This window comes from Octodon degus, unplaced genomic scaffold, assembly GCF_000260255.1.
Source record: "Octodon degus isolate 3935 unplaced genomic scaffold, OctDeg1.0 scaffold00045, whole genome shotgun sequence".
In the NCBI taxonomy this organism is placed as follows: Eukaryota; Metazoa; Chordata; class Mammalia; order Rodentia; family Octodontidae; genus Octodon; species Octodon degus.
Genome location: NW_004524621.1, coordinates 3,717,292 through 3,782,486, shown reverse-complemented (window position 1 = coordinate 3,782,486; position 65,195 = coordinate 3,717,292). Strand labels below are relative to the sequence as shown.

Genomic DNA, 65,195 nt, shown 5'->3' with positions numbered 1-65,195 from the left:
ATATTAACCACAATTTGTGAAGACACTCAGGAAAGAGGACCTCCTTGGCTGCTTCAGGAAGTGGCGAGCCATAGACATTTGGGGAGTTGGAGACTGTACCTTCCTTCCTTCCTTCCCTTTCTCACTATCTCAAGAATCTGTGACAAAGGTCACTTGTCCTGTCCCTCCCAGGCCTGGCTTCCTGTCTCCATTGCAGTGACATAATCTGGAAGTCTCCAGCTCCAGGAAACCAGCCCCACCCTGTTTGGGTGGGCTGCACCTCAGACCACAAGGCTGACAGGACCGCCACCCTACTTCAGATCCTGTTGTCACTGGCTGACCCCAGGGGTGGGCTGTTTTAGAAGCTTGTGATGCCCACACAGCACGCAAGATTCTGCACCAGGATTGAAGGGCCTGGGGTCCAGGATCAGGGAGCTGGTGTTGAGGTGGAATAGAAGAAATAAAGACAGGAAGAGAAGAGACAAGGAAACTCTACTAGGGGTGATCGCATGATAAATAGATAGATGTAAAAGTTTATTACAGTACCAACATATTGACAAGGGTCTCCCTCAAAATCCTCTTGCTTGCTTAAACACACTCATCCCATCACTGTCACCACTCATGAAAAATGGTGAAAACATTTTTTTGTGACAGAGCTGCTATTGCCCAAGACCCCCAGATCCCTGCTGTGTCCTCACCAAAGCAGGTGACCACAGGGGGTGGGGTCAGAGCCAGCCTGCAGTACCCAACCCTGGCCTGGTTCCTGGAATTGTAGCCACAGAACCTTAGGAAACAGTGCATGGGGAAGACCAGACCAGGGCAGATGCAATGCGGCAGGTGAGAGTGATGCGATCGGGGAGACAGCCTCCCGTCATCGCCTCCATGGAAGAGCATGTGCTAAGAGGCCAACTTCAGAGAATGGTCCAGAAAGGGAGTTTAACCACACGATGAGGATAATAATAATAATAATAATAATAATAATAATAATAATAATTTATAACTATGATTAATGTGCTAAGAGCAAAATAAAAGTTAAGTAAAGTGGGTGCAAGAAGACAGCCTTTCAGTGGAGACTAGGAAGAGGCAGAAAAATCACTGAATGACCTCCTGAGGAGGAGGGCGGGTCGGACACTCCAGCAACAGATGGGAGCAGAGGGACACAGGGTCATAGCTTCAAGAGGTCAGCAGAAATGTCCCAAAGGGACCAGAGAGAAAACGGGAAGAACAGAACAAAGTGTAAAGTGTGCGGGGCATTTGACCTCAGAATGGATGTGGCAGTTCAAGAAAAGGGAGGAGGGGACAGGGAGAAGAGAAGGGGAATAGAAAAAAAAGAGAGGAAGGGGAGAGGGGCAGTATTTGAAAAGATAATACCCAGAAGTTTTCTAACTCTCATGAGAATCAGTAACTGTGAGAATCACAGACTTAAGGAACTAAATCCAAATAGAATCAATCATTAAAAAAAAATACTAAGGCATCTGATGTCAACTATCTACAAATGAGTGTCTAAAATGAACACTTGTCATTAACACATGATTGTAGGCATTTTGGCTATGTAGGAATTCACTCTGTTAAGTAACCAAGAGGTCAGAGAAGAAACCATACAGCATGGCAGGCTCTCCTTTCCTGTGACTGCGGGCCTGGGCTGTCTTCATCAGGTGCTATATAGTCGCTCCAGACATTCCACCAGGAATCTTGCTCTACGCTTTGCAGTCTCCTCACAAACTCGGGTGAACTTGGGTTTGCTGTAATTGCTTTCAACCTGTGTCATAAAAACTTGAATTCTACCATGTTCACAAATGCAAAATCTATAAACTGAGTAAAAGTGGGCAACAGGTGGATTCTTATACTGGGGTCACTGCAGGTGGCTGGGTTGTAGGTGCTATGCTTATGCTCAGGAAACTGGAAGAGAAAACCACCAAACTCCGGTAATCTCTCTGGCTTCTGGCTTCCGCAGCTCCCAGCCTGGTTGGCAAGGTAATCACAGTTGTGGTCATTATGTGCTTATTTTAACACAATTATCCTTGTAGCATACAAATGAAGTTGGATGAACTGTCCTTCATGATGTAGGATGTTTTGCTTGTCTGTAGGGGTGAAACTTGAAGTTCTACCATTTCTAGTCTGGATTCCTCATGCTGGGCCACAGATGCCCACACTGTACTCTTCTAATGAAGATACATACGTGAGCACAGTGGCAGCCAGCCATGCATCTTAGTAGCTGTGCTGGGGGAATGCAGGAAACAATCTTTGTGTTCACCCACTTGACACAACAAATGGCAAGATGTGTACATGTGTGTCAAAGTATGAAAGAATGAGTTTTCCCACAGTATGCACCGTTATATTTTTGTGCACTTATAGTTTTTTATTAAATATTTTCTCTTGATTTTTCTTATAGAATTAGCCCAATTCAGTACAATGTTGCATGAGGATCTGCTTTTACAAGCTTGGAAGGAGGTTGGAAGTGGATAAGTGGGTGGCTACCAGTAATGATTTGGATCATGTGAGGCAAAAAAGTTAGCAAGAATGACAGAAAAACCCTACATCTTTGTTTTAGTCCATTCATCAGCTGATGGACATTAGGTAATTACAAGATTTAGCTATTACAAACTCTGCTGCTATAAAGGTGGATGTGTGCATATCGCTGTGGTAGGATGCCTTTAATTCTTTCAGGAAGATCCCAGAAGAGGAATAGCTGAATCAAACAGAACTTCTAGTCCTAGTGTTTTGAGGAATCTCCACACTGGTATCAACAGTGGTTGCAACAGTCTAGACTCCCACCAACATTGGAGAAGTCAAGGGTTCTTTTTTCCCCACAGCCTCTCCAGCATTTGTTACTGGTTGATTTCTTGATAATAACCATTTTTCTGGAGTGAGATGGAATCTCAGTGTTGGTTTAATTTGCATCTCTAAAATGATCAGTGATGTTAGACAATTTTTTCATATATTTATTTGTCATTTCTTTCTGTTTCTTTTGTTCTTTCTTTCTACTTCCATTTCTACTTCTTCATCTGAGAAGTATGTATTCATCTCAGATGCCCACTGGAGCACTACTCCTCATAAATAATGATAAACTTGAGACATTTCTAGCTAAATGGATGTGCCTCAAGACTATACTCTTAAGTGAAATAAAGCAGAATTATCTCTCTGGTGTGAGAAACTGAAAATATAAATAAGAAGCCAATGTATAACAGATGCTATACGATAGGAACAAATTAAGGGAGGGGAGGAGGGAAAAGAAAAAATGAGAAAAGAAGGACAAAATGGAAATGAAGGTTTGTGAGTAAGAAGTGGAAGAGGGGTCGGTGGGAGGGAAGTGGGGAAAAAGAGGAATCAAGATATATCATGTGCAAGTTCCCTATGAGGAATGTGGTCATTACGTATGTCTAGATGGTACCAACAAACCTCAAAAAGAAAATGCTGTGAAAGGATTCTGGAGCAGGCTGGTGAACACACCGGTGAAAGTTACTCTTCCTCTAATGATTCACTCTGATAGCTCTATCAAAAAGTCAACCAGATCTATTTGTATGGGTGCAGTTCTGGATTTTCTACTTTATTTCACTGACTTCTGTGTCTACTTTTTTTGGCCAATGCCAGTCTTAGTTATTATCATAAATCTTGGAATCAGGTAGAATCATTTTTCCTCTTTTATTTTTCTTTTTTCAAAATTAACTATTCCAACTCTTATACCTTTTCTTAAAATTTAGACTAATTTTGTTTGTATCTACAGAAAGTATTGCTATGATTTTAATGGGAATTATATTAAAATTGTATGTCATTGTAGGGTAACAGATCTTTACCAATCCATGAATATGTTATATCTTCTTTCTTGCTTGGTAATTCTTTTTTATTTTTATCAGCATTTTAAAAATTTTAAACCTGCTTTTTAGGATTTATACTAAGTGTTCGATTCTATTTGAGCAACTGTAAGTAGCACAGTATCTTTAATTTCAGTGTTCATGCCTTCACAGTAATGAACTGCAGTGGTGCCTTGGTTCACAGCATCCATTCTTTCCGTGATTCTGGTCACAAACTGAGTTAGGTGAGAAATGAATCAAATTCAATGGTTAGGGTCAGTGCTGATCCCTGGGGAAATCGGACTGTCCTCATGCCATTTGGTTTTCCATCAGGATCATGGAAAGCATCAACCTCATGGGGCTGGGGGTGTCACTCAGCAGCACAACACCAGCCTGGCAGGTGTGAGGCCATGAGTTGGCTCCTTGGTACCAAAAAAGAAGAAGAAAAAGGAGTAGGAGGAGGAAGAAGAAGAGGAGGAGGAGGAGGAGAGGAGGAGGAGGAGGAGGAGGAGGAAGAGGAAGAGCAAGAGGAAGAAGAGAAGAATCACTTCATGAACTGAGATACCACTGTATGCGTGTTTATGTTGTATCCTACAACTTGGCTGAACTCATTGTTTGGCAAACTTATTGTCCTGGAAGTGTTTTTGTAGAGTTTTTAGGAAGAAACTCATGTATGAAAATAGGGGCTTCTCTATTCTTTCTTTTCTGACGTATGTGTCTCACTTATTTCTTTTGCTTCATTACACTGGTGAGAATGCCCAGCACCATGTTGCACAAGAATAGCGAAAACAGACATTTTTCATTATTCTTGATCACAAGGAGAATGCAAGTGATTGTTCTCCATTTCATGTAATGCTACCTATTGCTTTCTTATAGACACTATTTATGAAGTTGATGAGCAATTTTCAGTTGAAATGGAGACATTTTGGGAGGTGTGTTATAAGACTACAGAAATCATTTAAATTTAAATTTAATTTAAAATTCATGTTACTGCCTTCATCTGACATTGTCTTCATAGGGAAGGGGCAGGTTGGAGTCTGAGGAGGTAAAATCTAGGTTTCCTGTTTGCTCCTTGCTGGTGTAAGCAAGGCTTGTTTGGGCTACATTTTACTGTGTGGTATTCTGTCCTGCTGGGCTGCTCTTCTCTTGTGCCTTGGCTAGAGAGAACAGGCTTTTACTAGAATTTTCTTGATACATCCATGTTTTGTGCCTCTTCAACTCCAAGTCTGAGGTCCATGCTGCACAAGGAGACCCAGGGACCTCACCATCATGTGGCGCCCTGGGTCCCTCAATTCCCTTCTTCCCATGTGGCAGAATAAGGCACTGAGATACTTATGACATTGATTTTCCCAGTCCTGGCCAATCTTTTGCTCTTGCTGTTGCTCTTTTCTTGCCTCAGAGATTTCTGAGTTGTGGGCCTCTGAGCAGGAGTTCCCAGGCACCATCTCCCTGACCAGACTTGTGCTTTCCAAAGGTAATGCTTAGCAACGTCTTAGGGAGAAGAAGTAGTGCTGGGATTCTGGAGGAGGAGGGCAGGAGTGATTCACCCAATGCCTGGGGAAAGGAGGAATGGAGTCTGCAGATCCAGGGGAGCTCAATTCTCTGGGACGCAAGGGGTCCACTTAGGTGATGAAGGTATTGGGTACAGTCGAGACCAGAGCTCTGGCTTAGGGGCATAGAGACTTGGTCTACTATGGCACAGTGTAAGTTAAGGGAAGTGCCTTCAAGAGACCAAGGACAGAGGAGCTGTCTGGGAGGAATAACCCTGCTTCTTGCATAAGGAAGTACACATAGTGTGCGCTCAGAGCGTGTGTGGTGGTCCAAGACAACCACGCACAAGATGGCACTTTCCAAAGCACTAGAGAGTGTTTGGATGTAACTCACTGTGTATCAAGTGTTTCCTGTGGCTATGTGCAATTCCAGCAATGTTGGTAGCAGAGAAATGTCAGAGACAGGCTGGGATAAGAGAAGCTGGGAGCCGCAGAAAGTAAGGCAATAACGTTGTGATCTAGAAATAGATTCCTCAAGATTTTCACATAATCTGGATTGAGCTCCCGAGTTTTGACTCCCTTGTCCGGACGTCCGCCTGTCCTGTGCAGTAGCTTTCAGGCTGCAGGTGACTGAGACCTGCTTTGTGCTAGTTCAAGTTTGGAAGTGAGAGTCTCTGATCCCCTAACAAGGCCCAGAGCTTAGCCCCAGTCCCACAGAAATAAATAAAGAAAAATGAAAGAAAAAATAACTATAATCATTATTATTTGTTAGGGGATCAGGGGGATTTTGAGGAGAATTCATAGTAGTGTATGCTTTATTACAATAAATTTACAAAATTTGAAGTCATTATATATCCTGGTCAAATGTCACCTCTAGCTTGCCTTAAGGGAGCTGAGAATGAAGCAACAGCAATCGAAGACCGTGTACAGCATTAAGCTCTCGTAGTCCATGTTCTTCCTGTACTTACATGCCTATGATAATGTTTAACTTCCAAATCAGGCACACTGGGAAATAGCAGCTAATAACACAACAGAACGATTACAACAACATGCTGTAGGAAAAATTGGGCACATATAACTTCTTTCTTTGAAAAAATAATCACAAATATCATTATGTTCAGACAACAGTTGACCACTGGTAACAGAAGATCCAGAGAGCGAAGCCACAGATGCAGGGGGCCCTCTGGACCCCCAGGGTCAGCGAGAGCTTAGAGGCAGAGGAAGGGATGATGCCCCTCAGTCCTCCTTCCTATTGGTCATCCTTCCCATGGTCAAATTTGTTGTTGGCTCCTGTTCAGATCCCTCAGTAATATGTCTTTTACTGTAATATTTTAAAAAATTTTAACATTCAGCATAATTTTTCAATCACAGTTCATATCCAGCTGCTCCACCCCAAAAGAGAAAGAAGCCTCACTCTGGGGTTCAGGCGGGACCTCTGAAGCTCAGTCCCCTGAGTCTGTTATCTCCCACAGGACAGCGGCAATGCTTAGCCCTGGCCTGGCTCCTGGTGGTAGAAGGTCTCTTAGGGTTGACTCCCTTGAGTCAATGAGAAATTTTTGTCTGAGGAAAGTGCAGGACACTATGGCCTGTGGGTATCAACTATTTCCTAATGGGAGCCTCATCTGGGGTGAGGAGAGGCCCTTGCCAGGCATGGGAAGCAGGCCCTAGATAATGTTCCTGTGTCTACGACACACTCGTCCCAGCCCTCGACTTTGAAGGTGGTCTCACTGCCAGATGGCTTCCTCTGCCATCCTTGGAGAAACCACAGCCTGGATGTCTCTCACTCATTCTTGGTTCTATGTTGGTGAAGGGGAACAGAAACAATCTGTTTGCAATACTTAGCTCGCCTCTTTCTAATTTAGTTTGTGAAATATTTACTTGCAGTTTTCTTTTCCTGGAAACATCCCTCATCCATCTTCCAGCTTGGCCTTCTAAGCACTTCTTTGTCTCCCCACTCTCCACATCTCGTTTTGGTCTCCCCCATCCTTCAGCCTCCTGGCAGCCTGAATCCCAGCTGGGGCCCTGGAGTTCCTCTTTGAGTGTGACACAGCCACATCAGATTCTGCTCCTCACTGACTGCCAGAGCCAGTGCCTGGGGTGTAGACAGCAAGGGGAAAGCAAGCACCTGTCTGCACCCCCATATCAAGTGTTGAGGATCTGGGGAAGGAAAGCCTTTAAACTGTCTCGTCTTCTGTTGCCATGGCAGCAGTCCACATGTGGTGGGGGAGGGGCCAGTGTCCTTCAGATTTTGTTTCCCTCCATGAAGTGAAGATGCATCTAAGGAGGAAGCTGTCCCCAGCCATTCCATGATGCATAGAGAATCTGAGGACATATAGTAGGCAGGACAGGCACACAGCCACACTGGCAAGTGGTGACCATACTGGCAGGTGCATGTCTACGCTGGTAGGCAAGGTCCCTGCAGGTGCATACACTCCAGCATCTACCAAGGAGAACAAACCGGAGTGAATCCTTGGCTCAGTCACTCGGTAGCTGGGATACCAAGCCAGTCCTTCCGCAGGTGCTGTCCAGGGCTAGGGTTCAGCTGCAGATGACCACATCTGCCCCAGGTGCCAACATCCATCAGCAGGACATGACCCACTCACCAGCCACAAGAGACCAGGTATCAGATGAGTTGACTTGGAAGCCCACTGTGGATTACGACCCCAGGGTGGACTCCATGGTAGGAGTCTGAGAACAAGATTTCTCATTCCCCTTGTCTTTGGCTGGCTCTCTGTCCACACAGAGCCTCAGGCTGAGGTTCCTGGAGGACAGCCCAGCCCAGCCTCCTGAGGGCTGCACTCTGGATTCCCTCACTGCGGTCAGTATTTATTGATTTGCATATATTGGACCATCGCATTTCTGGGATGAACCTTACTTGGTCATGGTGTATAATCTTTACGATTTTTTGCATTCTATTTAGCAGTATCTTTTTGAAGGTTTTTTTCATCTATATTTATTAAGGAGTTTGGCCTGTAGTTTTGTTTTCTGGTTGGATCATTATCTGATTTTGGTATCAAGGTATTACTTGTTTCTAGGAATGACTTATAAGGGAGGATACTGCTTGCCTTTCAATTTTACTAAAACTTTAAGCATTAGTGGCATAGAACTTCCCTAAATTTCTTGTAGAATTCAGCAGTAAATCCAACAGGACCTGGGATTTTCTTTGTTAGTAGTTTTTAATTACATTTTGATTTTCAGTGACTGACACTGGGTTATTTAGAACTGTTATATCTTCTTGATTCCATTTCGGCAACTCATATGTATCTAGAAATCTGTCCATTTATTTTGCGTTTTCCATCTTATTAGAGTATAGGTTCTCAAAGTAGGTAGTGATCTGGGTTTCCTCAGGAACAATTGTGATTTCTCCCTTTTCATTCCTAATGACATCAATTTGAGTCTTTTCCTTCCTCTTTTTGATAAGGTTGGCTAAGATTCTGTCAATTTTATTTAATCTTTCAAAGAACCAACTTTTCCAATTCATTGATTATATTGCTTTTATAGTCTCAAATTGCATTAATTTTTACACTTACCTTTACAGTTTTCTCCATCCTACAAGCTTTTGGTTTGATTTAATAATCAAATTCAGGAGTGCAGCCCTGAGAAGCTTCCTGTCTATAAACACCAAACTCACTCTGAGAGAAATAAGAGAAACTACACCTTTTAAAACAGCATCCAAAAAATGAAATGCTTAGGAATCAAAGAGCAATACATTGAAAATTGCATTACTCTAAAAATTACAGTACTCTAAAAAATTGAAGAGGATATTGGAAACTAGAAAGATATCCCTTGCTCACAGATAGGAAAAACCAATATAGTGAAAATAGCTATATCCCCAAAATTATTATACAGATTTAACACTATCCAAATCAAAATACCATTATCATACCTCATAGAACTAGAGAAAACATTTCTAAAATTCATTTGGAAACAGGAGAGATCAAGAATAGCAAAAGCAATTCTGGGCAACAAAGGCAAGTCAGGGAGCATCACAATCCCTGACTTTAAATTCTGTGTGTGTGTGTGTGTGTGTGTGTGTGTGTGTGTGTGGTACTTGGGATGGAACTCAGGACCTTGTGCTTGCCAGGCAAGCACTTATTCCACTGGGCTATCTCCCTGGCTGCTGACTTGAAATTATACTACAGAGTTACTCTGATAAAATCAGCATGGTACTAGCAAAAAAACCACCAGATCAGAGGATCAGGGGAACACATTATAAGATGGGAAACAACTCCAGACACACTCAGGCACATTATCTTTGACAAAGGTGCCAAACACAGGCACTGAAAGAAAGATAGCCTCTTTAATAAGTGGTCCTTGAAAAACAGATTTTCCACATGCCAAAGCCTAAAACTAGACCCATATTTATTACCATGCACTAAACTAAGATAAAAATGGATCAAAGATCTAAATATTAAACCAGATACACTAAATCTTCTGGAAGAGAGAATGGGCAGAAATCTTGAAAACTCAGGTGTGTATAAAGATTTCATGAACAAAACTCTGATTGCACGGGAAATACTACAAAGAATCAACAACTGGACCTCATCCTACTAAAAAGCTTTTTCAGGATGAGGATATAGTTCAGTTGTGCAATGCCTGCCTAGAAAGTGTGAGGTCCTGAGTTTGATTCCTGTTTTCGGTTTTTTTGTTTTTGTTTTTTAAAGTGGCTTAGCTCAGTGGTGTAGTGTCTGCCTTCCAGTTTATCATATTTATTCCTAACAAAGGAATAAATATCTAGAACATACAAAGAATTGAAAAAAATATCAGACCTCCCCAAATTTAAAGACTCAATTTGAAAATCTGAAATGAATAGACATGTCTCAGATACAGAAATACAAATGGAAAATATATGAAAAAATGTTCAGCATCACTGCTCATTTGAGAGTTGTAAATTAAAACAACACTGAGATTCCACCCCCCTCTCCATGGCTAGCATCAAGATATCAACCAATAACAATGCTGGCATGGCCATGGGGACAAAGGAACCCTTTTGCACTGTTGGTGGGAGTGTAGATGGGTGCAACCACTGCAAAATCAATGTGGAGAATAGGATTTAGAGGTCCCATTTGAGGCAGCTCTTCCCCTACTGGGTATCTTTGAGGAAGAATTCAAAGAATCATACCACAGAGACACGTGCACAGCCACGTTTACAGTAATACAGTTTGTAATAGCCAAATCTTGGAAGCAGCCCAAATGCCCATGATCTGAGGAATGAATAAAGATGTGTTTTTCTATGCAATGGAGCACTACTCAACCATAAAGAAGAATAAGCTTAAGACATTTATAGGTAAATGGATGCACCTTGAGACCATACTCCTTCATGAAATTAATCCAGACACACATGTATAAATATTACTTTGTCTCCCTGGTATGAGAAACTGTAAGTGTACATAAGGACCAAAATGCACAATAGATACTGTGAAATAGAGATCTTTTTCAAAAGGAAAGCAGAACTAGGGAAGGGAAAAGGGGAAAGAAAGGAAAGGAAAAGAAAAAAATGTGAAAAGGATAAAATAGAAACAAAGCTTTATAAATAAAGAGGGGAAGAGGGATTGAAGGGAGCAGAAAGGATGAGGGGGAAGGGAATCAAGATATATCATGTACAGGTACAAATTTAATTTAAAAAATGTCACTTGGGGCCTTGAGAAGCACAACCATCTAGTGAAGGGGAGTGAGATGAAAGGACATGTCCTAGAAGCCTTGTTGCAGGACTGTGGATGTTTGGGCAGGGGAGGGAAGCTGAGGGAGACCATTTTGTCTCTATCATCTAGCTAGGCCTTCGCCTGCCTTAAAGGAGCTGACCCACTCCATGTCTCAGAGCAGCTAGGATGACAGGGAGGCTGAGCCAACCCAGAGAGTTCTTGCTAACTGTGACAGCAATCATCAACCCTCTGGATCTGTGCATCCAAGCAAGGCTGGATCAGTAATGTTTAAAATGCACCCATGTTGGAGATGAAGAGAGTCGTCCCTTGTCATTTCTCCCTGAGCAATAGAGTGAAGTCATATTTCCGTAGCATTTGCCTTGAATTAGGTATAGTATGTGTAGGTGGGAACTGAGTAAGTTCTATGAAAATCTCCTTTACTTTCTGCAGGGGACTTGCACAGAGCAAAGTGGCCCCTGCAGGGAGCCAGCACTCCAGGAACAGCTGAACCATCAACTGATGGGCAGTTCTCCTGTTGAGGTCGGAGGTAGCTTCCTACCAGAAGTCCCTGAGCCTAGCCTGGCCACTGCCATTCATGAAACTCCTGTTGGGGCTGGGGCCTGACTGGCCAGTCCTGTGGTGAAATGACACTGGGGGAGCCCAGGTGCCCTGGCCCTCCAAGGGGGTCCTGTTAGGGTTAACTTCATGCTTTCTCCATGGGGCCTGGGACAGGACTGTGTAGCTCAGGGACCCCTGGGCACGTTGTCAGCACTGGGAGCTGCTGGAGGGGCCACAAGAGGGACAGTCTGGGAGGGGAAGCCAGCACAGGCACAGAGGAGCCCTGGAAAAGGTGAGAGAGCAGGTGCTGAACCCTCAGCATGGATCCCTGGTCCTGGCAGTCCCCAAACCACAGTCTTTCTGTTACTGAGGGCAAGTTTTTCCCCTTAACTCAGCCAACAGGAGCTTGCCTTCTGTCACTTCTACCAAGAGTCCTGGTAGATATGTCACAGGCCTGCCTGACTCTGCCACTCCTTCCCTGATTGGGCACTAAAGGGATGGCATCAGCAAGGCCCTGAGTTAGGCGATGACACATGCCACGTGTGGTGGAAATGCGCATCCTGTGAGGTCCCCGCATGATGGAGGTGACCACTAGCCCAATGGGCAATGGACAAGAGAGATTCTTTTAGTGACTAGAAACAGAAAATCCAGCAACCCCAAGCCTACCAGCAAGGACCCTGGGTATGCTGGCTGTCCTTTCTGGTGTCCTCAGGCTTCTCACTGTCCTCTAGACATCCTCAGACATCCAGAGGGCACCCAGTCGCACCTCTGGCTCCTGATGGACCATTGTAGCCAGGGTGGCCAGAGGTCACTTGGTAGCTGAAGCCAGTGGTCCCACTCTTGTGTGGAGAGTGACCAATCCCACAGGAGTGGGAGGGCTGGGAGGAGTGATAAGGAGGACAGCAGCAGAAAATGGTTTACAAGTTCCTGGGAGGTGGAGAATGGATGTGGGACAGAAATTAGAAGCCCATGGGAAAAGGCACTCGACATCACCTTCCTTGCCCTGGCCACATTCAGCTTCTGTCCTCTGTGTCTGTGTCACAGATAACATGGCAAAGGAGATGTGTGGACTTCTCCAGCAGCAAGGCTGTTGAGACCAGAGCCAGCCTTTCCCTTCCTAAAACTCACAATTGCCAGCTTTTGCTTTTCCTGCTTTCCCTCCCTGAATCAGGGGCAGGGCTCAGTGTGGTCACCTGTGGGCATGAGTGCCAGGTCCTCCCACTGCCTCCTTCCAAGGGGAGGAGAACAGCTGTGGGGTGGGATGAGACAGGTGGCCCAGGTGTGCTGGAGGCCACAGAAAACATTCCTGGGTTTGGTCCCAACACGTAAACAATCAAACAAAAGCATTAGTGCTGAAGAATAGCCTGTCACCATGGTTATCAGGAAATGGCACACTTGTACATAATGAGGGCTTTAGCAGATGCCAGGCCATCTGATATTGCAGTCTGGGGCCAAATGGGAAGTGCCCGGTGTTACTCTTTATGCAGCTTTGGGGCAGCACAAAAACACCTCCATCTGCAAAAATCATCTTTTCCTTTATTGGGGAGCTGGGGCAGTGACAGCTTGGGTCTCAGTCCTCCTTAGTTAGCACTTGGGTGCACAGCAGCTTGGAATGCACAAGGAGTGACTGAAAATCATGCAAGCATTTGAGTTTTAAAATATTTCTTACAGCAAAAAACACATTGGCATGAATACCCATAGAATCCTCCTCCCTTTGAACACACTCTTCCCATCATCCTTGCCACTCTCTACAGCAGCTCTGAAGTTCTCTTTCCTCACTGTCTTTATGAGGTGTGATTTTAAAAAAATGCAGTGAATTCTGCCGGTGAGTGCCTCCAACGTGACCTGTGTCCTCATCCACTTTGTTCCCTGGGAACGGGCACCTTGTGACTTCGGGCTCCTCCCCAAAGACAAAATGACCATGGAAAGCTCAATGTTTTGAATCCATTCAGAATGTCTAAGCATCTAGGACAGCACAACTGAAGACACTGAGCGAGGAGTACAGAATCTGCTGCAGGAAGAGGCAAGGACGATGGGGTGAGTATCCACACACTGAACAGGAGTATGTGGATGGGGTTCGTGGAGATCTATCTTTCACTGTAAATCTTTTTTTCTTTATTCAAACACACAGTATTATCCAGTCACACCTGGCTTGCAGGCCCGCCCAGCTTGGCGTGGGAATCACTGCAACGGAGGGGTAGGGGTGGCGTTAAGGGGGATCATCTCTTCTTTGGTTCTCAAATTTATTACCAGTACAAAGGTACCTAATAAGGACCAAAAAGAAAAATGCCCATTAGTCCCCCCCCCCCCCAGGGCTCCTCATGCCCCTGCCAAGAGTGTCCCAGGCTGGGAAGCCGCGCCCGGCCCCACGGACTCACATGGGGCAAGCGACAGAGGCTTCCAGCTCCGGTGCCTGTGGGCCGCTGGTACAGCAGGCGGCGGAGCCACGGACCAAACTGGCGCCCCCAGCAGGAGCCACCCAACACACGCGCACCTGCGCCGCCCGCGCCTGCCTCCAACCAATCCGGGCGCCGGGCGGGGCGCCGGGCGGGAGGCGGGGGGCGGGGCGCGGGTCCAGAGCTCAGCCCGCGGGCGCCAGCAGAGCAGAAGCAAGCGTAGCCTCATCCCACAACCTTGTCCCGCAGCCTCGTCCCTCCTCGTCCCGCCGCCGCCGTGGCATGGCCTGTCTGATGGCCGCCTTCTCGGTCGGCACCGCCATGGTGAGTGTGCCGCTTCAGCGGCGGACTGGGTTTCTTTCCAAGTAGAGCAGAGGACGCACAAAGACCCTCACGCAGCTCTCCGCACAGCCGCGTCCAGCGTCTGGGGTGCTGGCCCGGCAGGTGTCAGACTCCAGGAGCCCCTCGCCCCCTTGGGTACTCCATGCTCCGGCTGGGGACGCCGAGGGGCCCGGAGAGGCACGCGGGGCGGCGAGTGGCCCCACAAGTGGACAGATGCTCGGCCTCCCAGAGGGGCGTGGGCCTCGGGGACCCGGAGCGCGCGGGGAGGGGCAGCAGCCTGGGCCCCAGGGGAGGGGTCGGATTCTCCACACCATTGATGCGGAGCGCTTGAGGAGTGGGGGCCTCTGAACCCGGGGAAGCGCCGCGCACGTTGGGAACAAAAGGGAGAGCTGCTCCCCGAGCCGAGCCTGCACTGGCCCTACGCTCCTCGGGGACAGCGCCTTGCGGAGGGGGCGGCGGAGTCCCGGGGAGACGAGAGAGGATGAGCCCGGAGCCCTGCGTGGAGTTCTGCGCCAGGGTGGGCACAGGCACGCGCACTTCGCTCTGGAGGGTGGTGAGGGTCCCAACTCAGAGAAGAGGACGGGTGCTGGCGACTTCAAGGCAGTACACAGTCAGCGGCGCAAATGCTGCTCTAGGCTGGCTGGTCATCACCGCTGGTACGTTTACTCTCACCGGAAAATTGAAAAACAAAGTAACCGTCAGCCACCCATGCACCCACCTCGTCTTTCCTAGGGCGCTGAAGGTCTGCGCCTACCACGTCCACACTATGGCTAGCTGGGCGCCTGCGCTCCACAGTCAGGCACCCTAAGTGTTTTCAACCAGCAGGTCCTCTGTGTCCCACCCTGGAGCATCCCTTCTCTCCCATCTCTCTGTGTATTACTATCTTGCCGGTTCCTTCCCATACACTGTCAGCCCACAGTGCAGAGCATGCACCTCCCCTTTATTTCATTTTTAGCATCCTGTATTTGAAGTCAGCAGGGCTCAGCAGGATTTGACCGACAGTTACCTCTTGCCTTGAGCTCAGGGGAAAAAAAAAGTAACCTGCTTTGTGCGCATGCCTTCTCTGACGACTGCATCCTATGATTCCAAACAGGTTACTGTAGAACATACCAGCCGCTCCAGCTCATTATATAATGATTCAGTGTAAACGTAGAGAATGGGGCGAAGACAGTCGGTAGAGGGTGGGGCAATCAGGCCAGGGACCCCACCACCTCCCATTTCTGGGCTTGCTCCTGGCTTCCTACACAGAAGAAACAAGGAAAAAAAAAATCAGAAAACCCAGCTACTGCCTGAGGACATTTATTTGCTTTTATCTAGTTAGTGTTTGGGTAACACTTGAAAAAAGTCTTCCTTTTGCACCCTTTCATTTACTTTGGATTTCTGTATTGTGCTGACAATGAGAATTAAGATTGTCAGGTGTCTTGCAGGTAAAGGAGGTTTCAGAGCCCAAGGTAACCCTCAGGCTCTTTTTGGGGCTGCAGGGATGGCTGGTAGGTGTGGAAGGAAGAGTCAGGTTGCTTTTAAGATACAGATTCTTTGTACTTTTTTTTTTTTTTCTAACATTGTGTTGTGGTTTCACACAGCCCCAGAGGGGTATGTCTTCTTCTCACTTGGAGATGCTAATTGACTAGCTTGTCCCCCCACTCCCACAACTTGTTTTGCTTGAGAATCACTTTCCTTCCTGAAAACGCAGTGGTTTTTATTTTTATTTTTAATTTGGGAATTTCTGTCTTTCTATGGACATGCTACCCAAAGGAACTGCTCCTCAAAATAGGCATGGTCAGACCTGCCTGGAGCTACACTAGGAGACCAGCTGGAAGTAGTGGGTGCTATAGGAATACAGAAAAACAAGTTTTTAAAAAATTCTATGCAAAAGCCCTTGACAAGTGCCCAGGACCCCTGGTCTTGCTTCTCCATCTTTCCCTGCCCAGAGTCTCACTGTGCTGATCTGAGAGTGATTTGGGCATTGGGGATAGCGGGTTGGGGCCTCTGGGCCCAGATGGGCATCTGGATAGGTATGCATTCTCAGTGGCCACTCAAGCACAGTCTGCCCTTGGGACTCAACTCAGGGCGTGACATTTTGGTCACTTTCCTGTGAGTGGTTGGCAAAAAGATTATGAGTCTAGTATGCTTTCTTCAAATGTGGCCAGGATGCCAGGGGACAAGGCATGGATGGGCACCACTGTGGGCAGTATGAAGCAGGGAGGAGAGTCTCTTCCCTGTGATGTGTAAAGAAAGTTTCCCGACTCTGTTCCAGCAAAAGGTCTCACAGTGGCCTGGTTTTGCTGCTCACTAGTATCACAGACCCTCCCAGCTCCTTATGCCCAGTGTTCTAGCTGAATTCCCCACCACTCTGCCCCACACCCAGGAGAACATGTTCGGAGCAGGACCCCTCAGCACACAGCTTCAGGGGTGACCTGTTCTTATTTACCATCCACAGCATAGAACACAATAGCTGTGCTTAGGGAGAGATCAGAGGCATCGCTTGGGAAGGATCAACAAACAGAAGAGTGAGAGAGAACAGGAGGGACTAGGTGTTTGCTGTATTTTTAATGAGCTCAGAAGGCAAAGGAAAAGCTAGCTGTAACCTACATTGCCGGCAGCTCACGTCTGAGGATGTTTCCAGAGAGCTGATCTATTTCAGAATGACAGGTCACTGCCTCCCATCACACGTATTTTGTGTGATTTTGTTAATTGGGTGAGGCCACTGGACACCCTGGAGGAGGGCAGGATTGTATATGTTGCTGGGGTAGGACTGTGGGAGACTGAGACTTTGGGGCCGGTGTAGTATGCTGTGAACTTTTCTGGGGCGGATGGACTCAGGGGGACCCACATGTTGCTGCAGAGAGCTAAGCAGTGCTCCAGCAACATTGGCTCATTGCTTGCAGGGCTGGGGGCGAGGCAGGTTCTGACATGGAAATGGTCTCCTCCCTCCCCATCCACGTCCACCAGTTACAGCAGGAGATGGCAGAGGCTAATCTACACAGGCTGGATTTAACAGGCATGTTGTGACCGCTGAATCAGTAGGCACTATTGTTTACAGTCACCCAGCACATACCTGGCACCCTTCATGAGCACTTTTCATCGTGAGATTCTGACTCTGGCTTCTCCGTCTCAGCCCCAGAGTGGGTTTAGTCACCAGCTGTGTGCCTGTGGCACATCCACTTGTCTCCATCCCATTAGAGCTGGCTGGTCCAGGCCCCCCGGGCACCTGCACCACCTTGGCACCTGGCTGAGCTCAATCACCACTGTCTTTCTGAAGCCTGGGCTCTGCTCCTTTTTTCCACCAGATCTTGCTTCACTGGTTGCACTGGCCCCTTTCTCACCTGTGGCCTAATGTTGAACTTGAGTTTGCAGAGGCCAGAGCATGCCTGTCTGGCCTCTCGGCTTTGTTTGGCACTCTTTGTCCTGTGAATGAATGAGTCTGTGCCAGAGTGACCAGATGGGCTGGGGGCCCAGGGGAGAGGAAGCCCCCATGATGCATGTCTGATGCCCTACATCTGCCACCATGGCTGGCTGGCTAGCTGCAGTTGTGGCTGTTCATCCCTGACTTTCTGTGGGTTTCCCAGGGCCTGGGTACCTGAAGGAAGTGCTTTTGAGGAGGGGTAGATGACCCTCTGCACCTGGAACCTGAAAAGTGTAAGAATTGGCAGGCCACTCCCTATGCCTCACTCCACCTGCACCCCCAACCTGTTCCGGGTTGGGACAGGCATGGCTTTTGGGGACCAGTGCTTTGTCTTTCTGTTTATAAGGCGAGGGGGCTGGAATGGCCATAGGGCTGGCTTGAGCAGACCATCCTACCAAACTGCTCCTTGATACCCCTGTTCCCAAGGGTAGGAGCTGGTACTTTGTAGGCTATTTTGGGGTCCATACAAGCTATAGACATGTGGCCTCAAAGGGCAGGCAGCGTGGTTCAGAGAGAGTGTCCTGGGGCCTGCTCAGGCACTCTGTTCTTGTCTTATCACCAAGGCTCAGGGCAATCTAGGAAAGAGTGTCGTGGGACCCTGTCAGTAGCCCCCACATGGAAGACCTGGGAGCAGATGTAGAGGCTGTCTTCAGAGCTCCCTGATAGGCTCCCTCAGTCTCCTGATCTCTGCAGAACAGACTCAGGCCTTCCCCGGCTTGGTCCAGGAACATGTGGACCTGCTCATGTTGGTGCTGGGCTCAGCGTGCACTCGTGGCAATCGTGGCTCACCAGGCTGAGCTGGAGTTTCCTTCTGCACTAGCATGCTGCATCCATATAGACTTTGGGCAGTGACCACGTTTTGCTTTGGTGAAGTCTTTCAGAGGGGGGTGGTACCCTTGAGATGCACACGCGCGCGCACGCGTGTATTCCATATCTCTTTCTCTTGAATCCAAGAAGACATTTTCTGTCTCCAAAAGATCCAGAATTCCCATGCCAACCTCTCCCACGAGCCTGCTTGTGTTTTAAGCATCGCCAGCCCCCAAGGTTAGATCCAGATTTCTAACAGTGAACTACTGCCAGCTCTTCCGCAAGTCATGTCCTTGCCCTCAAGGGTGCATGCTAATGTGTGGGGAAGACCACATCAGCTGCTGGGGTCTGTGGGGACTATATGGATACTCCATACTCTGGTTTTGTTGTGGGTTTTTGATAAATAGTAATGAGATGAGCTGGGTATGGTGGCACACACCTGTCATCCCAGTACTCAGGAGGCAGAAGCAAGATCACCACAAGTTGAAGGTCAGCCTGGGCTACATAGTGAGTTCAAGACCAGCTTGGATACCTTTGGAATACACCTTTGTCTCTAAATAAATAAAGTAATAATAAATAGCAAGCAACTCAAAAGAAATAATTGAATGTACAGACAAAGAACAGATGGCAGCAGCAGCAGTTGCCCCCAACCCTGAGCAGCCAGCAAGGCTAGGGCAGGTCAGACAGAGTGAGGGCCTGGTTGTCCAGGAAGCTGATGTCCTCAGCCCAGGGATTGTTGCAGAAGGCCCACTCCAGGGCCCTGAGATGTGCTCACTCAGTTCAGGAGACCAAGAGTTCAGCATAATATTTGCTCCTGGACTGCTGTGCCTGGAGGTCCTGCAGCATATCGATTGGGTCGGGGTTGCCAAGCCATTAGAAAAGCGGAGCACTGTCTCTGCATGAGCACTTAGGGTTCTTGCACGTTGCCTCCAACTGGCATGCTGCGTTTCTCTGGCCCCCAGTGGAAGCTGTGAGAGCCAGTACCGGGGCCAGGGTGTGGCTCCCTGGCAGAGCGCTTGCCAGGAGTGCACAAGCCCCTGGGTTCCCTCCTCAACACTTTAAAAAAGAAAAACAAAAACCTCTGACTATGCTTTGGATGCTAAGCACCCTTCTGATGCCACCAAATAAACCCTGCAAGTGTTGTGGTGACTTAGTTTTGGAGATTGCTTGTGTTACTCACTTGCCTTGGAGCAGGTTCCTTAAATTCTCTGGCCCTCACTTTCCTTTTTCTGTATAACAGTAGAAGAAAACATGAGCCTTTTCACCTTGTCGGTGCTATCATGAAGGCATGGGGTTGTGAGTGATTTGTAAACTTTCAGAGTCAAGTATGAAGACCAACTCCGTGGTGTTCCTGCTCGTGAGAGGTTGTTAGATTACACAAGGACGACACTGAAACAATGCAGCTTAAAACTCTTATAACCTTCCATTGCTTCAGTGCTTCATGTGTCTTTATTGAGGGTTTTTATGAGTGAACTATAAATAACTCTTTACAGTGGTCACTAATTTTTCATTGTGGAGGGGGTGATTCAATTGTTACGGTTTTGTGATTAGAATTTATAGTTCCAGGGGAAGCCCTGTGGGTCAGTGTAACATTTTATCTAAACATCTTTTTGGTAGAAAGAAGACTGATGATTAGAAATGACAATTCCTGCAGGCAGCCACCTCTTTTCTGCTGCAGAGCCACACTGGCAGTGTAAGAAGCACGGCTGTTTGTAACCAGTAACCCTGTGCCTAGTGACCGGGGTCTTTATGTCCCTTTTCCATGCACCCTGTAACATGTCCTGTTGCTTCTTCCTCATCTCTCTAGAATGCCAGCAGTTACTCGGCTGCAATGACAGAGCCCAAGTCTGTGTGTGTCTCAGTGGACGAGGTTGTTTCCAGCAGTGTGGATGATGCAGAGACAGACTTGCTTAACGGGCATCTGAAGAAGGTGGACAACAATCTCACTGAGGCCCAGCGCTTTTCCTCCTTGCCCCGGAGGGCAGCTGTGAACATCGAGTTCAAGGACCTTTCCTACTCTGTTCCTGAAGGACCCTGGTGGAGGAAGAAAGGTAGGAGGGCAGGGCATTGTGGACTGTGCACAAAACCCAGGTCTGGAAGTTGGAGGCCTGAGGTTCTCTTCCACTGCTGTTGCCAATTTATTAAATTGTTGTATGCCATGAAATGAATAGGTTGGATTAGGTAATCTGAACATTCACAGTATGTCTAAAATTCTGTGATACGGTTACAGGTCAAGTATCTCTTTTTGTAAACACTTGGACCCAGAGTGTGTCAAGATTTTGGATTTGTGCAGCTTTGGGGATATGTGCATGTACATGATGTCTTGGGAAGGGACCCCCGTGTAAGCATGATGATCATTTGTGTGGCACATACACCTCACAGGTGGGCTCACGGTAACTTTATACAATGCACCTGTGTTTAGATTGGGACCTGGTACATGGGGCCAGGTGTGGAAGTTTCTACATGTGCAGTGAGATTGTATCAGAAAGTTGAGATTTTGGAGCACTTTGGGTTTAGATGCCCTGCCCATGCAGGGAACCCATCGGGGCTGGGCAGTGTCAGCATGTAGCTGCTTCCCGTGGGTGCTTGAGGGTCTGTGTCAGCAGGCACTGTGGGCTTTGGCTCATGTCAATCTTTCACGATGGTGCATTTCTGGTTCTGCAGAGCGAAACGGAAGGCAGGGGGTACTTCTCAAGTCTGAAGGGTTAAAAGCAGCCAGGGCTCTGGCATGACCTCTCTGAGAACTATTTTTCTGCTTAGGGTCTTGGAAGGAGTCTTGGGTGGGGTTGCTGCTGCACTGGAGAGAAAACCAAACTGTCATAAAGTGATCGGTATAAATCAAAAGACAAGGAATTGGGAAGGCGCAGCTGAGGAAGCCTCTGAAAAGCCCGTACCCAGTGTAGGACTCTGCCACCAGCTAGCTGGGACAGAAGACTGACACTTGAATCTTTGCATGTGAGGAGAGTGCTTGCCTCTCTGGGTGGCTGGATCTTTCCCTGGCTGATCTCCTCTCTCCTCGGACCTTTTCTCCACTTTCACCCCTGCTGTGTGCATGTACAGGTCACTGCTTGTAAGGGAACCCTCCAGGGGGTGGGGAGGGGAGCCAGACATCCCCAAGGTGGCCCAGGTTTCCACAGAGTCACCAAAAGCAGCTTGGAGATCTGAGAGGTGGAATGTTTTTTTTTGTGTTTTGTTTCTTTTAAGGACTCAACTTTTCAACCTAAATTCAGTCCTTCTTTCTTTTTGAAAACCAACCAAGACTCTCTGCTCTCTGCTCTTCTGCTTTTCTTTCTACCTCCCCTCTGTTTCATTTCTCCATCCTCTGGATGCTAAGCTTTTGGCATCAGCACTCCTTGGCTGATGGCACAGTTTTGAAGCCTTGGCAGGTGGACTGACTCCTGGAGCCTGTGCATTGGGGGTGGTTGGGTTGGGTCCGAGTTTCACAACCAGGGGCAGATTCTGTACCCTCTCCAGCTTGATCATGTGGCACTGTCACCCAATACAGGCATTTCAGAGCATGCAGCTTGTTTTGTTAGAAGTTCTGTGCCAGCGAGTTTGGGCCCATCCTGTCAAGCCTGTTGGAATTCCACATAGGCACCGAGCCTTTGCCCTCTCAATTCGAAGATTTTAAAGAAAACTGTAACAGGAAACCACAGCCCTTGTCATGGTTGGGCCTTGCTTGTTTGTATAAATTGTGGCAGACCTGTGCAAGGCTAGATGTAGAACCCTCTGTCCATCTGCCATGTGTGGCCTTAGAGATGTCACCACAGGAATCAGAATGCAGATGGATGTCCCATGGTCTACCATGCAGGAGACCTGGGCAGCACACGAAGCCCAGCATATGAAGTGCTGCCCAGCTTTTTGCAAGTGTCAAATGGCCAGCTGGGTGTCTTGTCCACCCCATGTTCGGGGCCACCTGCCATCAGTCAGCTGGATGATGGTTCTACTGTAGGAAGGACCACAGCTGCTCTGCTCCAGGGCCTCAGCCAGGTGGCCCTGGGGAGATACTCGCCCTGTAGTAACCTCAGTGGAAGAGCAGGAAATGGCCCTGCAGGACGTGCCCATGAGTCAGTAGTGGTGGAGCCAGAGGGGATGACGGACAGGATCACTGGCCAAGGCCCAGTGTGGTTGCTTAGCCAGCACATGAGCTATGACTGCGCTCCCTGACTTCCTGCCGGTTCTCCTCTTTGGCAGTGTATTCTTTGTCTCTGCCTGCTCTCCTGTGTGCCCTGTTCCTCTCTTTGTCCCCAGGATCTACCCTTGAGAATCTAGCTGGATATGACTCCTGCCTTCTTTTTCTCACTGAGTAGAGGACACCTAGGCTGGTGTGGCAAAGGCCTGGGACCAGGGCAGTGACTTCTCATCCTGTTCAGCCAGCATGAAGGTTGTGCCCACTCTGTCCCAAAAGGCTCTTCCTGGACACTCAGGTGTCCCAGGCAGTGACTTGGTGGCTTGGGCTGGAAGCTGCAGTCTGGGAAGCCTTGTGATTTCTGCAACCAGTTTCATCCTCGCTGTGCTTCCCATTGGCACCATCATCAGTGCCGTATCTGGCGGGTTCTGGCATTGTGCACCACTGTTCCCCCATTCAGACCCCCCCCAACAACAAAGTGTGTGTTAAGCCTGCACCCATGGCAGGCCTTCTAGTGCCCGCTTGTCTTCCCAGCACTTTGAGAGGATCTCAAGTTTGAGCCCAACACCAGCTATTTAGCAAGATCATTTCAAAATAAGCAATAAACAGGGCTGAGGATGTAGCTCAGTATGAAGGTACAGGAAAACAAATGGACCCAGATGTCAGGCTGCCCTGGAGGCCTTCTTTGGGCCTGGGACACACTGCTGTCCTCCTGCGCGCACCTGCTTGTCCTCAGTCTATCTTCTTCCCTTCCCCCCATGTGATTTCTTCCTTTCCTGGTTCTGTTCCTCTGCTCTCTGCTGACTGTCCTGGATCCTAGCAGAGTCTGTGTATTAGGCTGAGAGACCACATCCCTCCACCCTGTGTACCTCTCTGTCCCCATGCCGGCGATTTTAGATTTGGCAGCATCTATGGTGCTGGTGACCTTCAGCACAGGTGAGTTCTCTCAGGATGACACCTGAATAGCTTTGCTTTCTTACCTGGCTGATTGTTTTCAGCTTTTAAATCTGAGCAGGACACTCTGAGCTAACTGTAAAGAACAGTAGATACCTTGGTCGTTCAAGGGGAACCTCACCAAGTATAAGAGGGGTGGAGCTTGGGGTACCTGCTCTGAGCACCCCGCACAGCCTGGTAAAAGCAATAGGAGCCCAGGAGAGAAAGTGTTTTGCCCAAGGTCAGAGCCAAAACTGGGGCCCAGCAGTCCCTTCCCATCACGGGGATACCAGACCACGCAGGGGCGTCCGGGGCTGATTCTTGACATAATTCCTCCTGAAATATGGAGCACTGTACCAAGGGGAGACTTGTGATTGGAACATTCTAAACTCTTCCATGAACATTTTAAAGATAGCAGACAGAGAAAAAAGACTTCACTATCCTCAGAAGAAATGATGAGAAATCAATAGCAATATTTTTAAGAAGGTAGTACCAGGCCCTTTTTGTTTTCATTACTGGGATTGAACCCAAGGCCTTTGCACCGAGCTATGTCTCCAGTTCTTTCATATTTTTTATTCGGAGATAGAATTGTGCCAAGCCAGCCAGATCAGGCCCAAATCAGCGTGCTGGAATGACAGGTGTGCACCACCAGGGCCTGGGTCAAGGCCTGAAATTTTAACATCTTCCAGCTTGATTGCCCAGCATTGACCATGGTATTTAAGAAAACATCTTGTGTTTTCAATTGTAGTTACATTTTCATTGTATGATTAATGATGTCTTTGGAGGAAGAACTAGATCACATAATAGATTCCTAGTAGAGAACATAATTGTGAGAGGAGCCGCTCTCAGGAGGAGACAGCACTCCCTGAGGACAGCTTCAGCGGCTGCTGGTATAGTAATTACCCTCCCTTAAGGAATCCACTCACGTAGCGCACGAGGTGATGGGACAGATGATTGGGAACAATATTGACTTTGGTGCCATCACACGCATGGATACAGCCATTTCTGTCCTCCTCACTCACCCTCAGCATGGCTCTTGGAAGCAACCCAGATTCCTACACTGTACGTGCTGTGTCAGTGCCCTGTCAGACCCTTGTTAGAAAGAGAATCCATAGGGCCGCAATCTTGGTGAAGATGACAGCGATGAGACTTTTTCTTCATAGCTCTGAATGCTGAACCCACTCACTTGGGGGCTGGTTTATATTATGATGTGGTGGCTGTGATGAACAGACAGAGGACTCTTAGCCCCCACCCACCCACTCCCCAGGGGTATCTGATCAGTTTCCATGCATAGTTGACTGAGTAAGGCAATTCCTCCAACTCCTAGGTCCAAGGGGTCTGTTCAGGGGGGATTCTGCCCATTTCACTCCTGGAAGCTGCAACTCGAGGTTTGCTACTTCCTGAGCTCCCCGAGGACATGGGAAGGGGGAAGATAACACTGAAAGCAGCTCTGTAGAACTTCCAGTCACCATTAGGTAACTTCCTGGAAATTCCTAAGTTTCTTGCTTCTGAGTGGGTTGCCCTGGGTACCACATGCAGTCCCTCTAGCCCGGGAGCTCGTTCTGGAAAATGAACACAACCCCTTGGGTCACCTAATGACAGAGTTCAGGGGCACAGCACGAGCACAGGCACCTGGACTTTCCAGCTTGTTCCTTGCTCTTCTCCAAGTGGGCTGTTATCTCCAGGTGGCCACGCTGGGGTAGGAGGTGGAATAGTATCTCTTCCTCGTAAACTCAGAAGCCAGGAAGGAGTTAAGTATTCCAGGAAGCTCTGAATCTGATTATCAGGCTTGATGTGCTTTTAAACTATAAAAATGTTTTCACAGGGCTGGTGATATAGTTCAGTGGCATATGCACCTGCCTGGCAAGCGTGAGGTCCTGAGTTCAATCCCCAGTAAAAAACAAAAAAATGCTTTCGCACACTTTTCCCAAATTAAAGTTAGCTTTCTCTTAATTTCCATTGCTACTTCAGGAAGCCTGTGCTTACAGGCTGGCCCACATGAATGAGTGCAGGGAGCCATTAAGAAACCCCTTTCAGGAATCCTAGTGGGAAGCTTAGATTCCAACCAAGTACGGGGTGTCCCAATCCAGTCCAGTAGATCCAGGGACGGTGGCTGTGGGAAGAAGAGTGGCCACCACTCTGGAGAGCCAAGAGTGGGCCGTCTGGCATAGAAGGGGATTTAGGGTCTCCTCACATTGAAGAACTGCTTTGTGTTTCCTGCCACTGTCATGCCAGGCGACATGCTTTGGGGTCCAGAAGAAAATTGCTCTTAATGTCTGTCTCTGTCTTCACTTAAGGCTACAGCTGACTTTCAGTGCAGTTTGTAAATCCAGGGATTTACAAAGAGAAACCCTACATGCCTTGATGAACTCGGGGTGGGGGTGGGGGGGTGGGCACAGACCAGAAAGCTCCTTTCTTCCCCACCAGTGGCTGCTCTGGGGACACATGGGCAGGCTTCCCTCTCAGCTGGTAAGGTCTTCAGGCTTTTCAGCAGGGCTGAGGATGGGAATCTGCTGGGTCCCAGGAGAGTCTTAGACCCCAGAGGTCTGGGGGCCTTCCTCAGGCAGACTATTCTCTCCCTAGAAAATCCTAAACTGTAAAACAAAGCTCCATCAGCTACAACCTAGAGTCTGAGGGTCACAGTCCCCAAGCATTGTGTCATGGGACAGCGAGCTCTGAGGGCTGCTGGCACTGGCCTCTTTGTCTCCTCTGGCTGGCACCTTCTTTATTCAGGCGTGCTAACACTTCGCTGTTTCCCCAGAGAGTTCTGTTCTCAAACCATCTGGCCTCTGCAGGGCGACCTTTTAGGTCTCGGCTCTGCTCAGTGGGCATTGGTGGCATGTTGGTGGCACTGGTCCCCTCCCCAAGGAAATTCTTGCCCGTCTTATTTTCCTTTGCATGGCTGGTACCTGCCTGCCCATTTTTGGCACCTCAGATAGTCTTGTAACTTGAAAACCTCACATTTTCCAACTGAAGTCCTCCCTTCAAACCAGAACTTAATCTGCTGGTGCAAGAAATAACCCCAGGCGACATTTTTGTTGAACTGGAGACCACTTCTTTTGTTTATAAATTGGCAGGAAAAAATGTTTAGTAACCACACACCTGCTTCTTTGGAGTTCAGTTCTAGAATAAACAGATTGGCTTATTTAAAGAATAAAGTGACTACATGGGTTGGATTAAACATTTAGAAAGACCACAGTGTGTACCCTGAGGGTTTGTCACGAGGCACAGCTGACATGGGCTTGTGCTGATGCAGGCCATGCACTTGGAGGAAAGCTCGCTTTCTAACTGAACATAACTGTTGTGAGCATTTTTGCCCGTAAGAAAGGACTCGGGCACTCTCTGGGGTCCAGGAAGTGGGCAGATGCACCTGCACTGATCATTGCACTGGCAACTCATAGTTCCCCTCCCACGGGGACAGCTGTGTTTTGTTAGTCACTTCTGTGCTCAGTAGGGCAAATGGCATTTGGCATACGAGTAAGACCTGCCACAGTGACCTCAGGCTGTGATTCTGCCCACCTGAGACTTATATTTAGAGTCTGAATCTTGGATCCAGTGGGGACCTTGGAGTTTCCCTGCTCTGATCTCCACACTACAGAGTGAGCTCCTTGTACCATGCTGGCCACAGACAGCCTGCCTATCTGAGCTCCTCTGGCCACAGGAACTGAGACTCCCTCCTGCAGTAGGGGCCATTTGCATAATGCTTAGAAACTGCTTCTGTCCCTAAGTTGGTTTAACTTCTACTTTTTCTATAGAATAAGTAGGGTTGGTCTTGAAATGAGTTCACAATTTGGAGATGACAGGGAACCCAACCAAATGCAAAATAATAGCCAAGTGCAACACAACCCGAGGCCACCCCAAAAGGAGGAAGTAGGGCCTGTGGCCCTGACAGGATGCCCCACAGAAGCTTCCTGCTTTGTGTCAGTGAGCTGGTGCGGGTGGAGCTCTACGGAGGATGGACTATGAGTCACATTTTTTGTTTCATATATTATGAGAGGGCAGGTGGGGGCCCTCCAACCAGAAGTTCCTCACCCTGATACCCTAGCAATCCTGAAAGTGAACCTTTTAGCAGCAGTTTTATGAGATTTCTCAGTTGTTATTTCTACCCTCCCACTTTTGGGGGGTGGAATGTTTATTTTTTAATTAAATATAGCTGATGTTTACTGAGCAAAAGCTGTTTGCTTTAGCACATTGTCTCATTAACCCATGTCAGGGAGCCATGGGAAGGGCCAGGGCCAAACAGATGGGACCCCTGAAGGTTGGGGGCCAGTGGGGATCAGGCTTACACCTCTGTTCACATCCTTGTAGCTCAGTAAGCCTCATGGAGAGTGCATCCCCAACCCATCTCAGGCCCACATAAAAGGAGCTAAGTTTACCTTGTCCAGGAGCTGAACAAACACAGGTGCTGGTGGCAGGAAAGTGACACTATGCTATCTTCTGGGGAGGGAACTTCTGTAAATCTCGGTGGGTTTGAGGAGGGGGCAACTTGGGCCTCTGACCTGTGTCATCAGAGAGAGCCCCTTTCCCGCCACCTGGCTTGGGCTGCTTGGGAGCTCTGCTCGCCCACCAGGAAGGGATCACAGATGCCCATTCTAGGTGACAACACTTCAGTTGTCACCTGCATGCTCCCGGGAGGGGAGAGGAGGCACTGGTCATTTAGACTTGGCTTTAAGAAATCTTCTGTTCTCTGGCCGGCCAGGTCAGTTACTGACGGTGACTTCGAGGCCAGAGCACCTGAGGCACATGCAGCTCCATCTTGCTCAGATATAGATCTGGCTGCAGGCTTGGTGGAGGCCTCTCTATCTCCTCAGAAATTGAATTCTGAATGGCTGGAAGGAGACTCTACAACCCGTGGGCGGAGTAGGTGTGGGCGGGGCAGGGGAACATTTCGGCGCATGCGCAGTGCCTGCCCATCAGCAGCTGCCGCAGCCTCAGCCGGCGCGCCGGGGTTACTCCCGGTCAACGCTCGCTAGTAACCTCAGCAGCAGCACGGTGGAGGTTAGGAGCCCTGTGATTGGCTGTGCGCGTGCCCAGCTCTGTTGCTAAGGGGAGGATGCTGTGCCAAGACCCTGGTCAGGGTGTTCAGCCTCTCTAGACCCACAGCAGGGTTTTGGGCCTCCCCCGTGGGGCTGCCCCAGCCATCGTCGGGGTTCACGGAGGTGGGGGGCAGGGTCCAAGTCCCTGCTGTGTGTGCAACCACACTGCACCCCAGATCCAAAAGCCACCCAGAAAGTGCAAGCGCTCGAGCAGCAGGAAGATGATGTTCAAACGGATCTGCTGGATGGAGTAGTGATTCACTGATGATTATTTTGATGCCTGGGCTTGTTTTCTAGTTAAGCTTAATTGGGAGCCTTTACGGTGTTGGAAAGAGATGGGATAGTTGGATCATCAGCTTCTGGGAAACGGCTGGTGTTCTGTGCCCTTGACCCTCTGATCAGAGTAAGAGACTTCCGGAATTCTCAGACTTCTGTTTACAGTCAGAGTGTCCCGACTTCAGTTTGCATCCCCCACCATACCTACACCCCCCACCCCCTCCATAAGACCGCTGATTTCTGACTCCTCTTCGTATTTTCTTCAGTGTAGGGAAAGCGATAAGAGACAGGCAGGGCCTCTGGGACTTGGGCCAAGCAGGGTTGCAGGAGGCACCCATTCCTGAGCCCCTCTGTGGGATTAGTCCCTTGGAATTTCCCTTTAAAATCAAAGGGCGGGTCTTCTGATGGCTGGAATCCAGCATCATGTACAAGGTGACAGCTTCCCTGCCATGCTGAGTCACTTCAGTGCTGGGCCTGGCAGAGGACATGGAGACAAATGCCAAGTGAACCTGGTCTATAGAAAATGCCCGCAAGAGTGTGTGTGTGTGTATTTGTGTGTGTCCACAAATGCAATAACAACATGGTTTTCACCAGCTGTTTGCCTCTTGAGTATCTGGAAGGGTGGGGACCACTTGCATAAAGTGGGAGGTACCACCCTGTGCCCTCCTCAGAACAACAAAGCCTTCTCTAGACACTGACCTGACTGATCCTTTGGGCTTAATTTAGCTGCCTTGTGAGATGTTAAACAGCATTCTTCATAGGCACCCAATCCTTTCTTTCTGAGCAGTGCACAGAGACTCTTGGGGCTGATGATTTCCGCCTTGAGTTTCCACCAGTTGCTTGCTTCTCTGGTTTGGCAATTGCAGAGCTGATGTGATTCTAGTTCCCAAGTGGGACCTCCTGGCACTGATGCTGAAGGTGAATAAGTGATGTAGTAATCCCCTTTGTTTTCTTGAGACTTTGCCAGGCAGTGGGTAAATGCTTTGAGACAAGAAGAAAGGTTTCAAATATGATAACTATGGTATTACACCACCAGAGACAAAAGGGCGGGTATTGTTAACATGAGAACGTGCAAAAACCTGGTGGGCTGGAGAGGCCCTTACATATTCTCATATTTTGTCAGGTTCTTATTTGGAATCGCAGAGGAAGCTTGTAGCGTTCCTGTTTCTAAAGACATGTATATCTGTTTGTCCAGGAAATGACCGTGTGCTGGATAGAAGCAGCAGGGAGCTCTCTACCCATGTACTCCTTGTCCTTTCCTTCCCCCAAATTGACATAAATGTGCCCTGTGGCCAGACCCTGTACCCTCTCTTCTTATCTCCAACTTGTATCTGTTTTGGAGAGAGGTATGGGTACCTATTATCATCTTGTCACTTTCTGTCTTCCTAAACTGTTCAGTGCTTGAACATCTATCAGAATTTTTGATGAGGATAAGACTGAACTACCAGTTTCCACGTGCTGAGCCTAGCTGGCTGGCTCCTGAGCCCTTCTTGCCCATCTCAGCCCTGATTCCCTGAATCCATTCCCTGTGGCCTTCCCAGGCTGTTGGGAAGGGCAACCTTCACCTTCTGCGTTTGTGCCCTTTAGCTGTGTGATGCCCTCTGGCAGAAGCCTCCCCCAGGCTAGGGAAGCCTTTCTTCATGCACACTGACCTCCAAGGCCAGGAGCCTCCTTCCTGGGTCCCTGGGCACACCCAAGGACCATGGCATTCAAGGTGTGAACTGTGCCTTCCTTCTCTGAGTTTCTACAGACAGACTGTGTCCATTGTTCCTGTGTCCTGCCACCCAGCCTAGGGTGTGGCTCACAGTTGGCATGGAGGGGATGCAGGAAGTCACAGAGCAATGGCTTCCCCCTGCAGCCCCGCGGAGTGCTTTGAGAGGAAGAGCTATTGTCTCAAGAGGAAGAAGGTTGTGATTTCCCCTTGCTTGCTGGCTCAGTGCCTTGAGCTCTGTCTGTCAGGAGGGTGCTTCTAGAGGTCACTCCCTTGGGTCACCTGAACCCCTGGCTTCACTCATGACATGAAGGGATGACAAGTGGGCTATTGGGTGGTAATAGGAGCCTGGGTTCTGGGTTAGGCCATTGCTTCTGAGTCTGGGCTCCTTCCTTTTTTGACCATGTGACCTGGGATCTCAGTTTCTGCAGAGCAGATGGGACTCATGGGAATGCCAGCTCAGGGGGCCCTGGAGAGAGCTGTCATTACTCAGTAGGGGCCGCACACAGTGATGCTAAATGTATTTTAGTGTTGGAACTCCAATTTTGTTGCAGTGTTGGGCTTTGTGTCCTTGGCTGCTTTAAAGTTTTCACACAGACTTACTGATCCTGATTGTTATCAGCATGATGTGGATGACCTTGCCAGCAGCCCTGTGGCAAATTTTCTTGTGTGCAGGATAGAGGCACCAGGCTCAGAGCAGGGAGGTTGCTTGGGTTGCTTACCTCGGGGCTCAGGGCTCTCTGCTCCCCATAAGAGTCACAAGCTTCCTAGAATTGTTCTCCCAGGGGGGCTGGGGAGATGGCTCAGTAGGATAAGCACTTCCCTGGCAAGTGCAAGGGCCTGAGTTCAATCCCCGGTTCCACCAAAAAAAAAAAAAAAAAAAAAAAAAGCTATTTAAGAATTGTTCTCCCAGATTCCCCACTCCTGGCTAATCTCAGGACTCAGCCAACAGTTATTTCAACACTACAGATGCACACCTCTAACTGAAGACCATGCACTGAGATGTACGAGCCTTTTTCTGGGAGGTCTTTTAAGATCTTCTGGGTCACTGCATGGTGAATTTTGTGATTTGGAGACTATTTATGTTCAAGCTTCAACATTCGTGAGTGTCTGGGTGGAAATTTCCACCATCGAAGCAGCGCTCCATAAGCAACATTACACTCCAGAGCCTGCCTCATGAGAGAGGTTAATGTAGGTCATTTTAGGAGGATGTGAGATTTTATCAGGCCCTGTGTATTTCTGTCTTGTGGCTAGATTTTCATAGCAGACAGAGCATTGGAGGTGCTGTACCCACTGGCTGCCCATGGCAGGGACAGCACAGGTGCTAGCGGGGAGCCCAGCCATGCATGAGGTTATTGGGTTTGCATACAGTGACTGTAGTTAGTATCTTGGGTCTTATAGAAAATGCCTTTCCCATCCTTTGGAGTAATTCTGACACATCCTAAAAAGAGGTTAAAATGAATGAAACTGAGCTTAGTTAAGAGTTTTGCTTTCTGGCTCTGTCTCTTAATGCAATTCGATGTCTTAACACCTTTTTGCAAGTTAACAACATTTAGTTAATGCTTAGTTAATGGAGAGGCAGGACAGTACCATAGTTGGGAAGAAAGGTTGCAGAGTCAGGAGGAAGCAGGTACCATGCCATCCGTACCTCCAACCAGCTGGGCAACTCGGTGAGGTACCATCCAATGGAAGAGGAAGCATGCACAGGTGTGACCCTGTTGGATTAGTGGACACTGATGAAGTCCTGTGCCTGGCATGTATTGTGCGCTAAACAGTAGCCATGTCCTCTCAGGTGTTCTGGATGGTCTGCTAAGGAATCAATAATAGCTTCATTGGCTATGGCAGTGCAGAGTCCTGGGGTTGCCATTCCGTGAGGAAGCACGTTACAGCCTGGGCCTTTAGCAGTGAAAGAGAGTCAGCTCAGTTTCCTGTTGTAAATGGCTCACATGCGCACCCTTCTGGGAGAGGGGAGTTGTTTAGGATTTGTTGGAGGGACTTCCCAGGGATGTGCTCATCCCAGGGCCACCTCAAGCCCAAGCTTTGCCTTTCTGTCTCAGGTCACAGGTTTTCCTGGCCCTGGCTTCCTATATTGGAGCTGAAGCCCTTGCAATCTGTCCCCTGGTAATCTGTTGGCTCTCTCCCCAGCCCCTGCAGTTGGCCATAGACAGATGAAAAACCTTAGTCTAGTGACATGTTCAGAGTCAGGTGCTGAGCATGAGTGCTGAACTCTAGAAGATTCCTCTTTGATTGTTCTGAGATGCCTAATGATTGCCAGGCTCCAAGCATCTCATCCCTCCAGTCTGAGCCACTGAGGGGAGAGGACATCATTGCATCCCCATTTCTGAGCCTTGGTGGCCCACAGTGCCCCCTGCAGGGTGCTAGACAGCCCCATGTGTGCTCCTCCTCAGCTGGTAGGGGACCTGGGTCAGGTGGGAGAGGAGGGCAGGGGACAGGGGAGATGTGGGACAGTGCTGAGTCAGGCCATATCCCCTACAACACCAAGTCCCAACACTGTGCCACCGTGAGCTGAGGCATGGAGTGCGGAGTCCGCTGCTGACAGGCAGAGCCCTGGCCAAGCCCATCCCGAATGCACCTACATCGCTCCTTCTGGCAGCTGTGAAGTGGACTTGGTTAGCTTGCATTACGCTCCAGATCCTGCCTCATGAGAGAGCTTTGATACCACCTTAACCTCCCACCTTTCTATCAGGGGACACTGGCTTTTAGAAAGTTATGCAATTGGAGAGGGGGAGGATCCAATAGCCCTTGGGCCAGTTGATTCCATTGGGCTCCTGGTTTTCCTCCCCTCCCCTCAGTCACTGTCTTGAAAGCTGACTGTATCTGTGTGCCTAAGTGCCTTGTGTCATTTTCGTGCCTCTGGAAGCTGGTATAAAGTGAGCCCAGCCTGGTCCTGGAGGCTGAGTGTAGGTGGCTGCTGGCCTTGAGGTTGTGGGATGGGGTTGGCCAGGCTTACAAGAGAGCCATGGAGTAGCGCCTCCATGCAAGAGCAGGACATGGCCTTGTGCCCCTTCCCCTGGAGGTGAGAGTTGGGGGAGCAAGGAGCCTGCTGGGGGCCTCAGTGACCTCAGCCTCAGGGCTATCAGGGCTTCAAGTGAGCTTTCCTTATGATGGATGTGTAATGGCTGCCCAGGTAGCAGGCCTGATGCACTCCCAGGAGCCCCATGGTGAACTTGGGGAGCTTTTTAGCCAGGTGTTCCCTACATATGTTTTTGGATGCTGGTTTGCAGTGTCACTCTGGGGTGGAGAAAGAAGACAGGGCACTCTCTGCTGACCTGTGAAACCTGTCCACGTGCACAATGAGGGCTGCTGGGCCCCATCGATGGCTGGCTCATCTGCCCACTGTGTCCTCTGTGAGATGTGGAAAGGGCTGGTGCTGAAGGCCTCTAGCAGGACACTCCAAGAATAGAGATGCAGCTGGTGCAGGGTTTCCAGGAACTATCCAGGCAGAGGAGGTGACAGGACCCAGGAAATGTGATTCCAACCCGGTGGGCACCTTTCTTGTCCAGAAATCTGCCTTAACTTTGGCTACAGGACATACTGGTCTCTTTGGCTAAAAAATTGCCATGGTGACAAAAGGATGCACAGAAGCCGAGGCTGAATACCCGGCATGGAGACGGGGTCCCCAGAGTCAACATAGGTACGTCAAGGTGCTTGGCATGCTGCCCCCTGGCCCTGAACTTCTCTGGTCCCTCCCGGCCCCAGGTGCCGCCAAGCCCCAGCTGGGTCAGCTCTTTGCTCCCTCCTCAGGACCTAGCGGCAAGGGTGTCCCCAGTTTTCTGTCCCAGTTCTTGGGATCAGAGAGAAACGTGACAGGGCAGATGAGAGCTGAGAGTACATGCAAGGCCCTGGGTTCCACTCCCAGCCCTGCAAAACAACAACAACAACAACAACAGTGACAACAAGAAAACCCACAGACAGTTACCTAACCACAGCTTTGCCCGTAGAATGTGGCAACTCAAAGCCCTTGAGAGTGTGTCCTGAACCCATTTCCCAAGGACTCGTTTACCCCACCATTCAGCTTTTGGGCAAAGAACTTGAGAACTTGAACTTTCTTCATCTAGATACTGGCAGATTCTGTCTTGTAAGGATTAGAACTCACGAATCTTAAAAATTGTACTTGGAGTGTAGGTATGGACATGGGTCCAGGCGTGCCCAGGTGTGCGCAGAGGCTTCTTACCACTGTGACCGCAGGGAGCAGGGCCGTGTCTGTGACCCCATTTCCTGCCATGAGAACCCTGAAGGCACACATTTGGGACAAGAAGTGGCCTTTACACAGCAGCCCTCCTCTCACAGATGCCGCATCTGTGGAGGAGCCCCAGGTTCCAATTTTGAGCGCTAGAACTGGATACCGCTGTCTTACTTCAGACCAAGGGGACAAAGTTATGCTTTGTGTCTAGTTGTCCCTGCAAAACCTCAGTAGTCATGGGGCAGGGACTTCTAGCATTTGAGATTAATTCATGATCAAGGCTGGGATTATGGGTTTTAGTACTGCTGGGATTATGGGTGTGAGTACAACACCCAGCCTGGGGCATATAGCCTCAATACAACTTAAGGGCGACAGATTTCCTCTCTGTTGCCATTGCTGCTACTAAAAGGTTGCCCTCTGCCATGTGCCACTCTGCCTTGGAGCCAGCTGAGTACGGACTGAAACCTCCAGTAACTGTGAGCTAAATAAACCTTTCCTTCCTTCATTTTGCATGTCAGGTATTTGTCCCAGCAACGAGAAAAGAGTAACTAAGACAGTGATCATAGGTGGCTTTATTGGCGCTGTGGGCATGATTTAAACCACTAGGAGGAAATTTTTCTTAATTGTTCTAGCAGGTTTAGAAGTCTGGAGAGAGACTGGTTCCACTTTTGGAAGTGTAAAATAGTTCCGTGATGGAAAACTGCTTCATACAAGACACGCAGCTGCAGCTGCCTTCTTGCTGCACGCTGGCACCAGTGCCTGGTCAAAGCTGCCATGCAGCCAATCGGGTGACAGAGCCAGCCCATGGTGCACCGGGATGTGTGCACATGTTGTATGTGTGCATGTGTGAGCCTGTGCCCCTTGTGTGTGCCCATATGTGTTTATGCACACATGTACATGCCAGGAGTGTGTGGCTTGCTGTGTGTATATACAAGCGTCCTCTCAGGTGTCAACACTAGGCCTGGGCATCAGCAAGCTGAAAACCTGTGAGAATTTAATTTGTGGGCTCTCCTGTTCTACCCCACAGGCTGGAGTGCTTTTATAGACACTGAGGAGTGGCGCTAGAGACAGTACTAATTGCTTATATGTGTTTCTGTTTTTCTTTTGTGGTCCAGGCCCTCACCTGCTGGGGAAGGAGCAGCCCTCCTGCCCATAGGGCAGGCGCCCAGGCTACACTCCTGTTTCCTTCTTAACTGATGACCTCACACCTTGCCCAACTCTACTGCAAGTTCAGAACTGGGCTGGTCTCTGTCCTTTAGCCTTTGGGAACACATGTTTTCTGACAAGGTCCACTTTGTCTCTGTTCATCTCCCTCCCTGCCCCAGGGCTGGAGCCTGGGCAGCCGTGTCAGAAGGAGGGGCTGCCAGGAGTCAGATTGCTTTGACCCAGATCTGGGTGTGGACCCATACTCCCCAGGGTTTGTGTGAGCCCTTGGCCTCCGTTAAGGCTCCAGGTCATCTGAAACAGGGATAGGCCTGTCCCTGCCTCCAGGCTGCTGTGATCATGGAGGGAGATGAGAGTCTAGAGTGGGGAGCCCCCACAGGTCCCACAATGGAGTCCCATCCAGAAAAATTCAGATAGCCACCCCAGGGCCCTGGCCTACCCCACCTCTGTGGGCTGGAGAGGAGGAGAGGCTGGTCTGTACCTGGCCAGCTGTGGTCTCACTGGTCTCCTGGGCTGTCTTGTGGTCCTAGCATCAGCATCTTGTGGTTCTAGGTAGCTTCTGAACCATGGGTGACAGGAAATGATGTCACAGGTAATGCCTAATATAACAGCCCACAGGAGCAAATGGTCTTCACTGCTGGGGAAGACAGGGTCCCTTCCTGAGCCCAATGGCTGGTTGGTGCCCAGCCTGACTTAGGGGACAAGAGTGTCCTCAGGCCACTCCAGCTCTTTGAGAATGATCACCAGCTTGACCTAGGTGATCCCAGATGTCAGACCTCAGGTCAGTGCCCCTGGATGGGAATTTGTGCCCCATGTATGCATGGGATGTGGATGGGACCCTTAAACCATGTGGACATGTCCACCCAGCTGTCACTCCCTGAAGTGATGAGATCCTCCCTGTCATGTTGCTTGCACTTTGCATGTACTACTGATGTGACATTGGTCACTACAGTGGCCACCATCATAACACGCTGTGTTCCAGGCTCCCCACAGCAGTATGTGGAGGAGCCACTTCACCAGGGCATCAGCCTGCTTCCCTCATCCCCCACTGGCACTCTCAGGAATGAGAGGTGAGGACGGGGGACACCGATACGACATTGGTGAGAGTGCGGGACCACCCTCTACCTAAGAAGCTCTCGCTACAGGTGCCAACACTGCTGTGCAGGACATAGGAGTGACCCCTGGGCAGGCAGCACTGGGAGGTCATTCGGGCCACATTTCCGTGATGCTCACCTTCTCTCTCGGTGGGTGCAGGGTTCTAGAAAACTTTGGGGGAAAGTTTAAGTGAGAGGCAAAAGAGAACATCACCTGTTTCAGTGTGGGATAGACTTGGGGTCACTGAGATGCAGCACACCTCAGAGAGTGTCCCTGCATAGCAAGGGGTGGGCCCCGCCCATGGGAGACAGCAGGACTCCATCCAGACAGTGTGTGCGTGTGGGTTCTGTCTTTGTCGCTATACCACTAAGGCTCACCCTCACGTGCACAGATGGCAGTGGCACAGCAGTGGCGACGTGGACACAAGGGTGGTGACCATCCTCGCTGATCCAGCCCAACTGCAGGCAGAAACCTCCTGCCACTCTGTCTTTCCTGTTTTTACGTCACACAGCCAGGCCCCTGCTGGTCTCCGGACCTGGGGGATGAGGGGAGGATCCTGGGGCTTAGCCTTTTGATGGCCATGATTTCTGTCTCTGTGACACTGGCATTGATTTTCATGAGGAGGGTAGGAGCGTCTGGCTGCATTTCTACCTGGCAGCAAAGAAAACTGAAAGGTCACAGGAAAACAGCACCGTGGAAAACATGCCCTGGGAGTCCCAGATGTGCATGATGGGAGGAACAGAGCCATAGGGTTAGCGGCACTGTACACAGGAGGTAACGGAATTCGGATGGTACTGTCTATGACCAGAGCATCAGGACTAACCCTTGTCCTCACCTGGAGAAGATAGGAAATGCCTGTCTGTAGAATTCTGGGAACATATTGTGCACAGTTGAGCTCTAAAAACATTAAAGACATACGGGCATTTAAAAATAGTTAATGACCTGCATTTATCACTTGGCTCTTTATAAATTTCTTTGGACTCCTACATTTTCATGTAGGGGTCTTTACTTAGAGTCAGCTGGGAAAGTCATCTTTGTGGAAGGAGAGATCTGCTTCCAATAGGAGAAATTGGTTGCAAGCTCTGTGGCTTTGGTCTCTATAAAATTACCATTTCCACAGGCACGGACTCTGCACAGGGAAGTCCTATCTCTGGCCCTCCCATCAGGACCTCTTGAGTGTTTCAGTAGGAAGCCAGGCACTCTCCTTGGCTTCTGTTTGGATGTCTACCCAAGAGATTCCCTCCCTGTTTTGGTCCCTCCCTCCATCCCAACCTCCCTCCTTCTAGCCCTCCATCCCTCCATCTACCCATCCCTCCTCCACGCAGAGTTATAAACACAGGCATGCACGCATGCACATGTGCACGCGCATGCACACATGCATATACAACATTCCCAGCTCTGAAAGCCTGGATCTGCACTCAGCATCTGCCTCAAAAGCCATCCTGGAGGACCTGTCTGAGTTAGGCAGATGTGAACGAGAACATCCTACCAGAGTGGACACAGGTCTGCCTCCCTGGCTTTCTGGGAGCAGGGCCCCTGCCAGCAGCCCTTCCTAGCACTTCAGTGACAGTTGCCCACTGCAGTTGGCACTAGAGGCCATGGCCCTGAAAACAGCTTCCTTCCCTGACTGGAAGCACAATGGGAAGCCTGGGGTGAGGAGACAGCTCCATAGCCCCCTTACCAGCTGGCAGATGCCATCCAAGAGAACCACGTGCTGCAAGCTTACCAACTGGAGGTTTAAGTGCACCCTTCCTGGGCCTCCTTCAGTCCTTCTGGTCCCACATCTGCCTTGCCCCATACACACGAAGGGGTGCATCTGTCTTCACTTGGGTCCCTTCCTTCCACCTTGTAATTGTCCCTCCTGGGGCCATATTCCCAGATGTCTCTGGTGCTGGCCAGACCCAATTATGAGATGCTGGGCCTGGGAACCAGGGTTCCTGCTAAATGACTTACTTTGGCTCTTTGGCAGCTGAAACAGTGTTCAAGAGCTCAGGAGAAGAATGAACGACCCTGTTCTTAAGCAGCAAAGAGACCTAGCTGCATCTGCCACCACTTCATCCTAGCTGCTGGCATTAGAGGCCCCACAGGAGCAGGATCCATTCCTCACTTAACTCTTCCTCCTAGCCACCTCCTGTTCTATAAGGTGCCAAAGAGCAGGAAACATCTATCTAGAGGGAGAAAAAAGCACAGACATCCAGAAGACCACTGCCACCCTGTCCTTTGTGAGGTCAGCCTTTAGGCCATGTAGCTTTGTTCCCTCCAAACTCCTGAGGACTCCCTTGCAAGGACAGTGAGGGCAGCCAAGCCCTGTGCATCCCCCAGCCAGGGATGGGGGCTGCAGCTATCTGCTGTACCCAGCCCTGCATAGTTGGAAGATGACTCTGTGTGGAGTGGCAGGAGCAGGGATGAAGGAAGACTCTGCCTGGCCATCCCCACAGGAGATGGTGGCCTTGAGGGCCAGGCTGAAGGGTCTGGCAGGTGCAGGAATTGGCAGGTAATGGCAGAGAGACTAGGGAGACAATGCCAGGTCCGAATCTCTGCAAGGACCTGAGCTCTGTGTGAAGGCCCTTGCTATGCCAGGGCCATCTCGCCCTCCCCAGGCCTGGAGGAGGAGCCTTCTGCCTGGCCCGTGTGGCTGGAGAGTGTAGCAAGCAAAGGTGAGACACCATGAGGCCTGCTGGGAGCTCTGGAACCTGAGAAGACTTGTTTCTGTTTGTTCGAGATTATGTTTATAGTGCATTAACTCCCAAGGAGTCCATTGACTGCTGAGCAATCCATGTGGCATTTGGTGTTTGCAAAATCACAAAACAAGGGCCCGCTTCTCCTGGGCGCCCATTTCACCCACACCTGCCCAGCACAGTGTGGGAGACAACACGGCTTTGTGTGGCTGGGGACAGTCCTGTGGCTGCTCTGCCCTGTGGCCCCAGCGTGTTACTCAATCCCTGTGCCTGTCAGGGAAGTACTCCCTATTAATTCTACTGGGAGCCAAGATTGGGGGCCTAAAGGCTCCCAAGGACCCCAGCCAATGGTATCATCCCAATGCTAGCAGTTTTGGTGGCCTGTGGTGGCAGATAGCAGAAAAGGTCTTTGTCCCAAGTAGCTCAACACCAGCAGGGCTTGAGCTTTCCCTAAGAGGCAAAAGTACATTCTGGCAAGAGGTTGTTTGTTTGTTTCCAGTGTTGGAGATTGAACCCAGGGCCTCTGCACTGAGCTACTTTGCAGTCATCCTGCCTCAGCCTCCTAGAGTTCTGGGGTGACAGGCCATAGACCACCACTCTCAGCTAAGAATTTTATTTTGTTTAATCTAGGAGGTTTTATGGTTTGAAAAAGCCACAGAAAGAAGGATAAGTCACCTGAAGGAGTGAAGCGTGCTCTGATGAACGAAGAGTTTTTCAGGCCTTGGCTTCTGTGGCACTGGTGCTAGAAGGCCCAGCCATACTTAGAACCCACCTGGCCTCAGGAGCTCCAGGGGATTTCGATTTTCTGGGGCAAGAAAGTAGGATTTTTTTTTTTCCATCCTATTCCATGGTCCAGCAGTAGCAGACCAGGAGTGCCTTCCTGGATGAGCTGTTGGGGTTCAGTGATGGGAAGAGTCCATTCACAGGAGAGGGGACAGGAAGGAAATGGTGCAGAAACCCTGAGCCCAACCCTGCTAAAAGAGCCACCTCTGGGTTACTGAAGAGGTGGGAATTGGGCTGTGTGGCCTCAGGCCACCACTGACCCTCTCAGAACCCTGAGCCCTCACGTTATCTACGAAACACAGCACTTGCTCGCTGTCCCCGAACCCTCACAGGTGTCCGCTGATACCATTGCCTTTCCATGGCCCTGTTTGTTTTCAGAGGAAGTGGACAGTTAGCACCTTCCACTTGTCTGTAGTGCTCTAAAATGTGCTCTGGCCTGGAACCAGCTCTACCTAGAGTGCTGGTTGCCTGGTGACAGTTGTGGTCACACAGCACAGGAGTCAGGGGACAGTGGACAGTCTCATGGGCTTATAGGGAACAGTTTCTGGTTCACAGAAGATGGGCTTTTGTTTGTTTGTTTTTCATGGGCAGCAGAATGTGGTTGTGATGGCCAAGGAAGGATTCTGTGCTCCTCCTCCGCTGTGTGCAGGCCAACAGCCTGGGATTCTGCTCAGGCTTTCAGAGTGGTGATCTGACAGGCTGAGGCTGGGACACAGGGACAGAGAGTCTATGGGCTGCATGGGTGCCATACCTGGGTGAAGTTTACTTGTCAAAGTCACTGCTCAGAAACTGGCTCATTTTGATTGCCACTATTCGAGATTAACTGGCAACAGATGCTGTCCACTGGAAGCAGGTTTTGTTGCACACAGTATGATGCATAGGGACACCAGTGGCCCCTCTAATAGCATGCTGTTATCCTGTGTGTGCTGGGACCTCACGTGGCACAGGCAGCTGCAGCGGCAGGGCTTGTGGTCCTTCCTGCTGGCCAGCACACGCTGGCTGGCACCTTGGGTATCTGTCCTATTTTGAAGGAGCAAGGAGAGAGTATGCCCAAGACAGTGGTTGTCACCAAATTCCCTCAGGGAGAGAGATCACTGCTGCCCATTAGCTCACGGGGCAGTTACTTAGCAGCCAGCCCTGGGCATGTCCTCATGGAGCAATGACCCTGGCCCTCATGGGAAGCAAAGCGACATGTGTTGGAGCAGTGGACAGTGCTGGGCTCAGGCGCGGCCGTGCCTTCTGGGAGCCCCTGGGGAGAAGCTGTCTTGCCCAGATGTTGTCACCTTCCTCATGATTCCTTCCTCTCTGGATTGCTATGGTCCAAAAAGGACCTACTAAAGACAAAACTCAGAGACCCTTTAGCACCGAATGCCTCTGTTGATCTGATTGGGAAGCATGGAATCAGCAGTGTGCACTGTGTATGCCCGACCACAGGTCACTAGAGGACAGGTGAGGTCCCTGCTTCTCAGAGACAGAATGAGGGGGAGAGAGACAAGAACCAAGAAAGGTGCATAGAAGGCGAGCAAATAGGAGAGAGAGACAAGGGTCAAGTGGGGACAGAAAGAGGAAAAGAAGAGAGAGGGGGCATCAGGGTGGGAGAAGAGACCAGGGGGGAGGGAGGAGAGGAGAGGAGAGGACCAGTTGTCCCATGGTATCCTCTGTCCTAGTTCCCAGGGCTACTTTTAAGGTCCTACCCAATGGCCTTGGGCACCAACCAGAAGATGGGTCAGGTCCTGGAGGCCTGGGAACTCCAGGATGGGCGGCTGAGGGAAGGTGACTGCACCGTGGGCCTTGAGGCTGTGGTGGTGCACACATTCATTTGCCTGTGGTGGCCAGAGGTGACCAGGGCTGTGCCTGGGCCCTGGGCTCCCCTGGGCCCTCTTCCTCCCCGGCCCCCAGCTGTGAATAGCAGGTTAAACTCAGCTAGGGGACATCCAGGGTGTGGGTTGCCATCCTCTCCTGCTGGAGGGACCTTCATGAATCCTCTTCTCCCAGGACATGTGGCCACAGGGTGGTGACAGGCAAGCATGAACCCTATGACTCCTGAACTGTCCACAGGGACTTGCTCTTTCTTTGTCACTGAGGTCTGGGGCTCCATAGCTACCCTGCGCTCAAGGCTGCCCTTGTGAGGACCTAAGAGGGGTGGCCTGCATTCTGATGCCTCTCATCTCCTCTGTCCTTGTTCAGAGGGGTCTGAGCTAACTGAGGCCTTTCCACACTTAACGAATTGACTTGACGTCAGCTGACCATACTCGATGTTCTCAGGCACACTGAAGTCCTGCAGCTGCACGTGGTCCCTCACTGCATCCTGGACAGCTTCTGGCACACAGGGTCTTTACAGGGGAAGCTCCCAATGAAGAGAGCAGACAGCCATGCACAGGGAGTTTGCCCGGAAGCAACCCCAGCTCCAGCTGGGGCAGACCAAAGCAGCAATGAGCGGTTGCTTGGGGCTTAGTGCTCCCTCAGTGATGTCACTTGCATGCCCCGGGGGCCACTTCCCAGTACCCCCCCCCATGCAGTGCTCCCTCTGAGGACCCGCTCTCCTGGGAGGCTGACCCAAGTAAGGACAGGGTCCTGTGGTTCCCAGCCCTCTGTCTGTCTGTCCACCACACAGGCCCCACCAAGCAGGATGCAAGCCCAGCACACCCCCCTTGTATCCTCTGGCTGTCGATGCACCTAGGTTGTAGCTGGCCACTTCTCACAAGGGGAAGTTGCCTTTCTGGACATGCTTTCAGGTCCTGGGTCCCTTCTCCCTTGGGAGTGACTATCCCTGCCCTCCTAGGGTGACAGTCACTCTTCTCTGTTCAGAGAATAGCTTCAGGGCTACAGCTTCCTGACTTCTCTCCACCTGGCTTAAACAAGGCCTCAGGGAGTCCCATGCAAGTTAGGTGGCAGCTGGTGACAGACTGGAATGCTAGTGTCCCATCTGTAAGGGGCAGGAAGCCAGCAGGGAGAAAACCCAGATTGGGCCCTGCAAACATGTTGGCTTAGGTGCCCCTGGAGCCCAGGAGAGTGTTGGCAGACAACAATGGGCAAGTACTTGTGGTATCTCTTGTCTCATGAAGGCCCTGGAAACATGACACAATCCCATGATGCACTCTGGCTGCTCTGCCCAAGTGACTTCCTGGGTTGGAGTTTATGAATCCAGTTGCTTCTGGTTTATCTTCCTAGCACATCTCCACAGTCCGCCGGAAGTGTCACCCGCGAGATCAGCAAAAATTCCAAAGCCATCTGATGTGATTGTAAATGCTTTTCATTATTAATGAAGGAATTAATAATGTATTGATTATTTAATTAAAAAGTAGTTATTTATAAGTAAATTGTATATAAATAATTCATGTAAATGTATAAAGAATAAATAAGTAATTGGTCAATGAAATGCCAGAGGAGTGGTATAATTAATACAAGTGAGTGGAGGACAGTGAGTCCTGAAGGGCGACCTTAGCCCCATGTGAGAAGCGCTTGGTGAATGTCCCAGCAATACACACGTGCCACTATATGTTTGGAACCCGTGACACAGTGTGGGGAAGGACACAGGGACACAGGGTCCAGCATGTTCTACCATAGCGCTCCAGGAGGCAGGAGGGACACAAAGAGGACAATCCTATTCCGGTCCCCAAGTAGACATGGTTTGCCTTTTGCAGGATACAAGACCCTCCTGAAAGGAATCTCTGGGAAGTTCAGCAGTGGGGAGCTGGTGGCCATCATGGGCCCCTCAGGGGCTGGGAAGTCCACACTCATGAACATCCTGGCTGGATACAGGTGAGCAGGAGAGTGGGGGTGAGTATGCTGCCATGTGCCCTCATAGGACAGCCTGCTGTCCAGTGGGGGGCTCCAGGGAAGCCTGCAGGAGGTGCTGAATGGCTGTACCTTTCAGGCAGGTAAGTCAGTGTTCCCTGAGTGAGTTCAGCCCTGGGCCAACCCTGCTGGCACATGAAGTGGGATGGACAAGGTCGGGGAGAGGGAGAGCTGGGAGAACAAGCAGAAAGTGCTGGAAAATATGACAAGGCTTTTTCAAAAGGGACAGAGAGGAGTGCTCAGGCAGGCTGGGTGTGGTTTCTTTAGTTGTGCAGAACGTTATAGTAGGCATAGTGGTACATGCCCATAGTCCTGGGAAAGCTGAGGCAGGAGGATTGCTGTGAGTTCAAGGCCTGACTGGACTACATAGCAAAATCCTATCTGAAAAACAAATGAGCAAACAAACAAACAAACAAACCAAACTTTAGTGATCATAGGCTCCCGTGTGACTTGAGCCCAGAGTCTTCACACACAGCTGCATCTCAGCCCTTTTAAACATTCTTTTATTTTGAGACAGGTCTCGCTCAGTTGCCCAGGCTGGCTTTAACCTTAGATCCTCTGGCCTGAGCATCCCAGAGTGCTAGGATTCTGGGCCTACATACCACCACGCCCAGCTAAAGCCAGTTCTCAGTTCTCTTCACTTCTCCTTGCTGACAGGAGTCATGAGAATACCTCTCACCCACAGTTGTGCTTCCTGCACTTTCAGATAGCTGCAGTCAACCATAACCCAAAACTATTAAGTGGAAAACTCCAGAAATGCATAGCTCGTAAGCGTTGAGCTGCATGCCTTTCTGAGATTTGTGATGTGCTCCTTGCTGCCCACCCCACCCCCGTCCCTTTGAGCAGCATCTCCAGTGTCTACATGGCCTGCTTGTTGGGCACTCGGAGCCTCCCAGGTTATCAGGCCCACCGCTGTGATTTCAAGTGACGTATTTTACTTAATAATGGCTCCGGCAGTGGGAGACTTGCAGATGCAGGTGACTTTAGAGCAGCACAGTGTGTTACTGTTCTGTTTTATTGTCAGTTGCAGTTACTGAGCTCTCTTCCTGCTTAATTAATTAATTTTATGTATTTGGTACAGGGTCTTGCTATGCAGCTCAGACTCGTAGTGACCTTCCTGTGCTTCAGCCTCCCCAGTGCTGGGAATACAGGCATATGCCACCATGCCCGGACTCAGTAGCCGACTCAGCATACCCTGGGGTGGGGCCGGCATGGCATGTGGTGCCAGGATCAAACCCTGGTCCCTGTACTTACCTAAGCAGGCATTTAGTCTGCTAAGCAACCCCCATACCCTCCCTGCTTAATTTATACATGAAGCTTTACGGTGAGTGCCTATTAGCCAGGCGTGGTGGTGCACACCTGTCATCCCAGCGCTCTGGGCAGCCCAGGCAGGCAGATCACAAGTTTGAGCCCAGCTTGGACCACTGAGCAACATGGAGAGAGCTTGTCTCAAAACAGAAACCAGAAAGGGCCGGGGTTCCATCCCTGTGATGCACAGGCGTGCATGTGTGCACACACACACAGGAAGAGGAAAGGAAGCAGCTGCAGATCTTACAGCCCTGCCAGGCCAGGGAGAATTGATCAGCAGCCCTGTGTCAGATGGGCAGAGAAAGTGCAGCCCCTTCCCCTTGGCAAAACTGCACTGGCCCAGCGAGCTTGTGTGTGCTGGGTCCCTTCCTCACCATGGTGTCTCCAGGCAGAGGACAGCATAGCCCTCTGGGTCTCCCTGCAGCAGCTGGAAGGGCCACCTCTTGGTCACCACTCTTCTAGCCAGCAGCGAGGCCAGGAAGGGTGGTGTTGATGGCCTCCTCTGTCCTCGCCCCACAGGGAGAGTGGCATGAAAGGTTCAGTCCTCATCAATGGGCTGCCCCGGGACCTGCGCTGCTTCCGGAAGGTGTCATGCTACATCATGCAAGACGACATGCTACTGCCGCACCTCACTGTGCAGGAGGCCATGATGGTGAGTCCCACCCCATCCATGCACCCCTGCCCTGGATACCCTCCCTGCAGCACATGCCAGCCCTGCCTGCTATGTGGACAGCTACACAGAAAAGATCCCCCAGGCTGTGAGTTCAGTGTATCTTTCTTGTCAGTCGTGGTCAGGTCTCTGAGATCATTGATCTCTGACTCAGAGATCATTTCCACAGAAACCAGCTCTCCTTCCAAAATAGAGGGGCTTTCCTTCCATCAGCTGTCTAGTGAAGGCCCAGAGAGTCTCATCCTCTGACTCGCCTGCCTGTCAAATGCAGGGAGGCAGCCAGTGATGGCTGAACCCCCACTGGGTCCCCTTGCAGCCATCAGCCACATGAATTCAGGAAAGGGGTGTGAGATGGAGCCTGCAGGAGCCATGCTGTGAGCCCCGGGTCCCTGGCAGCCATTGGTCACATGGGGACTCAGAGCCAGATTATATGGGGTTAGTTGGAATGGGGCACACAGTGGTGCAGGGAAGGAGGGGGATCCCATAGACACTCCATGTCGTTAGCATGTGCCCTTGCGACAACTCTGCCATACCTCATAAGTCTTCCCATGGAGTCTTCACTTAGGTCCTCTATAGGTAAATGCAGTGTTGAGGGAGGACACAAACATCCTTACCTTTGGAGCCACAGAAGTGTCCAGGCAGCAGCTGACAGTGTATTTCCCCAGAGTAAGCCTGCTGGGTGGGTCTCTGGCTATCAGGGCTCAACTCCCAGCAGCAGAGCCCCCACTGGTGCCATACTGCAAGTGGTGGAAGCTCCCAGAACCCCTCCTGCTCAAGTCAGCCCCTGGCTGCAGCTGCTTTTCTCTGCACACGTAGTGTGGGTGCTCTGATCTGCTCTCTCCTCGTCCATTGCATGAAGCCCCCTGCAAGGTAGTGTCTCTCCAGGTAGCACAGGGGATGTGGAGCCTGGGCTGCTATTGGATTCGCAGACAGGTGTATGCAGTGGGGTCCCCACCCAGAGAGGGACTTACCTGTGTTTCTGACTTGGGCTGGGTGAAGCCTCCTCCCCAGGAAGTCAGAGAGTGGCAGCCATGAGCATTCCAGGGATTCTTGGTTCAGCAGAGAGAAGCAGGTTGTGATTTCAAGCAGGTGACTTGCTCTCTCACCTGCTCTGTAGGGAACAGAAAGGGAGGGCGTGGGGGGGCATGTTCTCATTCATCATCCCAGTACTGAGTGTTCTGTCTCTCAGAGCACACTTCACCCGAACAGTATAGTGTGGAGTCCTGTGTGGATCTGCTGGGGGACACGGGACTAGGAGGCATTTGCATGTAGACTAGGACAAGCAGCCTGTGGTGGAATTTCCTCCAGTCGAGCTTTTATTGCTCTGTGTGTTCAGTAAATACTGTCTTCACGCATCACCTGCTGGTCCCTGAATCATGTCTGCGTCCTGGGGGACCCAAGTCCCACTCTCAGTGGTGAGGATGGACAAGGCAGTTCCCTGCCAGAAGCCATCGCCTTGACTTTCCAGCTCAGTTGCTGCATTCCTTTGCAGTGGCCTTGCCCAGTGTTGTCACCAGGTGGTACTGTGGAATATGCCTAGTTCCAAAATAAAGTTCAACTGGTTTCTGATTTGGGGAACTCTGAGATGCCCTTGAGAACTGCTTCTGACTGGAACCTGTTGCACTTTCATCATGGGAGGTCCTGTCTCCTGGGTGTGGTGACGATGGCCACCGTGCTAACCTGGCTGTGCTGCTTCTGTCTCTCACAGCCACCAAGCAGACTGTAGTGACACTCGGCGTCACCTGACAGATAGCCGCCCTCAGAGGTGTTAGGTTTTGCATTGTATTCTCTGTCTTTCATGGCTCTCTCAGCAATGTCCCTCATTTACAAGGCAGGTGAGGAAGAAACTGAGACACCCAGTGAGCCCCAGACCACGGGTGCGGAGAGGGCAGGGCACAGATGTGTGCTGAGGACACAGACTCCTGTGTGAGTTTTCCCAGGCAAGCCATTCCAGGGCTTTCCTGATAAAGCGCATCTCAGCAAATGAAGCAGAACAAGAACTGGCTTCCTGGTGCGCTGTGCCTCATGGTCCCTGCAGTGTGGAAGCTCCCCCAGGCAGGCACGGGCTCCCCCGTGGTGCATGCAGTTCCTGAATTTGCACTGCTGTCCCGTCAAGGGCAGGGTGCCTGGGGTCCTCCCTTTTGTGTGGCAGGGCACTCACCTGAGACATCAGAAGTGGGTTTGGACCCACACCACTCTCCGTGACCAGCCCTGCCTCCACCGAGCCACAGGGGTGATGCCAGGACCTCCTGTGTTTCTGGGAGCTGCCAGGTCACTGGCCTATGCTGTAGCTTGTGAGACTCATGCCCTGACAGTCATCCACCATTGTCCTTGTCTCCACAGGTTTCTGCGCACCTGAAGCTACAGGAGAAGGATGAAGGCAGAAAGGAGATGGTGAGTGCGTCTCTCAGGGGCCACACATGTCTAGGTACCATGACCTCCAGCGGAAGGGCGTGGAGGCTTTCAGAGCTGCTTTTGCTTACCAGTTTGTTCTTGCCTCTCCTTTTGAGTGTGTGGGGGCAGGGTCATCTCTGAGGGTGCCGCAGGTTGCAGAGTCCCAGGGACACAGCTCTGACTGTCAGGCTACACCCTCAGTGTTTGGGTGGCCTGCAGACAGTAGCCTCAGGGTGGGGATAAGTGTGCTGCCCTGTCAGTGTTTAATACAAGGTGTAATAGAAATACATAATAGATGTTTGAATTAAGAAATTAATTCAAACTTTAAGGAAAAGACACAGTGTCTTGAATGGTCAAAACCCTCCCTCTCACTTCCAGCATGCTTCCACCATCCCAGCACTCTGGCCACTTTCAGCAGCAGCTCTGGAGTCCTCTTTCCTGAGTGGCTTTATGAAGGTGATCAAAAATACAGTGACTGCTGCTGCCACGTGCCAGCTAACATAAAGGCAGCTCATAAGAACATGGAACTGTGTTCTCATCCACCTTATTTATTAGACCTGATACTTTGGGGCTTCCAGCTCTTCTCCAAAGTCAAGGTGACCATTAAAGAGAAGTGTTTTGACTCCATTCAGAACATCAAGGCAGCCAGGACAGATGAACTGAAGATCTCTAGGAAAGAGAACCCTAGAGCTGTTGCAGAAAGTGGCAAGGACCGTGGGATGAGTGTGTTCAGTGAGATGGGTATTCGTGGCAATGTCTTTTACTGGAAGAAATTTTTTTTAAATGTAAACCTGCATGATAGTTTTAGATCACTGTGTGCACCCTTGAGATTAAACTCTGTTTCATGCAGCACTGACGATGGAGATGATTAGTCGTTGGTTTAAAAATAACCACCCTCCACCCACACACACTGCAAAATAAATTTGGTTCTTGAATGTTATTAACCAGCCTTTTAAAAAGAAAATAAACAGGCTCCAGCATGACTGGGATGTTCTCATTCCACTTATCACTTTTTCTGATTCCTTAAATTCCCGGCAAGCAGGAAGGGTGCAGGCGGCATTCTTAGCGGGAGACCCTGAATGCACAATCGGGGGAACCAGTCAGTGGACACCCAGACCCAGGGAAGCCTGACTGGCCTCCTTGTTGCTGGCCACCTGCTAGTGCTGCTGGGGTTTTCAGCATAAGATGAAGTTGTTGAAATCCCACTTATGGAATAGCTTTTCTGCAGACGCCCTCTCGGGCCTTGACCATGCACCCAAGGGACAGGTCCATCCTGCAGTGGACGGGCCTGGTGTCAGGTCCTGCAGTCAGTGGTGTGCAGCTGTACCTGCTGAGGACCTATTCAACACTCTGCTGCTTGTGCCATTTCTTCTTCCCTACCACAGAGAGTAGTTATTAGTAAGCAAATTTAAACTCTTCTTACGTGGACAAAACACTGGGCAACTTTAGGACTCCTTTGCCCTCCTTTCTCTCTGTACATGCAAAGCAGGAGATGCACAGTGCAAGTGCCAGAAACTCGTGTCCAGGCTCTTTGCTGCTACAGAGGACATTGCCCATGGAACTCTTTTATTCTGAGGTTGAAGGCAAGAAAGTGGATTACTTGAACCCAGAGCAGAGGAGATGCAGAAAATGTAGGGGTCATGAATGGGTGTGGCCCTTGTCTGGGGCACAGGGACTGCACTGGTGACCCAATCACCCCTCTGTGGAGATGGGATCCTTCCAGGGCTGGTTCAGGTGAAGGGCAGGTGAGCAGTAGTCCTGCTCAATGTGACCATGTCCCCATGAGAAGAGGAGGTCAGGACATGCGCACAGGGGCCGACCCTGAGGGATGCAGAGAGAAGACCCCATCGGCCAGCCTGGGAGAGAGGGGGCCGGGGGACTGGCCCTGCCAGCACTCTGATCACAGTGCTCAGCTTCCCTAAGCTAAGCCGGGCCTCTCCAGGTGTCATCCAGTTGGGACCCTTTGTCACAGCAGCCTGTGCTGACTCAGGCAGTGGACATCAAATGAAGCCCTTTGCACTGAGCATGAGGGGGGACAGAGAAGGGAGATGTCGGCACACAGTCTGCCCGGGAGGCTGCAGTGACCTAGCCATCGCAGTGGGCCTTGCTGGGGTGGCTGTGCCCTGCCTGGTGCGGTCTGGGGCCAGCGCCACCACTGCTACCCACGGCTCCTCTCCCAGGGGCAAGGAAGAGCCTGCACCACCACAGGACAAGCTCAGGGTGAAATTCTTTCCTTTTGGAGAGCTGCAAGTGACCACTATCAAGCAGCCAGTGAATTGTGGTGGCCCCAGGGTTCCCTTTCATGCCTGGCTGTCCCCATCTCCGTCCTTCATGGGATCAGAACTGTCTACTCCTTGTCCCATCCCACAGTTGCTTCAGAGTGAAGCAGCCAGTGCACACACATCAGAGGCCATGGAGACGGCCACTGGTCCTCAGGAAGAGGGGCCTGGGCCTTTGGGCCCAAACCAAGGCCTCGCACGGTATGAGTGACAGAACAGAGTACACAGAGAGTCACAGGGGAGCAGAACTGAGCTCCAGGGGAGCCCAAGCTACTGTCTGTCACTAGGGATACAAGGCCTGGTGTGTGATAGAGGTGCAGGGTGTCTGGGATGATGCCTCTCAGTCTGAGCCCCACAGGACTCCTGCGAGCTTAGGGAGGGGTTAAAGAGCTGGGAAGCATCTTCTCAGGTGCCCCCTGTGGGGACAGGTGCACACCAGCCAGCACACAGCTATAGTGACTGTGGCAGCCCTGCCCTGCCTTTCCAAGAACCTGCCTGCAGGACTCAGTAGGATACAGCAGTGTCTGGGCCCACCTGCTGGCCCCTGCCACCCCTGCATAACTAGGGCAGGTGCTAGAAGAATGAGGGAGGGGGTGTGCCCGAAGGCAGGATGTGCTGTTGTTCCCATCCCTGGGTCCCTGGGAGCTGGGCTGGGGCTGCACCACTTGTCCCCAGACAGCAAGGCCCCAGGTGGCCTCAGGTAGGTGGCCATGGAATTTTTGGTTTGTCTAGGGAAGTGTATAAAAACAAACAAGCCCCTTGTTTATTTTTTCTGAATCCCTTTTAAAACAAAACCAACTTGGGAATGCAGGCCAGGCCTTGCAGATGTAGAAGGAGAGGCAGCAGTACAGGGACCCTCAGTGGCCTCGTCTCCTCGTCGCCTGTGTCCCTTGCCCCAGGGAGTGGGTAGGTCAGGGATGCCCTGCATTTGTGGACCGCGCTGGGACAGCAGAGAAACCCTGCTGCCTGGGCCAGTGGTCAGGGGAAACCCTGGGAGCCTGGTGCTGGGAAAACCAAGTACAGAGAGAAAGCCCCGCAAAGCGAGTGCTGCTCGCCACTGCCACCTCCTGGCCTTCTGGGCAGACACCATGGGGCACTGTGAGGAGGAGATGATGGCTCTGGGTTGAGACTGTGGGAAGATTGGAACCCAAGTCTCCAACCCCACACTGAACCCACTTGTGGCTGGCCCAGACCTGGTGCCCTGGCTCTGTCCCCTAACCTGCCTTTTGTCCTGACCATGCTTAAATAATGCATAAGTTCAGAGTGGAAAATTTCTCCCTGTGTGTCCATCCCTCCTGCTTTCATGAGCTCATCTCCCTGGAGAAACTGCTGGCCTGGGGTCCACTGGCTGCGGCCCCCAGGGACCTGCGTTAGCTGCCAGGGGCGGGCCCAGGCCTGGTGGATCCTGCAGGGAGATCCAAGATTCTGTCCCCAGGGAGGGCCCCGGTGGGGAGCTGCCAGCTGACCCAGCCTCCACCTCCCTCAGGCCTGCTCCAGAGAAGCCACAGGGGACCAGCTGGCCCCACAGCAGCCCCATTTCCAAAATGCATTGTCCAGCCGGTGGGGCCACTCTGTGCACAGTGGCCCTATCTCAGTGATAGGCCTGTGTCCCAGGCCAGGCCTGGGCTGGCCCTGCTGCTGTCAGCCCGCACATCTCGTCATTATCAGCACCATCCAAGGCCCTTTTCCTATGTCCATGCAGCAAGGTGACTTCCAGCAGGCCTGGCTCGCTTGGTTGTGAGCCTATGGGGACTGCAGTCCCCAGGGGTCCCAACGAGTGACGACAACGTCCGTGATGGACACTCTGAGAGCACACTTGCTGTGCCCACTTTGCACACATTTCATTTAATGCTCACAGAGGCCTTCTGTTTTGCTCAGAACCCTGATGCAAGCTGAACGTGGTGGCACAAGCATGTAATATGGGCACTCTGGGAGGCTGAGGCAGGAGGACTGCAAATTCAAGGCCAGTGTGACAACTTAGCAAGACCCTTTGTTAAAATAAAAATGGCTGGAGCTTTATGGGCTTCTTTAAGCCAACGTGAAAACCCTGGGCTCAGTCTCTAACACTGCAAAGGAAGAATGAATGGAAGAAAGGAGGGAGTAAGAAAAGAAGAGCCACCACTGTCCGTCTACTCATGTCTACTGCCCATTCCTTGGTCAGCTGCTTACCAGAGGCCTCCTCTGTATGGAGCTCTGGGGAGGCTCAGAAGTGGTCCATGCCCAGTGCCAGGTCACCAGCCAGGGACAAGTCTTAACTCCCCAACTGTTTCTTGCCCCTGGGTGGTACCACACTCCTGGCCCAAGTCAGGACTGCAGGATTGCAGTGCGCTGGCATCACAGACCCTGGGTGGGCTGTGAGGAGTGACCAGAGGGGTGAGAGGCATGGTCGCCGAGTCTGGGAGGACAGCCCCTCATGGGACTTAACCTCACTGTCCTCAGGTAAAGGAGATCCTGACAGCACTGGGCCTGTTGTCCTGCGCTCACACACGGACTGGGAGCCTGTCGGGCGGCCAGCGGAAGCGCCTGGCCATTGCATTGGAGCTGGTCAACAACCCTCCAGTCATGTTCTTTGATGAACCCACCAGGTACCCGGGTTTGTGGGCTGCCTGTGCATGCACAATGACTGGGAGGGCAGAGAAGAGCCCCTGTCGCGTTTGGTTCCTGCAGGTGGCCCTGCCATGCTGATGTGGCCTCAGGTGGTGTGGGTGCTGGGGTCTGTTCTATTCACAGTGGAGTCCTCTCAGGGCAATGGAGCTTGAGGACATGTATGTTCAGCCCCTGCAGTGTTCTGGGATTTTATTTTGGAGGCAAGGCAATACTAGGAATTGAACCCATGGCCTTTGTACCAAGCTGCATCCCCAGCCCTTTTCAAATTCTAATTTATTTTTTGAGACAAGAGCTTGCTAAGTCATTGCCTAGGCTCAGCTTGAACCTGTGATCCTCCTGCCTCAGCCTCTCAGAGTGCTGGGATGACAGGTGTGTACCACCATGAGCATGTGGACTGGGGAAATGTGCCTACACCATGTCCACTTCTCCCTGGATAGTAGATTCCTCAGAGCACAGCTGCCCTAGAGGCCAGTACCTCAGGACACACTGAGGAAGAGGCCCGTGGTCCCCCACTCATCCCTGTTCTGAACACACCCCACTCACCATGAGATGAGTCAGGTTACAGTTCTAACTGTACCCCCAAAGTATGCTATGAAAAACCCACTTTTGTTCCAGCTTCTGCATTGTGCTGGGGTAGTGATCGTCTTGGGACACAAAGGACATTGTGGGGTTTATAGCAGTCCAGTTCCAGGAGTGCAGTTTCCACTTACAAGATCCCAGCTTGGCCTCCACCTCAGGAGCCAGTCCATGTGAGAATAAATAGACATACTCCATAGTCTGTACCTGGGCCCTGACACCTGTCTTGTGGACTCCAGCTGTGCTTGGGGCCACCACACATTCCAACAGGGGCAGCACTAGCCACTCCTCAGCAGCTTTCACCCCAACTGCTCACCTATGCAGGTTCCAGCAGGTTCTCAGCGTGCCATGGCCCTCAGGGTCAGGCCACCTCTTCTGTGGCCCTCAGCCCAGCCACATGGTCGGTGCATGGCAGGTTCCATAAGGATATTTTAGAAAATGACTGCAGTGAACTCTTAAAAGCACCCTTGGGTCACTAGCTATGGTGGTGCACACACCTGTGACCACAGCACCCTGGGAGGCTGAGGCAGGATGACTGCAGATTTGAATGTGCTGTGGACAATTTAGTAGCTTAGTAAGATGCTATCTCCAAATAAACATTAAAAGAGGCCCAGGAATATAGTTCAGTACAGAGGCCTTCATGTCAATCCCCAGTACTGCAAATAGAGTCCATCCTCCTTCCTTCCCTTTCCTTCCTTCTTTCCTTCCTTCCTTCCTTCCTTCCTTCCTTCCTTCCTTCCTTCCTTCCTTCCTTCCCTCCCACTCAGTACTGACTGCCCTTGCCCAGTGGCTGTGAAGTGGGGCAGATGTGGAGAAGGTGGGGTGCTAAGGAAGGACAGGAGAACAGAGGTACCCCAGGCCTGCCAGAACTGCTGTGAGGAAGGAAGGACTTCAGAAATGTCTGGTGGAGTGAGGCCTGATGGGTTGGCCCATTGAAACCTGTCACTCCCCCAGCTGCCCCCACTGTAGCCCCAGGTGGGGTGGGGACAGGGACCCTCACTCAGAATAGCCCTCTCTCAACAAGGCCAGTGGGACCCTGCACCCATTCCCGGGGTCCCTGCACAGACTATGCTGGGGTCCTCTGCTCCGGGAGGCCCACTGTCCCCACTATGTAGTGGGCATGATGGGCAGTGGGGACCCTGGACCACATCCTGTCTCATGGTGCCCTTGATTTGCAGCGGCCTGGATAGCGCATCCTGCTTCCAGGTGGTGTCCCTGATGAAAGGGCTGGCCCAGGGTGGCCGCTCCATTGTCTGCACCATCCATCAGCCCAGTGCCAAGCTCTTTGAGCTCTTTGACCAGGTGCGTAGCTGCAGGTCCCCCTGCAGACCCCCACCCAGACTTCTGCCAGGCCCCTGCCCCAGATGCCCAATGGGTCTGGGCTGGGCTGGGAACACCAGACCTGGGTGCTCACCTTTCTTGATTCCCCAGTGTCTGGCCAATGGATGGACTGACTGATCAGTTGACTGACTGACTGACTGACTGACTGACTGACTGGCTGGCTGGCTGACTGACTGACTGAACAAGCAGGCACTTCTGTTCTTTACCAAGCAAGTTCTGAGTTAACACTTCCTCTCTCCACCTCCAGCTATATGTGTTGAGTCAAGGACAGTGTGTGTACCGGGGGAAGGTCTCCAACCTCGTGCCCTACCTTCGGGACTTGGGTCTGAACTGCCCCACCTACCACAACCCTGCGGACTTCGGTGAGGACTAAGGAGAGCCTTTCCTGCCTCCTGGGCTTCGAGTGGCTCTGCCATTGGTGGGGGATTTGCTGAGTGCCCCACAGACAGCATGAGCACCAAGAAAGAACATTCCCTTTGCATACAGCTGCATCCGCCCGTGTCCTCTGCCCCATCCAGGACAACAGTAACCAGGTTTGAGTGCAACAAGGAAAAGCTCATCTCAGGACCCAGAATTAACCCCCTCCTAGACCCTGCCTGAGGCCCGAGCACCTCAGACTCGTGGGTGTCACCCTGCACCAACCCTCCTCAGTCCATTGCAATTCTGAATGCACTGGGTACACTCTCCCAGAATTCTATTATTTTCTATTCTGTCATTTCCCCAATGTGTTCATGCCATGCATTTCTGCAGGGATGAATTGCTCTTCTGTACTGCAGTTGGAACCCAGAGCCTTTGCACTGAGCTCCATCTCCAGCCTCTTTTAATTTTAAGAAGAATCTCACTCAGTCTCTAAATTTCCCAGGCTGGGCTGGGACTCGGGATCCTCTTGCCTTAGCCTTCCAGAGTGCCAGGATGACAGGTGTGCATTGTGAGCCCCCACAGCCACTGGTACTGCTTTTCAATCTCAAGGAGCAGGCTAGGATGAGGAGAAAGGCAAGATTCAGGAGGGGCTCTGCTAGGGCCAAGGCCTGGGCACATTTAAATGCCATGGGGAAGTTCCAGCTGACAGCTGCATATTTGTTGCTGAGAGAAGGGATGGGTGCCACAGATGCTGCTGAGCAGGGAGGGCACAGAGGACGGGCTGGGAAGACCAGGAAGACCTGGAGAACAGATTAGGGGAGATAACAGGGGACTGGCAAGGGCCAGCCTGGGGCAAGGTGGGGTGAGTGCCCAGAGGCTCTATGAGAACAGAAGCCATCATAGTCCATCTTCTGTGGATCTCGGCATGATTCCTCCTCTCTGTCCCCTCAGTCATGGAGGTGGCATCCGGCGAGTATGGCGACCAGAATGGCCGACTGGTCAGAGCCGTGCGGGAGGGCATGTGTGATGCCGACTACAAGAGAGACCTCGTGGGCGAGGCCGAGGTGAACCCCTTCCTTTGGCACCGGCCCTCTGAAGAGGTAAAGCAGCCAAAACCATTAAAGGGGTTCAGAAAGGTAATGCAGACCCCCAGCCCTGGGGTAGCGACTCACCGGGCCTTGTGCCCACTGCGCGAACGATGTCTGTGCATGGAGGATGCCAGACAGGAGCCTCATGGCCCCCTCTTTGTGCCCCAGGACTCGGCCTCCATGGAAGGCTGCCACAGCTTCTCGGCCAGCTGCCTCACGCAGTTCTGCATCCTCTTCAAGAGGACCTTTCTCAGCATCATGCGGGATTCGGTAAGGCTGTGCCAGGGCCTTCAGACTCCCAGGTCATGGGCCTCCCTGCACTATCGGCTCGCTGCTGGGTGTGGGAACAAGCTCCCAGCACAGCTGGTACAGCAGAGGCTGGGGATTGGTTGGGACTGGGATAGAGGGACAGCTCCCATGTGGGACACAGCCTTGACCTCTCAGGGAGAGGTGCTAGTCCCCCCCAATAATGCCACCCTTTACTGGACAGCGTAGCCACTGGCCTGTGAGAACCAGTGTCCAGGTGGCCTCCAGGACTGAAGCTGAAAGGCCCACTGCTCCTAGAGGGACTCATCCTGACCCAGGGCAGCACCTGCAGTGACTGCTGATGTGCCTACTGCCCCATGCTGGGGATACCTCCCTGGTCACCAGTGTTGAGGACAGTTCAGTGAAAGATAGCGATGGCTCTTAGCAGCACTAAAAGCGTGCTGTGTGGTGTGTAGGGTGTGTGTGTGTGTGTGTGTGTGTGTGTGTGCATTTGCGTGTGTACACAGTGCAGCTTGCTATGAGTGCCTACTTGGGAGGACAGAGCCTGAGATGGGCAGGGACAGGAGTGGAGGTTGACGCTCCCCGACCCTGTTTGGGCCCCACATGCACACAGGCAGCAGGTAAGAGCCGTATCCATCCCAGGTCCTCACACACCTGCGTATCACCTCACACATCGGCATCGGCCTCCTCATCGGCCTGCTCTACCTGGGCATCGGCAATGAGGCCAAGAAGGTCCTGAGCAACTCCGGCTTCCTCTTCTTCTCCATGCTGTTCCTGATGTTCGCCGCCCTCATGCCCACTGTACTGACCTGTGAGTGACCACGTGGGTGGGGGGGCGGGGAGGGGGCTGGGCCACGCCTTCACCGGCAGATGGGCTTCCGGAAGATGGTGCCTTGCATTTTCCAGTTTGCTCCTTTGTGGTAACAAAGTGGGTCGTGCTGTATTCAGTGTTAGATGAAAACATACACGTACACCCAGGGAAGACCATTGGTGTGGCGGGGACAGGCAGACAGGCATTTTCTAAGGCTGCCAAAGCAGCAGCCCGTAGTTCTGCTGGCCAGCTGGGGGACACACGAGCCCTACCCTCCCCACTCTCAGAAGCCTGTCTGTGGTGATTTTTTTTTTCTTTTCGGCTTTGTTTTTGTTAATTTTTATCTTTTAAGTCCTGGGAATTGAACCCAGCATCTTCACACTGAGATTCATTGCCTGTCCTTTGTTTATTTTCAAATTTTGAGACAGGGTCTCACTCAGTCACTAAATTGCCCAGACTGGGCTCAGATTTATGATTCTCCTGCCTCAGCCTGCTAGAGTGCTGGGATGACAGGTGAGCTCCACCAGGCTCACCTTTCCAGATTCTTATCAGAAGAGGAGAATGTGTCACCTTTTCATTCAGGCTGAGTAGTGAGACCCTGCTGCAGTGCAGGCCCGAGTCGGGTTGCTCAGTCTTTTACAGGCACTAGGAATGGGATCCTCTGCGGCAGGCACTCACTGCTGAGCCACACAGCCACCCTCTCCTGGACTGCATCTCATGGCACCCGGTGTAGGCGTGAGAGCACCAGTGGCTGTGGGGGTGCACTGACCCCTCTTCTTTACTCCCACTCTAGTCCCATTGGAGATGGGCGTCTTCCTGCGAGAGCACCTGAACTACTGGTACAGCCTGAAAGCCTACTACCTGGCCAAGACCATGGCTGATGTCCCCTTCCAGGTGTGTGGGCCATGAGCTTAGAAAGGGGTAGGCCTGGGAGTTTCCAGAGGAGGAGTCTCTGGGGGCACAGCCGGGCTGACAGGCTCTGTGTCCCCAGATCCTGTTCCCAGTGGCCTACTGCAGCATCGTGTACTGGATGACATCACAACCATCAGACGCCGTGCGCTTCGTGCTTTTTGCAGCACTGGGCACCATGACTTCGCTTGTGGCGCAGTCCCTGGGCCTGCTGATTGGTGCTGCCTCCACATCCCTGCAGGTATGTGGCTCCCACCTGTGCCTATGGCCACTGCAGTCGAGAGGGTCCCTGGCTGCTCCTGGATACACCACCCCTTGTCCCTCTGCCTAAGATTTGGGCTTCCAGGAGGGAGGCTTCACAGCTCGGCCTGTAGGAGGGAGCCTGTTGCCAGGGAGGGCAGGATGGCAGTCTTCCTGGAGCTGGGGAGAGAACTAGGGCCACGTGCCTGCTAGGCAAGTGATCCCTGCTGCCCTGCAGGACTGTCTCACAGCAGACCATGACTGTCCCCAGGGCCACCTGAGCAGGAGGTTGAGTGGAACTCACCTACCCCCTCCAGCAAGGTCTACTTGTGTCCTTGCCCCACTCCAGGTGGCGACATTTGTGGGTCCTGTGACAGCCATCCCGGTCCTCTTGTTCTCTGGGTTCTTCGTGAGCTTTGACACCATCCCCACGTACCTGCAGTGGATGTCCTACATCTCCTACGTCAGGTAGCCAGGGGGACCTTGTGGGACAGAGGGGGCACGGTGTTTGGGGCTGACACACTCACAAGCTGCTGCTTAGCCTCCAGCAGGATGGACATGGACAGGGCTGTCAATGCCTTCTACATTTTCACTACTTTTGTGCACCCCGCATCACCCAGGAGAGCTGTCCTGGGGCTGCACTATGCTGAATTGTTTCCATATTTCATTTGAAATGTGCCATAACAAGGCCCTGGTTCTTTGTGAAACTTGAAAAAGAAATCCAGTGAGAAGCAAGCCATCTCTTCAATGTCCCAGTGCCCCGGCACAAGGGTTTTCTAGAGCCCTAGGACCTCCAGCTCCAGGCTTTGTCCCCAGTGCTGGATGTCTCTCTGCACGCTGCTCCTCCCATCCCTGCAGCATGCAGATGGGCATAAGCACCGCTTTCCTGGAATGTCGCTGGAGACCCAGGTGGATTGTGCCGGCAAACAGCTACATAGAGCCCCAGTCCTGGGCTGTGTCGTCTGTGTGCCCTTTAGCACCCCAACGGGATACCTGAGTCTCCCTTCCAAAAATTGGTGTTTGGGTTCTGCCAAGACGAGGCTGGAACAGGAAGGCAGAGGGTACGCGAGTGCTTGACATAAGTACTCCCGTGTGCCTGCCAGGATGTCTGCCCTCGGTTGGATGTAACAGAGGCTGGATGTAGCTGTTAGAAGTGGATGTTTTAGAGACCGGCCACTGGAATGGCAACCCAAAACCCACTTATCAATCCAGTGCCAACACTGGAATTAATTCCGAATACCAAAGTGTTTAGAAAGTCCACTGCTATCAGAGGCCCAGCTGCCAAGGTGACCTGGCTCCCATTCTGACAGCGAGGGTTCCACGTGCCCACACGGCACACCTGGCATAGGTTCTGCACCACTGCCTTAGGAAGGTGTGGAGAGGTGAGGAAGTGTCCAGGGAAGAAAGTTCTTGGGCTCTTAGTCCCTTCCCTTCACACTGGGACAGTGAGCACAACACCCAAACTTAAGAGAGGGATTTGTTTTGGCTTGTGGTTTCAGGCATTTCAGTCCGTGGTCAGCAGGCTCTGAGGCAGGGCAGCATGGCAGGGGGGTCTGGAGGAGGAGAGCGCTGCTCACCACATGGAAGACAGGAAGCAGGGTTGTGTGGGCCCTCCCAGGCTGTGCCTCCACTGACCACCACCTTCCTCCAGATCCCCCTCCTCAGTGTGTCAGCTGTGACTCTGATAATCCAGTCACCTCTCCAAGCCCCTCCTGTGAGCACAGGGCGTGTTGAAGGCCATCCAGATCTAACCACAGCAAGCAGACTGGCTGGGCCAGGCCTGTGCAACAACCTGGCCTTCCTCAGATGGTCCTCTCATGCCCAGCGCTGTCCCCGCAGGTACGGCTTTGAGGGCGTCATCCTGTCCATCTACGGCTTGGACCGAGAAGACCTGCACTGTGACATTGATGAGACCTGCCACTTTCAGAAGTCGGAGGCCATCCTGCGGGAGCTGGACGTGGAGAATGCCAAGCTCTACCTGGACTTCATCGTGCTGGGGATTTTCTTCATTTCCCTGCGCCTCATTGCCTATTTTGTGCTGAGGTACAAAATCCGGGCCGAGAGGTAAAACGGCCGAGCCTGGAAGGAGGAACATCACACGTGGTGGCCAAGGGCGTTGCCAAGTGGCGGCTGCTCGCCTGTGTCCAGTGACCCAGGGACTCCTCTGACCCCACCCTGGGAGCCGGCTGGTCAGGGGGCTCCAGCACTCAGCTTCTGTGCCCGCCTGGGTTGGATATTCTCTCACTACCTTTTCTAGCTTTAACTAGGAAGATGTAGAAAGGTTTGTTTTGTTGTTACATGCAGCATTTAAAACACCACAGACTGGGACAGAATTTAAAACTGCCACACAGATGGTGACAAGAGGCTTCCTCGGTAAATTTTGGCCTACTGTGGAGGTGACGTGAGTCCTGGACAGGGAGCCAGGACAACTTCTATGGGGGTCACGCAGGGAGTCTGTGCTTCGGGGGGCCGAAAACCAGAGCAAGGCATGGTCCATCTTGTGGCTTCTTCCTCCTGGTTTTCTTTCTAAAGTCCCTCTCTTTTCTGACGAAGTCACTTTCAGAGCCAAATGTCAGTAAATTTCACTCCTTTTAAAAAGTTTTATCTTTTTAGCACTTGGGGAGGACATGTTCAGGGCAAACAACGTACTGTGTTCAGAGATAGAGAAATACAGCCAGATCTCAGAGTGGTCTTGTTTCCAGGCAGAACCTGTGGGTAGTCAGTCGCAGGCTCCTGGGAGGGCAACAGCAGCACGTCCACACCAGGATGCGGGGGTCCTTGAGTCCCACACACAGTTCTCAGATGAAATTGGCCAACCCTTTCATGCCATTTTCTTTTCTACCTGCTTCTTATTGTACACAAAGTAGATCATTTCTTTCATTTCTGACCACCCTCATTTCACAAAAAAAAAAAAAAAAAAAAAAACACCCCATGCAGATCAGATCAGCCCAGTTGATTTTTGAATATTTTCTTTCCTCATCTACCACATCAACTACCTCCACTGCACCTGGGAAGCTGAGCTTGGGGAAGGTTTGGGCAGGACACCAGAGCCTTGGGCCAGCCAGAGCTATGCGAGGGACCTAGGCCGCTGGACAGGACAGGTGGTGCCAATCGGGTCACTGATAGGAAGAGTTGCCTTCTCCTTCCAGGGCGGCATGACCCCAGCGTCAGGGTGTTCCTTGAGAGGCTGTCCCTTGCAGCAGATTGACTGCTCTCCCTTGAGCCAGTTTTCCCATCTGTACATACTGTACTAGACCCTGTTCAAGGGATTCTTCAGCTGTGCAGGGCTCTGAGCTTCCCGAGGCCTTCGTTTCCTGCGCGTACCGGATGCAAAGGGTCCAACGTTGACTGTGTGTGTGGATTTGACTTTAAAAGTGCTTAGAGATTTCTTTTTATTTATTTTTTTCACTCCTGGATCTTTTTTTTTTTTTTTCTTTCCTTAGCAAAAACAGTTGAAATCTATATTAAGATGTACTGTTAAGCTTGCTTGTTCTATACAAATAGAAGATTGCCTTAGATTCAGTTTTTAACCAGGGTCCAATTTAGCCTTTATAAATAAAGTCTTGATTTAACTCCAAGTATGATCGCCATGCACAGGGAAGTCCAACATAGCGATCGCTAGAGAAGTACACAGTTGGAAGGTGCAGAGACGTCCTTGGTTGAGGTCTGCACTGAAGTAGCCCATCCCCCAGCCTTTGCTCTTCATGGGGCCTAGTGCTGTGGGGCTGTGGGGCTGTGGTCTATGACCTCCTCCCCAGGTGCCGTGCCCTGGGGAGGAATTGTTATTCCAGGGACAGCTTCCTCACCGACATCCGCAGAAACAGGAGAGGCCCCTGTGTGGCACTGGGCTCCAAAGCACCTCAACCCTTGTAGAAACCTTTCCATAGGCAGCCACCCTGACCACCCCACTCTCCATGGGGAGCAGATTATTCTCATCCTGCATAATTGAGGGCCTGGCCAGGGTCCCTCAAAAGTCCCATCACAGAACATGAGGGCCGATGGCCCAGATGGGGCAACGTGGGTCAGTTTTTAGAGGACACTGACTTAAGCAGGCGATGATGCAGAGGTAGCCCCTCAGGCTGGCGCTGTTGCTCCTCTCGGGTCCTTGGGAGGCCTGGCTGCCACATGAGGGTGTGGGCAGCCCAGGTCTCTTCTGTAGGCACAAGGCCCCAGGGTGTGGCCCCCTCCCCCTCTGCTGCCCGGGTTCCAATGCTGTCATTTGGGTTTCTAGGCCGCTCCTTGCTCTTTTCTCCTCTTTCGGTAGTACCCTTGCTCCTCAGACCTAAGGCGGCATCCACACACTCATCCACCCTGATTTCTGAATCACCTTGGGGAGAGCGAGTAGTGAGTTCTGCTCCCTCCTCTGGGATGGAGACTGAGACTTCCCAGTCTGACACCTCTGGGTACCTCTTCCTGTAAGAGCCTAGGTGAAAGGAAGCATGAAAACTGGGCGGCCATACGCCCCCCAGCGTCAGTAGAGGAGACTGCAGCCCAGGGAGCGCACTTGAAGGAGGGAGAAAAGGAAAAGGGGTGCCTGGGCTCCTCCTGGAAAGGAGCTTCCTTCACTGCTCCCTGCCAGGCATGCCCTGCCTCCCCCCGCCACACACACACACATGTGGCCTTTTGGCTGTCCTGACCTGGGTGGCCAGGGATGCTGGGACAAGGCGAGGAGCAGCCATGTGCTCATGTCCCAGAACTGGGAGGGTGGAAGGAGTTGACCAGCTCTCAGTTCAGTCACCAACCGGGTGGCCACGACAAGACTGGTCAGCAGCACCCGCCTGTGTAGGAAAGGGCGTCACCTGGGGCCCAACCTGCCCCTCACCATGGAGAGGGCCCATCCTGCCCTGCCTGGTCTCAGCCTGCTGGCATAGCCACCTGGCCTGCTGCTGGGCACGTGTGTGCACTTGTGTATTTGCACACGTGTGTGTGTGTGTGTGCACGTGCGTGCAGAGCTGCTCTGAGGTGTTATTTGGGGGGATTTCCTTCATGTCTGGCATGCTAGTCCCTCACCCCTCACCACCCCAACCTCCAAGAAGGAAAGCAAGCTTCCTCTCCACTCGTGCCTGTGGTGCCGATGGTACCCGTGGGAGCAGAACTCACTGGACCATTTGTCTGGTCCCCGCCAGCTACATAGGAATGGGATAGAAGTAAAGCGAAGCCCAGAGGCCAGGAGATGCAGAATGTATGAACAGAAGCTTAGATACTTCTCAGAAGTAAAGACTGCTAATAAAATATTTTGTTTCAAACTTTCTGCTTGGACTCAGTGTCCAGTGCTTCTGGGATTGGCCTGAGCTTTGCTAGGTGAGTGGGTGTGTAGGCTGCACTTGTGCGCTTCCTGACGTGGGTACGCTCTGACCCGCTGGACTCAGTCACCTGTCCCCCTCCAGGGCATCTAGGTTTCCTGGTGAACTGTCTTGGGGTTATGAGTTTTCCCTGCTGTATGTGGGGGCCCTAGGGGTCCCCTTGCCCTGCCCCTCGCCCCCTCCTCCAATGCCCTGCTCTTTTTCCAGGGCTCCAGCAGGGGAAATTCTGTCCACAATGCTGGTCCCCAAGAAGCACAGTTCTCAGCCCGAGCTCAGTGGCCCCAAGTCACAGTGAGCAGGACCCAGTTAATTCCAGGCCCCCCAGCCCTGGTCAGGCAATGTCCCCAGACTGATTACCTTGGAAGGGCTGCAACAGCTCAGGCCAGGACTTGAACCTGGGACAGAGAGGGGCAAGCAAGGTCAGAGAGGCTGCATGGCCTTGGTCCCTGTAGCCCTCCCATGATGGAGAGGCAGGCACAATGAGTAGGCACGTGGGGCCCAGGCTCGTTCTGCTCCCATGGGCACCTGGCTTATCCCTCCATGGCCTTCCCCTCCAGCTGTCCGTTGCCAGGACCCCCGTACAAGGTCTGATCAACAATATGGTGAAGGCTTCCATTTTTAAAAAATTGTTACAGTAAAATACACATTGCTATGGGCCTCCCTCAAAAGCCTCCCCCTTGCTTCCAACACACTGCTCCCAGCATTCGTGCCGCTTCCTGCAGCATCTCTGGACTCCTCTTTCCTGAGGGTCTCTAGTGGCACTGTCCTGGCTGCCTTGATGTTCAAATGGGTTTAAAACATTTTCCTCTCACGGTCATTTTGAC

General features: G+C 51.3%; 1 protein-coding gene across 2 annotated transcripts; it reads left to right on the top strand.

Annotated features, from left to right (window-relative positions):
* The first annotated feature begins 14,043 nt into the window (after positions 1–14,043).
* Abcg1 (ATP binding cassette subfamily G member 1) lies at positions 14,044–61,916 on the top strand. 2 transcript variants are annotated; one of them, XM_004631787.3, is made up of 15 exons: positions 14,044–14,180; positions 20,219–20,462; positions 44,065–44,182; positions 46,046–46,178; positions 48,540–48,590; positions 53,309–53,454; positions 55,231–55,354; positions 55,641–55,755; positions 56,705–56,853; positions 57,010–57,111; positions 57,751–57,919; positions 58,713–58,813; positions 58,911–59,069; positions 59,418–59,536; positions 60,908–61,916. In XM_004631787.3, exons 1-15 carry the CDS (start codon positions 14,139–14,141, stop codon positions 61,134–61,136), a joined length of 2,001 nt encoding a protein of 666 aa, XP_004631844.1. In that variant the 5' UTR covers positions 14,044–14,138; the 3' UTR covers positions 61,137–61,916. The 2 variants fall into 2 exon arrangements, with proteins under 2 accessions (XP_004631844.1, XP_004631843.1); XM_004631786.2 differs by having other exon boundaries at positions 56,705–56,889.
* The last annotated feature ends 3,279 nt before the right edge of the window (positions 61,917–65,195 follow it).

Bases quoted from the DNA above. Each gene is read 5' to 3' on its own strand.
- Abcg1 (XM_004631786.2), top strand. From the start codon at position 14,139: ATGGCCTGTCTGATGGCCGCCTTCTCGGTCGGCACCGCCATG. The intron at 48,591-53,308 runs GTGAGTGCGTCT...CACTGTCCTCAG, and splicing joins ATGAAGGCAGAAAGGAGATG to GTAAAGGAGATCCTGACAGC. The intron at 57,920-58,712 runs GTGAGTGACCAC...CTCCCACTCTAG, and splicing joins CATGCCCACTGTACTGACCT to TCCCATTGGAGATGGGCGTC.